Source organism: Mustela nigripes, chromosome 5 (genome assembly GCF_022355385.1).
Source record: "Mustela nigripes isolate SB6536 chromosome 5, MUSNIG.SB6536, whole genome shotgun sequence".
NCBI classification, from domain to species: Eukaryota; Metazoa; Chordata; class Mammalia; order Carnivora; family Mustelidae; genus Mustela; species Mustela nigripes.
In genome coordinates this window covers 85625532-85697620 of record NC_081561.1, presented here as the reverse complement: position 1 = coordinate 85697620, position 72089 = coordinate 85625532, and the positions used below count along the sequence as shown (strand labels likewise).

Sequence of the window (72089 nt, the reverse complement as noted above, 5' to 3'; positions counted from 1 at the left end):
CCCTGCAATGGCACTACTGGGTATTTACCCCAAAGATACAGATGCAGTGAAAAGAAGGGCCATCTGTACCCCAATGTTTATAGCAGCAATGGCCATAGTCGCCAAACTGTGGAAAGAACCAAGATGCCTTTCAACGGACGAATGGATAAGGAAGATGTGGTCCATATACACTATGGAGTATTATGCCTCCATCAGAAAGGATGAATACCCAACTTTTGTAGCAACATGGATGGGACTGGAAGAGATTATGCTGAGTGAAATAAGTCAAGCAGAGAGAGTCAATTATCATATGGTTTCACTTATTTGTGAAGCATAACAAATAACATGGAGGACAAGGGGAGATGCAGAGGAGAAGGGAGTCGAGGGACTTTGGAAGGAGAGGTGAACCGTGAGAGACTATGGACTCTGAAAAACAATCTGAGGGTTTTGAAGGGGCGGGGGGGGGGGGGAGGTTGGGGTAACCAGGTGGTGGGTATTAGAGAGGGCACGGATTGCATAGAGCACTGGGTATGGTGCAAAAAACAATGAATACTGTTGTGCTGAAAAGAAATAAAAAATTTTAAAAAATCAAGATGTTATAATCATAATTACGTCATGATGATAGACCATTATTTTCTTAAAAAAAGAAAAAAGAAAGAAAGAAAGAAATCCAAGAAAGAAAGGAAAGAAAGAAATCCCTCTTTCAAACTATGAAATCCAATCTGACAATGAGGAGTGTCCCAGGAGCTGTGCTGATAGGAGGACGTAATAGAGAAGAAGAGACCTTAAGCTCCACTCCTCTTGCATCATTATTTGATGTTAGACAATGTAACATTATGTGCAAATGCCTTCTAACAGTTTATTAACCTGGTATACTTTCTGAGCAAAGATCTTAGAGCATTTTAACTTTTGAGACAAGATTTCTATTTGAACATACTGATAGAATTTAAAATTTTGATGTCTAAATCAAAACCCATTCCTCAAATCTATTGTTTCAGAAACTCCCACCTTCACACAGGAGTGTAAGCTGGGATCCTCCTTTTAACCCCAAATAGGGACAGTTCCAACTAGCTGAAATATGTTTCTACTTTATCTGTTTCTTACTATAGGGCCAATGAATTAAAGGATGATAAAGAAAGACAGATTTAAGAATCTAGTTTTGGAGTGCCTGGGTGGCTCAGTGGGTTAAAGACTCTGCCTTCAGTTCAGGTCATGATCTCAGAGTCCATGGATTGAGCCCTGTATAGGGCTCTCTGGTCAGCAGGGAGCCTGCTTCCCCCCGCCCCTCTCTCTCTGCCTGCCTCTCTGCCTACTTGTGATCTCTCTCTCTCTGTCAAATAAATAAATAAAATCTTTAAAAAAAAAAAAAAAAAGAACCTAGTTTCAGGAAAGAAGACAAACTTTTTTTTTTCAGATACCAGAGAGCAAAAAACACAACTGTAGTTTTTATCTATCAAATAAATTAGGAAGTGGAATTTGGAATTTAGAATCCAAAGAGACACTGTAAAGTCCCACTGAAAGCAGGAGCTAGAGTAATTAGGAAAGCTGGTATTGAAATAAACAGAAAGAGATCTTCATAGACCAATTCAAACTGGTTGATATGTTTTTACAGAGTTATGAAATCATGCAGCATTCAGTTGTTTGCTTTTTATTCATCTCCAGCGAAGCCATATCCTCACCAGGAAATTCACTTCCAATAAAGAAGAATGGAAATACTATAAACCAGTGTTACTTAAATGAAATGAGTGAACCTAGAATTTTTAAAAGTCAATTCTGGTGGATTGAAAGAAAGAAATGAAATAAAAATGATTCTAACTTTACATAATTGATCCTAAAGTACCTAGAAACAATTTGCTATTGCCAAATTTCACAGTGTATATAAAAATTATACCAGTGGGGCACCTGGGTCATGCAGTTGGTTGCACGACTGACACTTGGTTTGGGCTCAGGTGATGATCTCAAGGCCCTTGCATCAGGCTCCACCATCAGCATGGGGTCAGCTTGAGTTTCTCTCTCTTTGCCCTCTGCTCCTCCCTGCCCTCGCTCATGCAGGCGCATGTGCTCTAAAATAGATAAATATTTTCTTAAAGATTTTATTTTTTAATGTGACAGAGAGAGAGAGCACAAGCAGGGGAGCAGCAGGCAGAGGGGGAAGGAGGAACAAGCTCTCTGCTGATCAAGGAGCCCAATGTGGCCTCTGGGATCACGACCTGCGCAGAAAGCAGACTCCGAATTGACTGAGCCACCCAGGCACCCCAATAAATATATCTTTCTAAAAAATTACACTAGTGTCCATCTTCATCATTCTCTTAGGAAGTTAAATCATACTGACTCTCAATCCTCAATGATTTTATCCCTGTGAATTAGCCATTTTGTAAATTATCTATAATAACACTTTATGCCCAAACTTATTTTATTCTTTACTCTTCTATACATTATGAAAGATCTTCCTTGCCATCCACTGGTACCCTCAAGAGAAAAAATTTATTCAAAAAGTAATCAAGCCTATATTTCCCAAACTTCATCCCAAGCAATGCTATTCTTATGAGATGTTCTGTAAAAATGAGGTTCATCATCAAATAAATTTGAATATATACTGTCTATGATTCCTTTCTCACAATGTGCCTTGGATTTTAAAATTTCTGAGGGGTCTGGCAGTAAAAAAATTTATTTGATTATGGGCAGGTTTATTTTGGTTTTCTTTTTTGTTTTTTCCCTCGTTAACATTTGTTAACATCTCAGGGAACAAGTATTCACAGGCACACTTTGGGAAAACTTCTATAAATAAACTAAGAGGGAGATAAAACAACTGATAATAAATTCCATAACTATAGTTCAAAGCCAAACTTTAGAGAGCCAGAATCACACACACAACTCTAGGCCCTACTGTTTGCTCCAATCCATTTCCTACTTTTAAGTGCTCTGTCCAAACACCATAACTCCCCTCCCTTCCAATTCCCACCACAGCCACTCTAGTTATCTATCAGCATTGTTTTAAAGACAAAATACTTTGAAGTTCTTTGAGCCTTAGTAAAAGACAAGCCTCTGTCTTTAGACAGAAGCTAGCAATATTTGAAAAAATACACGTACCCAAGTAGGACAAAATTAGGGACATGATTAAGAAAAATAGGTAAAAACATAGAAAGTGATTTTTGAATAGTCATTTTCAGAAGTATGTAATGGTGTTTGAGCTACGCAAAGGTGTTAGAACTATGACTATTTTCTCATGAAATTACATTAGCTCAAAACACCAAGCAATTGTTGAGAATGGTCAAGAAGTAGAGAGAAGAATAGAAAAGAAAGTGACGAGAAATGGTCTGTTGAATTCCAGAATGTTTCTTCTTAACAGCAAAGTGACAAAGAAAATAATCTCACTTCTGAAAATACTACATGTGGTGATGGATGTAAACTAGACGAATAGGAGTGATAATTTTGCAATATATACATATAACAAATCATTGTGTTGTACACCTGAAACTAATCTATTGGCACATGTCAGTGATAAAAGAAAAAGTAAAAGAAAATATTAATAAAAAGAAAGTAAAATACTAATACCACATTTTCCTCCAGAACATCCAGGAATTTCCACACATAGCATTTACCGTAATTGTAATGCCACGGGTTGTGGTGAAGTGATGGGTTTAATATCTGTCTCACCTACTAGAGTGTGATCTTCCTAAGAAAAAGTACTGTCTCTGCTTGTTCATCTCTCCGTCCTCAAGAGTAATACAGCACCAGCACTCAGAAAGTACCAATAAAAGATTTGTGGAAATTTGGAAAGGAGGAGGAAATTTAGAAAGTGAGAGGGCAGGAGGGAACAAGAGAAGAAGAGTGTGGTAATTTTGAGGTCTGATTGCTTTCCCAGAGTGATCGTGGGTTTCCACTCTTTTGCCTGGTTCTTTCAGTGGTCACATAGGTTAACTATATAATCTATGGCCATGAAATAGGAGATAATGAATCCATATAGGCACTAAATCATGACACTTTTATGTGTACTTATATTCCGATCAGTGTTTCCAATAGTAGGAAAAAATAATAGAATAATAGAAAAAGATGTAGTTCTCATACTAACTGGATTCCATCTGGATTTTACACCTGGATAGAGTCACGTGATCTATATGAAATCTGATGAAGAAAGCAATGGATGGGGGGAGTTGAAATGTAGTATTTTTATACTGTTTGCCTGCAAAGAAATGAGTATTTGTACACGTAAAGGTACACGTAACTATCATTACGATTTTCACAGAAATCTCATTATGGTCTTCATGATCATGACACTCTTTAAGTCCTACAAATTCTTTGCTAGATTGTGCTGGGTGTTTCCTGTCAACTACCATTCAGCTAGCAATGTGCATAAAAAATTAACATTTTATTATCAGAGGTGAAGGAAAATAAGAGAATGTGGTCATTCTTTGTCACATTTTTCCTTTTTTCCACTAAAATGATCACTAGGTGACCCTACAGAGCTGCTGTATATTTTTCCCTGTGATTTGGCTAAATCTGCAAATGGAAATTAGGTGGACAACTTTATAGAATACAAGGCAGCAAGCATTTAAATATCACTAATTTATAGGCATGCTGTATGAGATCACTAACACATTCCTATAAAAAAAACAAGAGGGGGGAAGATAACTTTATTTTTCTACCCTAATCAATGTGAAGCAAGAAAAATCACAAATTGACACACTTTTTATTAATATGCTGGGCAGGGTAAAAAAAAAAATAGTGCTGCTTCAACAAAACTAAAAGACTCAGGTATTCTCATAATTCTTCTCTTAGCCTAGATTTGAACAGGGCCATTCCATCTGATTGTAATTCCTGTAGGTAAGCAGATGGTCAGGCAACATACCGAGAATTATAATAATCTATGCGGGATGTTCCTAAGACATGAGTTAATGCTTTCAAACCCATAAAGCTTGGGATTTTATGGAGATGAACCACATTATAGACCTACATACAAGCATGTGCTCATCAAAATTACTTCAACGGAATCAACAGCTCAGCTCATTTGCACCTCCTGACCTTCTGGAACTGACCTGCGAGATACCAGCGAGATTTCAGATACCTGAAACCAGTTTCTTCCCCCTAAGGACATTAGAAATTAGATATAGAAAGGTACACGTAACTAGCAGGGATAACATGCATGTTCAGGTTCAGATTTCTTGATCTAATGACAAATATGAGAAACAAGTTGCAATGCCAAAAGCAGGAGATTTTAAATCATAATCCACCAGGGGCACCTGGGTGGCTCAGTGGGTTAAGTCTCTGTCTTCGCCTCAGGTCATGATCTCAGGGTCCTGGGATCGAGCCCCGCTTCGGGCTCTCTACTCAGCAGGGAGCCTGCTTCCTCTCCCCGCCCCCTGCCTTTTTGCCTACTTGTGATCTCTCTGTCAAATAAATAAATAAAATCTTAAAAAAAGAAAAAGTCTTGACACATTAAAAAAAAATCATAATCCACTGACTCCCTAAGATCTCAAGGGCCACTACTAAAAATGACCAGGAAAGAGACGGGAATGAAAACAAGTAGGGAAACTCACAAAAGCAAACCAGTCTCCACAGATTACACATGATTCATTAAAAGCCAGCTTTGGTGAAGTGAACAGAAGGCAGGGCTTGGAATCCAAAAGAAGTGTTAATCATGGTTCAGATACCTACTGGTCAGTGGCCTTAAGAGGTTATTTTACTCTCGCTGCTTCTGTGTCCTCATCCTTAAGATGGGGCTAGTAACACCTGCCTCTTAGCATAGTTGCGAAGTAGCCTGTAGAAAGTTCCTGGAACATGGCACACCACCAGCTCATGTGTTTGACCTTTCTTTCTCCATCTTTTCATTTCGGTAATAATGCTTTCATTTTAAAAACATCTCACTGCTTTCAAAGCTCTTCTACACAGATTTTATCAGCGTATCTCACAGCAGTATCTGATAGAACCACAAGCTCCTTTTCACGTACGAGAACCCGAGGCTCATTCTAGAACCCACACTAGACCCTAGTTACCCAGGCTACTTCTCAGCCTGTGTGAATCCCACTAGATTGAATATAGCTGAAAATGGTGAACAGACTTGAAGATCGAAATACGATGATAAAGGTTTTTAAAGCTATGAAGTCAGTAGACGAAAGAATATTACGGCGACCCAGGTGGTATGCATTTCAGTTTTCACTACATAGTTGGGACCATGGAGGGTTAGAAATAAATTTCTCATTAAGAATCACAGAATGCAAGGTATAGGTTTTAGCATTATTTGTGGAGAGTTGTGGACTAATTCATTTAAAAATCCTCTCTTGTTTGCAATGATTGCAGAAATCTACAGATAAAATATATACATTAATATATAAAGCAGTTCTTAAAAGGTTTTACTTGGCAAAGTTCATGGTAAATAGTAAGGCTGCATCAGTTTTAGCAACTTAGAAGATAATAAATTAACTCATAGTATAGTTAAGTATACTGGTAAAATATCTTCTTCACTTTTTGTCTATTTTTCATGTATATCCTACCCCTAGAAGTCTTCATTTAAAAGTGAAATTTTAGGGATGCCTGGGTGGCTCAGTGGGTTAAAGCTTCTTCCTTCAGCTCAGGTCATGATCTCAGGGTCCTGGGATCGAGCCCTACATCAGGCTCTCTGCTCAGCAGGGAGCCTGGTTCCTCCTCTCTGTCTGCCTGCCTCGCTGTGATCTCTGTCTGACAAATAAATAAAAAAAATCTTTTTAAAAAAGTGAAATTTTAGAAGGACTTCATGAAAATCTCAGAAATAAAACGGTGAAACAAAAAGGTAATTCAAGGGGCGCCTGGGTGGCTCAGTGGGTAGGGGCCTCTGCCTTCGTCTCGGGTCATGGTCTCGGGGTCCTGGGGTCGGGTCCCGCATCAGGCTCTCTGCTCAGCAGGGAGCCTGCTTCCTCCTCTCTCTGTCTTCCTCTCTGCCTGCTTCTGATCTGTCTCTGTCAAAGGAATAAATTTTTTAAAAAATTTAAAAAAAAAAGGTAATTCAAGGATTCAACAAATTTTGAAAGAAAATACAAATAAAGTTTAGTATTTGAAAAGAGGACCTACATAAAGTTCCCAGCACTGTGTCTTGTGGAAAGCTTTCTAGGCAAGTTTTCCTTTTCTGCCAGGGGAACGTGTACTCTAGTTTCCGAAGAATAAAAAGCAGCGATAATGCATCAACAAAGATGAAATCTGAAAGTAGAGAGAGCAGCAAAGTAGAATCAGTTCAAGGTTAGCAGTAGGTTCATGTTTTATAGAAATATAAAAGAGCCCGTCAGTAATTTCTCAAAGTCCCATGTGGGAACAGCCTGTCTGGGTTGCCATAACGGATACTGAACTATACCAACCATATCCTCAATTCAAAAGGACATAATCCTTTTCCAGCTGCTAGAAGTGTTGGCTGATACAGGTATGTCCTTCCCAGGGAACTGCCTGTGGCTAACGGGAGCTCTGCCTCACCCAAGTTTATGCTCCTCTTTCCTGGAGCAGCTGGTGCTCAGGCACTGAGGCATGCACAGTTATGAGGTCCAGCAGCGCCTTGCCTCAACTGAGATAACTCTGAAGCCTGTCCTCTCACCCCGGCCCCAGAGCCCCTTAAGCAACTGGTTGAAGCTTCTTTTACAACCTCAACTTAACCTCAGTCTACCAATACTCCTTCCCTCAGCCCATCACCCATGTCCATCCTTGGAGCACTCACCAACAAATGACTGGCCATAAACCTCCATTTCAAGCGGTTTCCAGGGGACCCAGCCAGAGACAGTTGGCTACAGAAAGGGCCCTAGGAAGTAGACTCTAAATATGGGATTTTGGTGATAGAGTGCCCACTGGCTTCCTGACAATGAGGACCCCACCGAGGGCAGGAAGCACAGAACTGATATCCTGACACATTGTAGGGGCTGGCTGTCCAAGCATTCAGCGGCTGTTGAACTGAGATGGAATGAGAGGAAAGGCAGTGCACGGGCTCAGGCATCTGAGAGGAGCCGTGGGCATCGCTGTTATCAGGACCATGGAATAGGGGAAACCTGATTAATCAGGGAGAAAGATTTCACTGCAGAGATGCCTGGACTTCAAGCCAACACTGAAAGGTGAGCCTCCCCCCCCCTCCCCCTGCAAAGGAAATAGCATTGACAGAACCTCTGATACAGAAAAGTGCCTGGGAAGGAGGGGAACTGAGAGTGAGGGTCAACTCTCCAGAGAGTGGAAGTGAAACTGGGGAGGGAAGGTGTCTCATGACGCTGGAGGCCCAGGTAGGGGCCAAGTCACATGGCATGGTCGAGATTGTTGTTGTTACTGCACAGCCATGATGAATCACTGCAGGATTGGGAGCAAGAAAGCGACAAGATCAGATTTGCCTTAAGAAAGATCCCTTCGGCTATTTCCGAACTGATGTACGAGAACAAAAATGTACACAGGGCAAGACTTTCTGGATTGCTCAGCACTAAAAATCAATGTTATGTAGGAATAATAAGTGATCCCATGTTGAAAAGGCCTGGACAGGTGAGTCTGTGCCCTCCTACAGGCTGTTGGAGTGGCCCACACTGGGAGGAGGTGACTGTCACCAGAGCCTTGTTTCTTCACTGAGCTCTCAAACACCATCTCGCTGGTGGGAAGGCCGGTGCACCTCTGCTTACTGGTTGATGTCTCCAGAAGCAATTTGGGCCATTTCCCTTTTGTTTAAGATTTTAATTTCTATTTGACTAGAATGTGGGCTCCACTGTTAACATGGACTTTATTAGTCACAGCTGTGTCCCCAGCTCTTAAAAGAAGAGTGCTCAGTACTTAAAGGTGATACTCAATAAATAGTTGTTGAAAATTGGATAAATAACTTTTAAAGGAAATATTCCTTATGAGAGTGTAGCAAATTCCTACATCTATACCTTGATCTGAATGATAAATGTGAGCACAGGCTTAAAGGTGTGGGAGAGAAGGACTGGGTGAGCAGACTATAGCAACTTGCCTGCTTTGTTATCTTTACAGGTGTGGGTAAGTATGGGAGGCAAACAGGTAATGCCTGTAGGTTGAAATCTTAATGGGACTGGGTGATGTACACTTCTGAGTCAAGCTGTAACCTTGTGCTGTGAAGAAGTTCTTTCAACGGGAGAGCAACCATCATGTTTCAACATAAACTGGTCATTCTGCCATGCTTGTCATTTCCTGTTTGTTTTGTTTTGTTTTGTTTTCATGGAAGGATTTTAGTGTTATCTTTGAAGGTAATCTCATCTAGCTGTGAAATACAGAGTATGTCCAGTCCTGCTTCCAAGACTGGGCCTGTAGAAGACTCCATCACTCTTGACTGCAAGATAAAATGGCAGCTCTGTTCCTCCTGGCAGCTGTGTCTTCTCTTGAGCCTTGTTTCAGGGCTGAGTCTGAGGCTGAGCGCGGCACTTGAGATCACTCCTGTCATCTAAACCTTTCTGTGCAGCTCAGAACTGAAAATCAATTTTATGAAGGAACAATAAGTGGTCCCATATTGAGGAGGCCTGTACAGGTGTGTCTGTGCCCTCTGTCACGATTGTAAACTAGGACACTGCATATTCATACACGGAGAGACCAGTTAGGGCACCCAGACTCTGGAGCATGAGAGAAGAGTGACACCCAGTGGTGAGCTGGGTGCATTTCTGACATGCGGTGCCACACAGACTGCGAAGGGGGTGCTCTCTCTTTGCTAGAGATGCTGGCTTCTGCTTTGTCCTTCCAACCTGGGAACCCTGGGACACTTCAGGGAAATTCTGATGGCAAACCAACCAGGTTCTACCAGTAATATTTATTCTTCCATATTTCTGGGTTTTTTTCTTTCAGAGTAATCATTCATCTCTCTCTCTGGAGTTGCCATGTTTTAAATGGCATCACAAATTAAATAACTGTTCATGTTCGACACTTAAAATGTAAAATTCCAAAATTACATTTGTTCTTAGTTTTCAGAATAAGGTTTGTGTGCCAACTAGGTGCCAAGCAGTGAGCAAAAAAATAATTCTTACCTTCTAGGAGGTTATATTCTTACTGGGGAAAACAGACAGTAATGTATGTAAACTGTACATACACACATACAGACATGTGGAGTCATGATACGTGCTAAAAAATAGAAAAAGAAAAAGAAACAAGGTAAAAACAAGGAATCTGACAAAATGTTACTTGTGATGGTGACTATACAAGGTCTCTCTGAGCACATTTGAGCAGCAAACTAAACGGAAGGGTCAGATAATGTATGTATCAGAACTTTTCTATTCTAAACATAGAAAAAAGCAAGTAATAAAAATGACTGCCGTATGAAATCAAGATTCTAGAGAAAATTAAAAATGAGATCTTCAGTGTCAAAACAAAAATGCTTATACATAAGAGCCTAAGCTATGAGCCTAAGCTCAACTTTCATACTTCAGATGGAAGAGTACAAAAGTTAATTACAGTCAAGCTTTGAATTAGGAATTCAGATCTAAAGTAAAGCAGCGCCCTAAAACAACAAAATGCCACTATTTACCAATAATTTATTTCAATGAAAAGGCAAAAGGTTAGAAATGGAGATAGACACCTGCTTCCTTCAGTCCCTTCCCTACCGGAGTACACTCAAAAGGAACATAACAACACAGGCCACCCAATGGTAACAAAGGCCACTACCTTTCTCTCTCTCTGTCCACCCCCCACCCCCGACACACACACACAATGGGAAGATCCACATTCATCATGGAATATAGTAAAGATGCAACTTTGGGAAAGATAACTTAATTCTTTTCCCTCTTTTTCGAGTTGTGATATACACATATCTTTAAGGGTACAACTGGCTTAATTTTTACATCTGTTACATATGTATAAATTTAACTACCAGATTAACATGTAAAACATTCCCAGCTCCTCAGACTCTCTTTTGCCCTCCTTCCCACAACCCCCAAAAGGTGATCATTATTCTCACTCAGTCATTATGAATTTATTTGGTTCAGTCTGTTCTTTGAACTTATAAAGGAAATCACAGAGTATCTATTCTTTTTATATCTGGGTTCTTTTGTTCAACATCACAATGTCAGATTCATTCATGCTGCTATACATAACAATAATCTGTTTTCATTGCTGTCTGGTATTCTAGTATAAATATATACATACATAGTGGATAAGTTGCACTGTTGACAAACTTTTGGGTCATTTCTTGATTGGGGTTATTACAAATAAATCTGTTATTAGCATTTTGCACATGTCTTTTGGCAAAAATAAGTATTCACCTTCGTTGAGTATGTCTCCAGGATCAAAATAACTGGTTCGTAAATGGCCAGCTGCTAATTTGCAGGGCCCAGTGCAAAATGAAAATGCAATTCCTCTTGCTTAAAAAGTAAGGGAAAAGTGCCACCAACATACTAAAATACAAAACCCTTTCCTTTTATCCACAATCTCTCTAAACTTGTCATAGAGTTCTTTTCTTTGCTCTTCAATGTCACTTTAAAGAAAAATTAGAACGTTTAGATAGCAGCATGTATTTTCCCATTCACCTTTATATTGTGCATTGACAGTTTTTTTTTAAGACTTATTTATTTATTATTTGAGAGATGGAAGGGGCAGATGAAGAAAGAGAATCTCAAGCAGAGATTCCCAGCTGAGTGTGGAGCCCCACGCAGGGCTCAATACCACCACCCCAAGATCACTATGTGAGCAGAAACCAAGACTCAAGTCGCTCAACCAATGAGCCACCAGGTGCCCGGCAGTGGCAGTTTTAAATGCACATGTAAGGGCAACACTTCAATTACATAATTTGTATTTCATAGCTTATACATGCATATGGATTCCATTCTTCTTTTTTTTTTTTTTAAAGGCTTATTTACTTACTCATTTGAGAGGGTGGGGGGCAGAGGCAAATGATCTCAAGCCACCTCCCTGCTGAGCAGGGGCCTGAGGTGGACAGGTTGGGCTCCATCCCGAGACTGCAGCCCAAGCCAAAGTCGGGAGTCGGCACTCAACCCACAGAGCCCCCCAGGCTCCCCATAGATTCCTTTCTTAACAAAACAGTGAAAATACAGCATTGAGCTAAATCAATGTTTTAAATTTTGTTTCTTGTGACATGCACATTATACCAATGCTCCTACCCTCAGCTTACCAATGAGAAAGAAGGACTAAAAGGGAAAAAGAACTGTAGGTTGCCCTCTCTTTTCCTTTCCTTTCATGTTCTCATTTCAAGCATAAGTGTTTGGCTAAGGCAGTGAAGTAACTTAAGTAAGAAATGATAGGATAGGATTCTTTGAGCTTTCAGGTTTTCTAAAACAGCACTGCCTTCTTTCTCCAGTGAGTGCAAGTTCTGGTTCGAGTGGAGCCGACGTTGCTCAGGGATGTCAGTGGCCCCCACGCACCTTGTACTCCTCTGAGCCTCACTGACCTCTGATGCAGGAGCGTGCACAGAAGGGGGTGCTGCGGGCATGGCATGTGCTGTATGCACACAGGACAGCAGAGAACAGTGGCAGGCACACAAGTCGCTCCTGGCTCCCTGCTCAGGCCCCTGCTCCCCACTCTGAACAAGACTGCACTTGTTACAAAAAAACACATTAAAAGGGAAAATCATTCAGAATGTCAAGATGTGGCCAGATGCGCATTAAGCCATGCACAGAGCCCTGATGAGTTTTGGGCCCTGAGTGATGGACTACACTGGTCATCTCTCCCCAAAGTAGGCCCTGTTTGCAAGCAGTTCTGTTAAACCGTTTTCCAAAGCAGCTTTCCTAGTCTAACACTCCCACCAGCAACATGTGACAGCTCTGGGAGCTTGAACTCCTCATGGACACTTGCTATCATTTTACCATCCTACTGGGAGTGGATTAGTAGCTCATGCTGGTTCGAGTTTGCATTTCCTTGATGGCTGATGATGCTGATGTGGAGAGGCCTGTTCTCCACTTGGATAGCTCCTTTTGCTAAACTACCTGTTAGAACCTTTGCCCCTTTTTATACTGGGTTGTCTTTTTCTCATTGATTTGTAGGGGTTATTCATATTTTCTGCATTCTTTCCATGTGCAAATATATTGCAAATATCTTCTCTGTACTCTTTCACTCTCTTAACTGTTTTTTTATAAACAGCAGTTCATTTTAATTAATTCTATGTATCAATTTACAGCTTTATAGTAAGCTTTGCTGTCTTGGTCTCAGCTGACCAGCTTCGTTCTTCTTCACTATTATCATGACCTTTTTTTTTTTTTTAAATAAAAACTCTGAATGCCCTATGTGATGACCTGGCATTTTCAGAAGTCTTCAGATCTAAATTCTTTAAATTACCCAGCAGAAGGAACTACACTACAACCGAGTAAAACCACACTACCTCTGAATTTGGACCAACGCAAATTATTAATGTTGTGCTTTGTCTTTCCATACCAGAAAAGAGGAATCTTCAGTTTCTTTTCACACACTCTGGCTAATTAGCATCCCCAGCAGGTACAACCACCAGCTGACTTATTATACCTAACAGTTGTTGCATTGAGAACTTTCTGGTGATCATGAATGCCAAAATCATTCAATATTTGTAAGGATTTTCGTCTTCTTTATCACCACCATTCTTTATGGTACTAATGTAACTTCTGTGGCCATTTATAAACGCTTCCAGAAGCCATTGTTTCTGCTAGAGTACTGTTCCATTTTCCACAGTAATTCCAAAACTCAAAATAGAAATGACCAAAACAATATCATGAATCCCTTAATTAAAAATATTCTTTGAAATTAAATGAAAATTGCCACACAGAAATATATGTGTGTGTATGTCTGCATAATATATGTGATATATGGTGAACGTAGTGTCTTCCAATTTGTAGCTTGTCTCTTAACTCTCTTTTGTTGTCTTTTGATAAGCAGAAATTCTTAATTTTCATGCAGTCAGACATCAATCTATTTTATTTATGGTTAGTGCTATTTATGCTTAAGAAATGCTTTCCTACCCGAAGTTCATACAGATATTCTACAACATTGTCTTCTAAAATCTTCCTGGCTTTGCCTTCAAAATTAGCTCTTGGATTGGTTTGCTAGGAGAAACATAAAAAAGGTGGCTTAAATGACATCAGCAGTAGTCTCACAGTTTTGGGGGCTAAAAATCTGAAATCCAAGTATTGGCAGGGTTTGTTCCTTCTGAGACCTGTAAGGGGGGGAATCTGTTCCCGGCCTCTCTCCTGAGCTTTTGGTGGCTTACCAGTAACCGTTGGTGTTTCTTGGCTTGAAGATGCATGACCCCAATTTGTGCCTTTTTGTTCACATGGCATTCTCCCTGTGTGCATTTTTGCATCCAAAATTCTTTTTATAAAGACACCAGTTATATCGGATTAAAGGTCCAACCTACTCCAGTGTAACCTCACCTGTGACTTCACTTTTTGAGAACTGGGAAGAAGACATCATTTAACCCAAAACAGCCCCTTAATCCGCCTCAGATTATTTTCGTACGTGATATGGCAAACGGTAAACACCCAGTTTTCCCAGAAGCATTCACGGAAAATCTCATTCTTTCCCCCACTCATCTAAAATACCCTCTTTTTTGTTTATCGAATGTCTGTAAATGTTGGATGGTATATACGGTTTCACTGGTCTCTTTATTCTACTACATGGTCTTACTGTATCTTTATAACAACTCTGGAAATGTGGAAGGGAAAGTCCTCCCATCTGCTCCCATCTGAACTTTTTATTATTTTTTAAAAATATTTATTTATTTATTTGTTTGTTTGTTTGTTTATTTTAGAGAGACAGGGCACATAAGCCTGCAGGGTAGGGGGCAGTGGTGAGGAGCAGAAGGAAAAGGACAAACAGACTCCATGCTGAGCACAGAACCTGATGCTGGGCTCAATCCCATGACCCTAAGATGTGGCCTGATCCAAAATCAAGAGTCAGACACTTAACCAACTGACCACCTAGGCATCCCCGCATCTGAACTTCCTAAAAGTGTCTTTTTTTTTTTTTTAAAGATTTTATTTATTTATTTATTTGACAGAGAGAGAGAGAATGAGATCACAAGTAGGCAGAGAGGCAGGCGGGGGTGGGGGAGGGAAGCAGGTTCCCTGCTGAGCAGAGAGCCCAATGTGGGGCTCGATCCCAGGACCCTGAGACCATGACCTGAGCTGAAGGCAGAGGCTTAACCCACTGAGCCACCCAGGTGCCCCTAAAAGGTGTCTTAATTATTTCTGGACCTTAGAAATTACACATAATTTTATAATCACTTGTCAAGAATTTTATAATCACCTTTCACAAAAATCTGTTAAAATATTCACTGGAATTGTAGTTTTTTTCTAAAATATTTTTCCTTTCTCTCTCTTTTTATAAAACAATTTTATTTACTTATTTGACACAGAGAGAGAGTACAATCAGGGTCAGCAGCAGGCAGAGGCAGAAGCAGTCTTCTTGCTGAGTAAAGAATCTGATGCGGGGCTCTATCCCAGGACCCTGGGATCATGACCCGAGCTGAAGGCAGATCCTTAACTGGCTGAACCACCCAGGCACCCCATCACTGAAATTCCATTATAACAATTCCATTTAAATTCCATGTTAAAATTCCATTTTAACAAATACTGACTTCTCAATCCATAACTATAATCCATATTTCCCCATTAAAAAAATATTTTTGATACCACTTGCTGGCATTTCATACATTTTCCCATAGAGTTTTCATATGTCCTATGTATCTTTCATGCTACTACAAACGATTCTTTTATTTCATTTTCTAATAGTTTACTATTGGTGTGTAGATACACAGTTGTGCTTTGGAGATTGAATTCATGCCTGGAAGCCCTGCTAAATTCCCATATTAATATTTTTAATTTATCTATGGATTTTTTTTTCTCTACAGAATACCTGACCAATACTCCTTAAGACTATAAATGTCATGAAAAATACAGAAAAAAAAATTGAGAAAATGTCACAGACCGGAGAAGACTGAGAAGACATGGGAACAACAGGCAATATGGTACCCTGGACTGAATCCTGGAACAGAAATAGAAAAATTAGAGAAATCTGAATTGAGTCTAAAGTTTACTTAACAATAATGTGCCAATGTTAACTTGACTAGTTTAGAAAATTTACCGTACTAATTGAACTGAGTATGCAGAAATTCTCTGCAGTGCCTTTGCAATTTTCTGTACAAAAGTACACAAATAAAAATCTATAAAGTTTTTTTTTAATCTGTGGTATTGGTGCAAAAATAAACAAATGGGCCAATGAGAAGAATGAGATCCAGAAATAGACCCACACATCAATGGTCAATAGATTTCTAGAAAGTGCTGATGCAATTTCATGTAGACTGAAAATCTTCCCAACGAATGGCCCAGAAACAACAGGACAGCTGCCTGAGGAAAAGAATTTATCTCTCCTTTTTCCTCATACCAGATATCAAAATTAACTGACAATGTATTATAGATTTAATTGTAAAAGGCAGAACTATAAAGTTTCTAGAAGAAAACATTTTCAACTTTGGAATACACGAACATTTCTGAAGATGAGAAACCAAAACACAAGCATCAACGGGGAAATATGGAAAAAATAGATTTTATCAAAATTAAAAACTTCTGCTCTTGTAGACATAATTGTAAAAATCAAAGGGCAAGGCATGAACTGGGAGAAAATATTTGCAACACATATAACTGGCGAAGTATTTGTATCCAGAATCCATGAAGGACTCTTAAAACTCAATACCAAGCAATAACCCAAATGTCCATCCACAGGAGAATGGATAAATCAAAGGTTATATACGTTCATATAATGGAATGTCAGGGAAACAATGCTCCATGAGTATTTTCATGTTTCTGGACAGTCTGCCTCCTTAAGCAAAGGAAACTTCTCCTCTTCCCTGACTTTTCTGCTCCTCACACTGCAGGGGGTTAACCTGGAGCCCTATGTTCTCGTTCAAAAAACAAGAAAACTTATCTCAGAGTAGGGACTTTCCCCTTTGCCTTCCTGAGAGCATTCATTTACTTTCCAAAGTATTAGTTTGCATTAGAGAGATAGAGCTTCTGTCCCTCTCTCAGAAAGACAGAGGAGCAGCTAAGCAGTGTGTAGCCTATCTAAAGTGCTAAATTCATAATTTTGGGTTTCCTCTCCTGGAGTGTATCCACAGGATTCACCTGGCTCTCATCACATCACCCCCAAGGGGAATGGAAGCCAGGGACCAGATGCAATTATTGCTATGGGTAATCCTAAGAATCTGATCTCTGCCCTGGAAACCTCATATTTGCTTTTGACATAAAAATGAACAGATACCAAAAACTTATCATGGAACACTCTTAACAATTATTTTTTAAAAGGGGAGTGGGGCAAAACCTACTCATCCATGGAACAACATGAATGAACCTCAAAGAGATTATTATGTTGAATAGAAGAAGCTAGGCACAGAAGAATACCTACTGGATAGTTCCACCAGTGGGAAGGTCAAGAAGGGTCAGAACTAATCTTATGGTAATGCAAGTCAAAACAGGAGCCCCGGGAGGGCTCAGCTGGTTAAGCAGCTGCCTTCAGCTCAGGCCATGATCCCAGGGGGGATCGAGGTCTGCATCAGGCTCCCTGCTCAGTGGAGAGCCTGCTTCTCTCTCTCCCTCTGCCTGCCGCTCTGCCTACTTGTGCTCACTCTCTATCTCTCTGTCAAATAAATGAATAAAATCTTTTCTTTAAAAAAGTCAAAACACTGAGCTCCTGTGTTCAAGGTATATGAGAAGAAGCATGAGGGAATCTTCTGGAGTGCTGGAAATACCCTATATTTTGATCTTAGGTTGGTAACATGGTTGTGTATCTATGAAAAAGGTTAAGACTAGTGTGCTTTAAGTACCTTGTTTTGTGTATGCTATGACTTAATAAAAGAAAAGCTTAAAAAAAAAGTCAGCCAGGGGTGCCTGGGTGGCTCAGTGGGTTAAGCCGCTGCCTTCGGCTCAGGTCATGATCTCAGGGTCCTGGGATCGAGTCCCGCATCGGGCTCTCTGCTCAGCAGGGAGCCTGCTTCCCTCTCTCTCTCTCTCTGCCTGCCTCTCCATCTACTTGTGATCTCTCTCTGTCAAATAAATAAATAAAATCTTTTAAAAAAAAAAAAGTCAGCCAGTTGTTTTGTGGGAACTCACAAGTGATTCTAAAATTCATATGAAAATACAAAGGGAAAAATTATTTACTCAATACCTTATGATCCTAGGGTAGGATAACATTTTTTAAACAGGGCACAAAAAAAAAATGACCATAAGAGATATAATTGGTAAGTTACACTATATTATACTTAGAAACTCCTTACTCTATTGAGAGAGCAGAAAGGCAAGCCACAATAAAGGGAGAAATGTTGGCAACATATACAACTACCAAAGGTTTCATATTCAGCATATGTAACAAATTTCTTCAAACAAAAATAAAATAAAAAGATGACCTAATAGAAAAAATAGGCAAGAAATGGGAACAGATCCTTGACACAAGGGTATATCCAAATGGCTAATAAACTTATGAAAAAGTTATCAGTGTCATTACAGCTGATGGAAATGTAAATTGTTATAACCATTTTGGAAAACAGGTTTGGTATTATTTACTTAAGCAGAAATATGTCTGTCCTATGACCCAGTAATTACACTTCTGGGTATGTACCTGGCAGAAATATGTGCACCTAGTCAAGAGACATGAACTAGAATGTTCCAAGAAGCACCATTGCTCATAACTGTAAACTGGAAATAATCTAAATGTCATCAAAATAAAATGTATAAAGAAATTATAGCGTAATTGATAACTTTACAGAGTTGCACTAAATCTTTAGGCAGTTACACAGATGATTCTTAGCTTAATGTTGAGTAAGAGAAGCCAGATACAATGGAATACACACTGAATGACTGATTCTGGGGAGGAGGGAAGGGGAAAGCAAACAGTCTCTGTAGGGTTAACATTGTTCTGTTGTTTCTGGACTGGGTGATGCCTGTCAATGCATTCCCCCTAGTGATAACTCCCTGAGCTGTAACATCTGTCTTGGTGCATTTTTTTCTGTATGTATATTATACTTAACAGTTTTTAAAAAGTTTAAATGCAGGGACCACTTCTCCAAAACATTTCTGGAAGAATTGGAAGAATGTCTGATGAGATAGGATTCCATAAGGTTTTAACTATTTTTTTTTTTTAAGATTTATTTATTTGACAGACTGAGATCACAAGTAGGCAGATAGGCAGGCAGAGAGAGAGGAGGAAGCAGGCTCCCTGCTGAGCAGAGAGCCTGATGCGGGGCTCGATCCCAGGACCCCGAGATCACGACCTGAGCTGAAGGCAGAGGCTTAACCCACTGAGCCACCCAGGCGCCCCAGGTTTTAACTATTTTGATGTTATTTAGATTTGAGCAGACAGCATAATGTAAACACTGTTAGGAGTCCCAAATATCCATAACTAGTGGCAGGGTAGACTAAAAGGATTTTGGAAATCTCCTAAAACTGGATGCTTATTACCTCCAGGACTCTTTCTTTTTCCCCCTTTTCCCCAGCCCTCATCTGCCCTCTAATCTTCAGGTTTACTTTTGGAAGCTTAGTATATTCTGAACCTGCCCCTGACTATACCTGTGTGTCCAGGAATGAGCATCAGTTCCTAGTCACAATGTAGTTTAAAATATGGAAATCACACCAATGTTGCATTTTTTGGTAAAATAATAAGCATAATCTTCATAAGTGTGTTATTTTGCAGTTCGCCCCATTAATGTATTTCCTTTATTTTTTCTTAAGTGCAGAGGCCTATAAGGAAATCATTAGGAACACAGACTTTGGAATTAGATTAACCGGTCTTCAGATCCCAGTTCTGTCATTTATTAAGTGGACAACATGACCTGGCATGTTTCCTCATTTTGTCATTCGGGAGAATGTGACTAACTCACAGAACTGTTGTAAGGGCCTGAGAAGGTGGTAAATGTAAAATTCTTAGCATGATACCTAGCTCTAAGTAAGAATTCAGTAACCTCACGTGATGGGATGATGGTGATGATCATCAAGATGTAACATTCCTGGAAACTGTTAGGAGTTCAACTGGCATGGGACAAGCTTTGTATTTTTTGTTAGTAGTATTAGTGCTGGGGTTGAGGGTGGAAGGTATTTGTTTACAGCCTTGCTGTTCAAAAAGCTCAAAAATCCATACATCAGATCCCACAAAATTAAAATCTCAGCAGGTGGTAAATCATAGCAAGAAAGATTGTCATCTAGACATTTCTCCAAAGAAGACATGCAGATGGCCAACAGACACATGATCTGTCGTCAGGGAAGTGCCTATCAGAACTACAATGAGATATCACCTGCAGCTATCGGAATGGCTAAGACTAAAAGCACAAGAAACAACAAGTGTTGAGGAGGAGGTAGAGAAAAAGGAAGCCTCGTGCACTGTCAGTGGGAAAGCAAACTGGGGCAGCCACTGTGGAAAACAGTATGGAGGTTCCTTAAAAGGATAAAAGTAGAACTACCCTAACATTGCATAATCATGCTACTGGTAGTTACTTCCAGTATTTGCCAAATAATACAAAAACTGTAATTAACAGGGATCCATGCACCCCTATGTTTATAGCAGCATTATTTACAATAACCAAATTATAGAAGCAGCCCAAGTGTCCACAGATAGATGAATAGGTAAAGAAGATGTGGTATATACATACAGTGGAATATTACTCAGCCGTAAAAAGAATGAATCTTGCCATTTGCAACAACATGGACGGATCCGGAAGATATAATGCTAAGCGAAATAAGTCAGTCAGAGAAAGACAAGTACCACATGATTTCACTCATATGTGGAACTTAAGAAATAAAACAAATGAGCAAAGGAAGAAGAGAGACAAACCAAGAAAGAGACTCTTAACATGGAGAACAAACTGGTGGTTACCAGAGAGGAAGTGGGTGGGGATGGGTGAAAGAGGTTAGGCGGATTACAAGTGCAGTTATCCTGAGGAGCACTGAATAATGCCTAATGTTGACTCACTGTATTATACACCTGAAACTAATGTAACACTGTATATTTCCTATACTGGAATTAAAATTTTAAACTTTTTAAAAAGATTTTATTTATTTATTTGACACAGAGAGCACAAACAGGGGGAGCAGCAGAGGGAGAGGGAGAAGCAGACTTCTCGCTGAGCAGAGCGCCCAACGCCAGGTCAATCCCAGGACCCCGGGATCATGAACAGAAGGCAGATGCCTAAGCAACGGAGCCACCTAGGCACGCCAAAATTAAAAACTTAATAGAAAAATAAGGCACCCATCAGGAAAAAAAGAAAAGAAAGAATAGTTGTAATCTTTATGACAGAAGAAAACATCAGTTTGAATGTGCTGAGTCATTTCAAAAATCTTCTGAAGGATATACTAGGATTTATTTTGACTGGGAAAGTTTAGACTGGGAGAGAACCGGACTACCTCTTCCTGCAGTTCACAGGGTGGGGAAGGAGGCAGAATTTAAAGGTACAAAGGAAACTCCCTAAGGTGAGTTCCAGGTCATAGGTAAAAACAAAAGAAGTCATGAATACACTCTTGAATTTAATGCATGGAAAACATCAACTGAACACTTAAGCAATGTTTTAGGTCCCACTCATCCTACAAGAACCACAGGCATCTGGGGAGGACAGAGAGGTGAATTTGTTACAGGTAGGAGATGGTGAAATTCTGACATGCTGTCTGACAAGTGCAAAGGGGAACTTGAGGAGGGCAGAGGGAAGATGTGTGTACAGAAGGAACAGAACTGTTACTCCCCAAGTTAAGAAGGGTAGGAGATAAGGGAGGGAGGAGGGCTCTGGACATGTCTGCTTTAGTTCCTTTGGGGCCAGGAATGATTCCTATTTGAATAGAACCGCAAATAAGTCCTAAAGTTTAGATACCAAGAATAATTGGCCCCAAATACTTTTGTGGCAAATATATGTCACATTTAACCTACTAGATTTAAAATGATAAGGATAAAACCTTACTCATAAAATTGGCAGTCAGTTAAAACCATAATAATTCACCACAATGCTGATGATCTACGATAGCGTCCTTCCTAAAATGTTCAGTCCTTCCGACTGCTTACTGAACCAGTAAGACCCCAGCCGGAAAACAGGGGAAGTAATTACCAGAAGCAAACCCTCCTCCCCCAGGGCTGAAGGAACAAAGGGAAGATGTGGGGGTTCTATCCTGGCAGAGGAACCCAGGAAGCTGGAGCTCTGGCCTCTGCGAATGGACCCGGCCGGCCCACTGCTGGTGTCTCTGAGGGGGCACAGGGAAGCTGATTCTGGGAGTATGGAACGAGCTACACCTGCCAAGGTGAGGGGACACTGTGGGGCATAGCTAAGGAAAACAGCAAAGAGGAAGCCCAGTCCCCTGGCTTCTCCTCCAGCGGTCAGCGTTCATCCAGCGCCCCCTATGGATGGAACCTAAAGGAGCCAGCTGACAGATGTTTGGAGACTATGGCGTCCCAACACGGAGCCCAGCCAAAAGGACAACCGAGCGGGACTTCCTCTCTGTTCCTAAGTCTTTCTGTGGAGAAGGAAATAGCATACTTAGGGCACTCTTGAAAAATCCTGCCCGTCCTCTCACTCCTTCCCAGCAAAAAGACTTCTTTCTTTTTCAATTCCTTTAGATTCTTTTTTTGTAAGATGAAGGTAGTTGAGCTAAATTCAGCGTTTTAATTTTGTACCCTTGGGTTATCTGTGAGGAAAAGAGGGAACACACCAGGGGTCTATTTTAAGGCGGTGCCCAGCCTTTAGAAGTCCCTCTCAAGGGACCAGGGCTGAGACTGGCTCTCGGGTTTTCTTTATTCCGTTTTAATGATTTCAACACATTATTTCCCTTGCAGCCCCGCCGTCCCGTTTTGAAGAGCCTGGGACCTAGAAGCGGGCCCGTGTGGAAGTCCGCAGGCCCCTGCTCACAAGCTCGGGGGACTTCATTCAAGCAGACGCCTCGCCTTTGTGCGTTTCCCTCTCTCTTCTGTGCAGTGGAACAGTACCTGTTGCAGGTGGAGAAGACTGCGTGAAATCAAGCAACGCATGGCAGAGTGCCTGCCGCTCTGTTGAGGAAGAAAGAGCCATCTCCTTCTTCCCGCACCGAATTCTGACATTCAGAAGTGCGGAGGAGCGACTCTCGGGCCTGAATACCAGACTCACGTGCCTGTGTGCTCACCTCACTCTCTCTTCCCAGGGAGAGGGGCTTTTACGTGCACCCGTGACCTCGCAGGTGGGGACGTGGACACTCGCTCAGACTCTCGGAACTACGCGGCTGGGGAGCAGACATCGCGGGGTCCCTCCCCTCGCGCTGGCATCCAGCTGGGCGGCCGCGGGACGCGGGTGGGGCCCAGCCGGGGTACCGCCTCCCTGGGCTCCGGGCCGCGGAGAGTCGCTCGCCGCCCCAGCCGAGGGCCGGGGGCGCCGACGAAGGGGCTCGAGGGGTGGGGGGGGGGCGCTGCGGGCCGCCCGCCGAGATGTGACCCGGCTCCGCCGCCCATGTGGGCCCGCCGACCCCCCGCGGGAGCGGCGGCCGGAGGGGTCCAGGAGCCCCGCCGCCAGGCCCTGCGCCTGCTGCTGCCGCCGCTACTGCTGCTGCTCGCGGCCGCGCCTTCAGGCCGCGCAGGTAAGTGGATGGCGGCCGGGCCGCCTGGTGCGGGACGCGGACGCGAGCGGGTCCGGCCCGCCGCCTGCCCAGCGCCGCCGGGGTCCGTCCGCTCGGGGGTTTCGCGTTCGCGCGCGCGGAGCGGGAGGTGCGAGGGTCGGCGCGCACCTGCTGCGGCGTCAAGGCTGCGGGACTGAGAGTTTCATTCTGCCCGTCGCGGGGCTGCAGGGAGGCGGAGGGAGTGTGACCGCGGTCGCCCTAAGGAGAACCCGCAGCTCGGAACTCGCGGTTGGCGACGGTGACCGTGCGCAGCGCCCTAGGCCGCACCGACCCGCCGCCCTTGAACCGGGACCAACTCCGCGGCTGGCGGTGATGGTTCTACTTGCATGAAAATACCGAGTCCCGGGAACGCTGCTCCGAAAGAACAGGGTCTAGAAAGAGGCGGCGTTTCTCGTGTTAAGATCGCCTCTCTTGAGCACGGCATTGTTTTTCCTTTGCAGTTAGGACCGTGTACAGATAGATACGTGCTCTTTGATTTTTACTTTTAACTCTTATATTAAAAGTAAATTTTTAACTGATTTATGACATCAGGTAACTGAAATTTGCTTTGCTGTGTTGTTCAGTTTAAATTCTACCAACTGGAATCCAGTAAGCCAGGATGATTCATTAACCTGATTTCTTTTTTTCTTCTGGTATGTAAGAAGAAGGTTTCTTTTAAAGCAAGAAATCGGGGATTTTTTTTTTTTTTTTTTAATTAAAACTAGCAGAGCTTCCCAGAATACTGTACTTTGTAGGAACGCGGTTCAGGCTTTAATGTCTGATGACTTTTCACCCAGAGCTGAACCACAGTGAATGCAGAAGGAAAGTTGCCCTCGAAAGTGCAGTGTTCTTAGTAGTCAAAGAAAACGGTTTTAAATTTGATGCAGTTATTTTGGAAGTAACCCCGTTGTCTGAAGATGAATGGATGAAGAAGATGTGATACACACACATACCACATATGGGAATATTACTCACTCATAGCAAAGAATGCGGCCTTGCCATTTGCAACAACTTGGGAATTATACTAAGTGAAGTAAGTCAGGCAGAAAAAGACAAATACCATATGGTTTCTCTTATGTGTGGAGTTTAAAAAACAAAACAAATGAATAAACAAACAAAAAGCAGAAACAGGCCCATAAATATTGAGACCAACCTGATGATTCCCGGAGGGAATGGGGTGGGGGTTGGGAAATGGGCAAAATGTGTGAAGGGGAGTGGGAGAGGCAGCCTCCAGATATGGAATGAGTGAGTCCTAGCGATAAAAGGTACAGCACAGGGACTATGGTCAGCAGCTTTATAATAGTGTTGTATGGTGGTAGTAGGTATATATGTAAGCAGAACATAACTATACTTGTGGATCCCTATGTCGTACACCTGAAAGTAATGTAACATCATGTGTCAACTATGCTTCCATAGGAAGGAATCAGGGAAGGAGACAGAGACTATGGACTCCAGGAACCAAACTGAAAGTTACAGAAGGGAGGGGCGTGGGGATGGGGTAAGAGAGTGATGGTTATTAAGGAGGGCACGTATGGTGATGAGCACTGGGTGTTTTACACAACTAATGAATCGTTGCACACTACATCAAAAACTAATGTGGTACCATATGCTGGCTAATTAAACATAATAAAAAAATCTTTTAAATAAAAAATAAAAACACAGTAATAATAAGTTCAATACCGTCCCAAACATTATGAAGTGTGCATATAGATGTCGGAAAGATCGTTGAACCATAGATATTATACTCCCAAAAATGTTTCTCTTCTAAATCCTACATTTATTAAAAATTATAGTTTTTAATTTTGTATTTATAAATATATTCACAATATATTATGATTTTTTAGTTCTTTCCTACATATGCTGAGTGGGAAGAGACTACTCCTGACTTATGCAGATATTGAGTCTTCAACTAACATATGAATTTGCTTGTTTCTATATTTAATCAGAGAGAGAAATAAAAAGCTTGCTCCATAATTGGGTTAGGGGCTGACATTAGAAAGTAGTAATATTCTTAGCATCAGAGCAAAATTTGGGGGAAGAAAAACAGAAGAAACTCTTTCCTGATCCACAAGATCTAGGTACTTTCTTAGCTCTTCTTTAAGCATTGCTGTTTTCTTCTGGGTCTTCAGGCAACCTAAGGACTGCTGGAAGAACCAGGTTAGAAGGTACCTGGAATACCATACTTACCTCTTAAAAGAAAGTGATTTCTATCCTGATAGGTCAGCTACAATATCTGCTAAACAATGCTGACTTTCTAAGGGTTAAACGATATTACCACTCTTGGGCAGGAAGAATACTTTAATTCTTTGAATGTTTCCACACAAATATTCAGTCACCCAACTCAGTATTTGCATCAGGCAATATAAACCGAACATTCCAAGAGAAAGAAAAAAAATTCAACGTAGCATCAACATTCTAGGAAAATATTGATATTTAATTTCAGGTAAGCTTTTAATGGAATTCAGAACATCTGTGACGTTCCCTCAAGATGGGTATGACACCCACATTCACCGTCATTCTCTACATTCTTCAGGGACAGAAGTTTCTCCAGGGAGTTTATCCCTGTTGCATATCAAACTCTGCCTTTTTGGCCCATTCACATGTATATTCTTCAGTGAAGATAAGGAGATGTGGTCAGCATTATATAAGCAAGCATCTGAAGCCAATTAGAGAAAGTGAGAGAAGATGGCTTCCTACGGTCATCTATCTCCTCCTCAAGCCTTTTAGAAGTATCCATTGCCATAGAATAATTCTGCACGTGCCTGCAAGGTTTCTTGCGGACCACTCCTCCCTGTTGTGCAGGCTTACCTCACACCACTTACTTCCTGCACCGTCCTTTTTCCAGTTTGGAGAGCAAACCAAACCACTTTCCATCTCCGAGACTTCATACTTGGAGTTCCCACCACTGAAGTGTTCCTACCCGCTCTACCCCCCGCTGTGACTCCTGCTCAGACTTGGCATCTCACCTCCCATATGCCTCCCTCAAGGAGATCTGCCCAAAATCCCCAAAGAAAAAAAAGAATATGGTGTTTATTACGTCTAGGAACAAATGAGCCTTGCTATAGTTTTTGGAGGTTTCAGAACACAGTCTAAATATTCCTACTATATGTATGCTTATTAGAACTAATTTACTGTAACTCACACAGTGAAGGCATTTGTTCAAACGTCTCTGATATCAGCACAGCAGCGTTTGGATATTCAATTTCACTGAGTAGTTACTTGTACACTCACAGATGGTTTCAGTGAGCTAATTAAGCTCCCCTCATTATTTTTTTCACTTTTAATTTTGAAATAATTTGAAACTTACAGAAAAGTTTCAGGAACAGTAGACTTTCCGTAAATCCCTTAGCTGGTTTCTCCCAAGTTCAACGTTTTACCTAACCACTGTACGATATTCAGAACCAGGCCATTAACACTGGTATAATATACTTAACCAAACTCTAGACATTGCCAGATTTCAGCCATTTTTCCACTAAGGCTCTTATTCTCTTTCAGGATCCCGCTTTACAGTCAATTCTGATTCCTCCTTCATCTCCTCCAATCTATGACAGTTCTTCAGCCCGTTTTTGCTTTCATGTCTTTGACACTTTGGGGTGTCATCTCTTCTTAGAATATCCCTCAGTTTGGGTTCATTTGGTGTTTCTTCACGATGAGAGTGAGGTTATCCTTTTTGAGCAAATAATACTTGTTAGGTTTGTTATTAAATGAAAGGAGACTGAGACAAAGTGAAAGTTATTTAAAGCTTTATTTTATGGTAAGTATTAGAAGTCAGAATGACTGGCCAGGGCCATCTCTGAAGACAGCAACCCCTCTCCATCTTCACAGACTAACTTTTATAGAGCAAAAGCCTGGCCACACATAGGCGGCCAATGAGATTTTTAACATTGCATAGTCATGTTAGGCCACACGCAGGTGACCAATTGAATTACAATTTACCCTTTCGTAGCTGTTTGAACTAACCTATTACTCTGGTCAGAATTGGCGCTCAAGTTTGGCGCCCAAAAGGCGGGGTTTACATTCTTTGGTGGTTAGGGAGACAATATGTGTGCTTTTTACTGATTGATTGTCTCCACTTGGCCTGACTCGTTCTTGTATTCTGGGCTCTGTTATCAGGAACTGGACGATCTGGCCTTGTATTCTGGGCTCTGTTATTAAGAACTAGCCAACCATATTTTACTGGTTTCCCAGACTTGCTTCTAAGTAAGTTTCTCGGGGGGAGGGGGGCAGGGGGGCAGGGTCAGTTGAAGTTTTACTGCACAAACAACAGAATGTCTTTTAACCACAGTGGAGTCGCTCTGGCTAAATAGGCCCTTACAATATTGTCTTTTTCAGTACGTCATAACAAAGGATTTATGATATCCATATGTCTTGTTCGTGGTGATGTTAACCTTGATCGCTTGGTTAAGATGGTGTCTGCAGGGAATTTTCATTGTGTAGTTACTATTACCTGGAGCAGACATAAGGTCATTCCTTGTACATTTGCATGGCTTCCACATCTCTCTGCTAGAGGCACTTCCCCAGCCTGTCTAGAAGTCATTGAGTATCCCAGATCCAAGTGTGTTGTATAAGATCACCAGCCTCTCTCTTCAGAATGTACCTACTGCCTGTAACTATGTGTTGAGCTTCCTGCAGAATGAGTCCAGGAAAGGCAGAACAACTGAGGATATTCATTACCTCTGGGAGGTGGCGTGGTATAGGAACAACGTGGTAGGGTTGAGGAGGGACCGACAGTTCTCTGAGTATACCTTCTGCTACAGCTCTGACTATTAGAGCCATGGGTGGGACACATATTTCCCATTTAAGCAAAAACTTTGGACAAAGGAATAGGCAGATGGAATTATTCATGTTATAAAATGAATATGTTAGGATAAGCATGTCAATATAAAAAGGTTAACTATTTTTATAATATTTTATTTAAGACTTTTAAATTCATTTTAGAGAGAGAGCATGGGAGCAGGGGGCAGGAGGGGAGGAGAAGAGAGAGGGACAAGCTGACTCTGTGCTGAACCCGGTGCTCAAACATGGCACCTGATTCCATGACCCTGAGATCATGACCTGAGCCAAAATCAAGAGTCAGCCGCCAAGCCGACTCAGCCACCCAGGTGCCACTCTAATATTTTAAATAAATAAAACTGCATATCTGTGTGTTGCCTTTGTTAGTGCTTTTCACGAAATACTACTCAGTAAATTTGCAGGGTTTTGCTTAAAAGCACATTTCATTACACACATGATGTTTTTTAAAATGATTTTCTATTTGCATCTTTTTCTTCTTTGTACAGCTTTACCAGTATCATTGACACTTATCTCCATGATAATCAAGAAAAAAAAAAGACATCTTCGAAACCACTGCAGTTTAATGTAGCATATATATTTAATAAGTAAAATCATTTTATCTATCTTATTAACATTACACTTTTGCTATGAGTGTGATATTCTGAAAGCATTCTGATTTTTCTTGGTCCCTATTTATGATTATTTGACACAAAAGCTGATACCAGAAAAATGAATTAAATCATTATAATCAATTCCAAGGAATGTTAATTGCTTATAAAATTGGAGAACAAGAAAACTTTAGGGAAAAAATTGCCAGCTGGAGAAATTAAATACATCCTCCAGTTTTCAGAATTCCTTTGGCTAGAAGAACCTGGGGTTGACAGGACGTTATTAAAGTCCCATCCAAGTGTTTCTCGTATGAATCAGCTCTAAAGCATTACTTCCAGATCATTACCCGTCTGCTGTTTGAGCACCTGTCATCACGGGACACTCACTGCCTACCAAGGCAGGATGTCCTGTCACTGCAGACTTCCAATTATTACAGTGTCTTTCCATGTAATGTGCTAAGAGCTTACTCTCTTGCATCTTCTCCCATAGTCGGTCCTCAGTCTCTGCTGTGGAAGCCATGCAGAACAGGATATGCAGATAATTGAACGCCCCATCTATGTCTTCCCCCCTCTCAGCCAACCGCCTTCCCAGTTACGTCATGCCAGCCTCTCTCTCCTCGTCCTTCTAGCATGTGTGTGTTCTCTGCAAGCTCCCAAGCTGCCTCCCTGTAGATCCTGATGAGACAGCCAGTCTACTAAGATTTCAAGCACTACACCTGGCGTGTTTATCCTTAGATGATTCAGCATCAGTTTCTTAGTGAACATAGGGTTCCTGATGCCTGAAAGCTGCCCTCCTTTTCTTTGTTGTCCTCTCCTCAGAGACACAGACTTGGGACCCTCATTTCAACTCAGGCTTTCATAATAAGACAATTTCACTTGGTGGAGATAGTTTTCTTTCTGTTTGCTTCTCGAAGGATAGAGGATGGACATAGGGTATAATGTTTTATCTTGAGCTTGGGTCTAGATGCAATTAAAGATAGTCTTCTCTAGGAAAAAAATTTTTTTTAAATATTTTATGTATTTATGTGTTTGTTTGTTTGTTTAACAGTGAGAGAGAGAGAGCACACAAGCAGGAGGAGCAGCAGGCAGAGGGAGAGGAAGAAGCAGGCTTCCCCCCAAGCAGGGAGCCTGATGCAGGACTCGATCCCAGGACCCCGGGATCATGACCTAAGACAAAGGCAGACGCTTAACTGACTGAGCCACCCAGGCACCCTGGAAAAAATTTTTTTACTGATTATCTATACAACTCTAGTTCTGTTTATTGACTGTGGTGGTGACTGTGTTGCACATTGGGCCACAAAATGGCTCCCACACAGCTGCCTCAATCCCTTTACGTGCTGCTTTCTCAGATGCCCACTCTGCCTCCAGTCCCAGAAAATTGGCATACTTTTTCCTATACAGACTTGTCAGTAAGTTATCCTCATACTTTTTTTTTTTTTTTAAGATTTTATTTATTTATTTGACAGACAGAGATCACAAGTAGGCAGAGAGGCAGGCAGAGAGAGAGGGGAAAGCAGGATCCCTGCTGAGCAGAGAGCCTGATGCGGGGCTCGATCCCAGGACCCTGAGATCATGACCTGAGCCGAAGGCAGAGGCTTAACCCACTGAGCCACCCAGGCACCACATTTGTCCTCATACTTCTTGATTCTCAACACATATGCTTTTCATCCAACGTCCTTAAAGTTCCATCCCATAAAGTTGCATTTGTATTTTGGTAATAGGAGTTTTGTTTTGTTTTGTTTTGTTTTGGCAATTGCCTTGTCCTAGCTCAAGCATTTGTTTACATTATTTCCACTGTTTAAATTTTCTCCTCAACTTCACAGATATCTTGCGGCAATCCCCTCATCTTTACTTTCTGGGGATTCAGCAGCCCTTAAAGCATTCATTGTTCTCCTCAGTGAACACTGTGTTCATTTTTGAGGAAAGGTACAAGCGAGCAAAGACACCTCCTGTATTAGTTTTCTGAGGCCACCATAACAAAGTACCACAAACTGGGTAGCTTAAAATAACATAAATTTATTATCTCACGGCTCTGGAAGCTCAAAGCCTGAAATTCAGATATTGGTGGGTTTGAATCCTTCTAAGGGCTGTGAGGGGGCATCGGTGCCATGCCTCTCTCCTAGCTTCTGGTGATTGCTGGCAATCTTTGGCCTCCCTTGGCTTGTTGATCATCATTCTAATTCTGTGCTTTTACATGGTGCTCTCCCCGTCACTTCACATAATCTTCCCTCTGTGCCCCTCTCTCTTTGGGTCCAAATTTCATCCTTTTATAAAGGTACCAGTCATATTGGATTAGGGTCCACCCTAATGACCTCTTTTTAATGGGTTACATCTCCAAGAACCTATACCCAGTAAAGGCTACTTTATGAGGTACTCAGGGTTAGGATTTCAACATACTTCTTTCGAGAGGCACAGTTGAATTCATAACACCTCACAGGCTCATAGGGCAGGATCCATGAGCCTGGCTTCTGAAGTGCAGAAAAGTTACCTTCTCAGCCTCATGGGGTGGCTCAGCATGTTTATAGTCTATTCCACTGCCAAAGGACATAGCAGTGTCATGGCTGAAAGTCTCTCCTTGAGAAATTGAGGGCAGAGATATGGTCTTCACCTGTACTTTCCGTAACATGAACATAAGAGAGAGCCACCATTTGGTAATGTATTCAAATATGGAATTACTATTTTGTAAACCTGAAACTAATGCAATGCTCTAAGTGAATTCTACCTCAATTAAAACAAGGGGGTGGAGAGCCATCAGTATTGTATAATAAAGACAGCACAGTTTAAATTTCTTCAGCAGAGGGGCTCACTCTCCTCAGACCTCCCCTGCCTGCCTCAGCTTCTCTGAGGGGCGTTTCCAGTGCAAAATCCTCATTCTTGCTCCAACAGGACCATTTTCACACTGGAGGCTAACTACCTATCTAATTCCAAGCCAGCCCTCCTCCTCCATTTTAGATTAAAATACAGGTATTGCAAAAAGTCCACTAAATTATCTACTGAACGCTCTACTTTGTTATTTTAAAAGTTAGCTCGTAATTTCTAATTGTAAAATAGAATATGACATGCAGCTCCAGAGCAAATAACTTTGGGGAATAAGGTATTGGAGGTGATCAGATTTAAGGAAGAATTACCTTAACACACCAGGCATCCATTTTGAGTTTTCAGAAGTTAGCATACACCTTGACACAGTATGATTTGAGCACTTCTCATTCATTCAATGTCACTCATTCATATCTATAAAGAAGAGTTGTAGGCACTGAGGGGAACAAGAAAACAAGGTGTCTCTCTTCATGGAGTTTTAGTCGCAGGCAGGTAATTATGTAAAGTATACATGCCAGAATTGAGAAAACCACGCTTCGTTAGAAAGCACAGGAAAAGGTAACCAATCGAATCTAGAAGGCAGGCAGGGCTTCCTGTACAAAGGGTCCTTTAAACTGAGATTCATAAGAGTTACTGGTATGTGTATATATATATATATATACACATACATATACACACATATATATGTATATACACACATACCAGTAGCTCTTATGAATCTCAGTTTAAAGAACCCTTTGTATATGTATATATATGTATATACATATATATGTATATTAGATACATAAAAATGTTACATATATCACATTCTTCCTATTTGAGGAGGAAAGATGCATTATATAAGCAATGAGGTGTGGAAGTAAATGTCTTGCTATGAATAAATATTTGCAATGCTTTTAGGAAAAAACATAAATTTAATAAATAGTTATAGGTAGGCTGTTATCCATATTTCATAAAACAATGATAACTTAATATAAATTCAGCTCCTTTTCATTTGAAATATTAGCAGGAAAATACAGGCGTACTTCATTTTGTTGCACTTTGTCTGTAGGGCGTTTTTCACAAACTGAAGATTTGTGGCGAGCCTGCCTCAAACAGGTGGGTCTGTGGGCGCCACTGTCCTCAGCAGCATTTTTTCACGTTGTGTCTCTGCATCACATTTGGGTAATTCTGATACTATTTCAAACCTTTTCATCAGTATTATATTTGTTATGGTGATCAGTGATCTGTGATCAGTGATTGTGAATTTGATGACTGTTCAGAGGATGGTTAATAGTTTTAGCAATAAAGTGTCTTTCAATAAAGTTATGTACCTTGTTTTCTTAGCCATAACGCTACTGCGCATTTAGGGGACAACAGTAGAGTGTAAACGTAACTTGTGTACTCACTGGGAAACCAAAAAATTCATCGTACTCACTTATTGTGATACTCACCGTGGTACAGTGGGCTAAAATGAAACTGCAGTCTTCAAGGTATAGCTGTGAAGCCAAGTTCCGCTCTGAGGGCATTCTCTCTATAAATTACCAGGTAGTTAATATTTCTTTTCACAACTACGGTTCTTTCTTATAAAACTACAAATCACCAAACAAAATGGGGGCAGGAGTATGGAGCTTAGTAGCTCTAGGACAGCCTGACTTCATGGTCATTGGCAGCCTCGAGTCACGGCGGTCCGTGGCTCTTTGCTATACCGAAGCAAACCACACACGGTTATCAAAAGGCACAATTGTTACAGTTGTGGTTTTGCAAGATAAGGCTGGTGTCCTAGGTGTTATTTCCCACTTCCTTAATCAACACAGCCCTTTGGAGGTTCTGTCGGTGTTAGTGAGTACCAGCAAAGAGACTGTTTTAATGGGCCCATTCTCTCAGTTGTCCCTGGAGAAGTTCCAAAGCTGTCAGTGCAGCAGTGCTCTTGACTTCTCTACATGGGAGGCTTCTTCATTGTTGCTTTGCTTTTCTCATGACCTGGGCTTTTCTACATCTTGGTGGCAGTTAAGAAACTTAAATAGCTGATCTTCAGTGTGGCCCAGGCAGCATGTGGGACTTCTGCTCATTTTATTGGATTTAGTTACATAATTCCATCAAGCCACAGTTCAGCCCCAAAGAGGTCTCATCGTAGTCCTGGTCACCCTCAAAAACATCAAAGCAATTACTTGTCACTACAGAGGAGAGTTAGCCTATTAAAAAAATTTTACCTTTCTGACAGTATACAATTCCATCTTGGTCTTGTTCAATTGGAAAGTCTCAGATTACAACGGTGATCGCACCAATAACCTCATTTACCTCAAAATCCCAGTCAAAAATGAACAAGAAGCAAATATTAAAGAAGTGTAATATTAATTACATCAAAATCACCACTAAATTATTACTTCCAAGCTACTTTCCACTACATAATTATTTTTAAAACTCTTACTTTTTTTATTATTTTCTCACATTTTTGTGTTGTTGACGTTCCCTCTGAAAATTTTAAGTGATAGAGTTATGAATAAAAGAATGGCTTTGCTTCTATAAGGATAAAAAGAAGTACTAGTTGTGAAAATGATTTGAAAAATAGATGATATTTAATTAATACCTGTTGATTGAAGTTGGAATTCCCAACAGCTATTCTTTTCAATACCTGAGTGGTCCCAAATGGGCTGCCCTTAACTTTCTTCTTACTTTCATCTTTTCTTTTCTAAGACAAGTTATTAAATAGTAGAGGCTCCAACCCACATTCAAATCTACTTCTTCACAGTTACTATGATGTTCTTTATTACAAATCCAGATAATTTAGAGATCACAAAATATAGAGAATGTCAAGTTCCTGTCCTCAAAGGGCTAATTTCCAAAAGGGAAAGGAAGACATTGATATAAGAGATGACATAAGATAGTACAACTGGTTTTCTAATAGTGGGGCTGACATACCCAAGTTAATAATGGCATCTTCAAAATAGGCCTTCTGGAAGGAGATGCACAGAAATCTCACCACAATGTATTTCTTAAACTCATTTTTTTCAGAGTTCCAAGTAGAAACCACACATGTGGGTCAGAATAGCCCTTTAAATGCCAAACCTTCATCTTGGAGATATGATTTAATTTTCAAAAGCATTCCAAGCCATCTCCAACAAACTTGGGTAATCAAGCTGGGACATCAGGCTATAATTGGGCAAAAACAAGGTTGACGATTAAAAAAAAAAATGAGATGGAATGTCTTGCATGTTTAGAAGCTACCTCTGAAAATGATTATAGCTGAAAGGAAGCATGCCCCAAATGCCACAAGCTGAGCAGAACCATAGGAAGAGTTATAAACCCTCCCCTGGGAACTAAATGGAAGATGCACTCTCTCTTTGATGCATAAACTCCAATATATTTCTTTTTTTTTATTTATTTTTTATTTTCAGCATAACAGTATTCATTATTTTTGCACCACACCCAGTGCTCCATGCAATCTGTGCCCTCTATAATACCCATCACCTGGTACCCCAACCTCCCAGCCCCCGCCCCTTCAAAACCCTGAGATTGTTTCAGAGACCATAGTCTCTCATGGTTCACCTCCCCTAATATATTTCTTTTAAAAAGTAGTTTCAACTTTAAGCTCTTGCTTGCTACTAGGTACCAACAGCAACAGTCAAAAACGTGTTTAAGCACATAAATTTATTTATTGAGGTGTGACTCTAAAGAAATAGCACTGCTTTTTCTGTATGACTCATGCATCACTTATCCACATAAATGCTCATATTCCTGGCAGGGAAAGCATATACTGATTGACTATGTCCCAGATTCAGACAATGCCTGCTGGCTCCATGAGAGCAGGGCCTTCTGTGTGTTTCTGGGCTCTGCTGTCCCCTAGTGCCTATCAGTTTCTATTTCTAGCACACAGTAGGCATTCAGTGACTATGTATGAATGACGTGATTGTATACAATTCCACCAGGAAAAGCTTCAATGAAGAAGAAATACTTAGGATTTCCTCATTGAGTTTCTTCTATCTCTCCTTAGAAGCAGTCATCCATCACACAGGAAATTTATAATGATCATACAATCATCCCTTCTTCCCACGTCAGTGTTCTTAGGAGCATTTCCTAAAGGTGGTAGGTGAGCATCCTACTATAGGAAGTCTGTCATAGTCAGAACCCTTGGTCTCAGTCAAGTATCCTCCAAATGGCTGAGTCCAACCATGGTCAAGTCATACAGCTTCTCTGGGGCTCTTTCAGTTCAGCTGTAAAGTAAGAATAGTAACTAGGGAGGACAACACTTCACAAATATTGACTGAGCTCTTCTTTGTCCCGGGCACTGTTCCAGGAGGTCTATGTAAAGAACCATATTTAATCATTCCATCAATTCTATGAAGCACATAGTATTGTTTTATTTTACAAAGAGGAAATTGAGGTGCAGAGGTTAAGTGACTGACTCGAGGCACATGGCTGGTAAGTGGTAAAGCAGGGAGTGGACTCCAGGGTGGCTCTGGAACTCTAGTTCTTAGAGCTTCTGTCTGACCCACTCACATAAACAATGACTAAAAGCCAGTGAGAAAGGGCAGGGGGCAGGCCTGTGTGAGGTCCAGTATTATTAGAGAGAACATGGAGGCAGCACACACATACAGCAGTGAGTTTGCCAAGAGAGATTAGAGAAATAACTGTGGAAATGGTGGTTCAGGGAAGACCATCGAGTTTACAGGAACTAATGTTAACGTCAACCCATGCTCTCTCCTTTAGAGAACACAGCTGTGTATCTTTTCTTAGGTGAATCATTCCTGAATCACATTTTCGGGGCTGTTTTTAGATGCTTGATTTTTAAGGGCCCTTGATATATAATTAGAGAGAAGAGGAGAAAGAGGAGTTAATATTTTTCAAGAGAACTGGTTTACAACTTGAAACAAAAGAAAATCTGCTTTTCCTTTCAGCGTGAGGAAGTTAGAACAAGACGAAAGTCAATCCATCTGAAGGTAGCAATATAGTTGGGCTCTCATTCGGTGGTTAGGAGGAGTCCTGCACAGCTCCTGCTTTCTGGAATGGGTTCATTGCCCTCTGGTGCTTTTTGTTAACTGTTTTAACCTCATTGCCCACAATAAAGAACCGATACAAGCATATAAAGATATTTTCCCTATTTCAAAAGACACTTGCAATATGTAGGAGCCACTTGCCATGTGTGGGCTACTGTTCCTTCATTAAAAAACATCTGTTGAGTGTCTTTTGACTGTGTCAATCCCCTGTGTACAATGTAAATTGACCAAGGCAGTTTCAAGTTACCAAGACTTGGCAGTTCAGGCAGTTCACACCCCCATTGAATCCTCAAGTGAATCTGGGTCCTTCCCTGCCTCCAAGATTTATGTGAGGCCCATCAGCCCCTGGTTAGTTCAGTTCAAAAGCATGTATTTGTCAGGTGCTGGGGATACAAAGACTGTAAGATGTGAAGCCCAATCTCAAATGGCTCAGAACCTCATGATTCCTTAACTCTGCTCTAGCTTCAGAAGGACAGAAGGGGCTGGGGGCTAGAGACCTTCTCTGGGTAAAGCTGGGCAGGGTTTCCTCTATGCCCAGTTTCCCTAGTTGGTCTTGAGCTTGAGAAACTTGAATAGCCCCAAAGGGGAAGTCACCAGAGGTGGACACATTTGACTGTTGAGCCTCTTAGAGCCTGGTTGTTCTCCTCACTGGTGGATGAACATACAGTCCATAATAGGAAAATCAAATTTCCTCAGCCCCAAAGACAGAGGTTTGCGAAACCACAAGACTGATTACCCTGACCTTTCATGAGTTCGCTCTTGAAAACCTCACCACTTTTTATAGGTGTATATTAAGTACTAATTTATACATGAGCTTTCCCCACAGTATAATGAAATGGAAATATCTCTGAGGGTCAGGCATATAATTAAAACTGCAACATTCTTGGAGGAGGTAGTATTAGCTTTGAGGCCACTAGGAAAATGCTCCCTACCATTTCGCTACACCTAGAGATCTGTATTTATACAACGTAACTCTTGGAACAAATGTAGTAGCCACATTTTATAATATTTCACCAATGATGTTGTCATAGATTTACCCATTTCAATTTACCCATGTCATTATCTATTTTTTTCCTAACAGAACGACCCAGGTACAGAGACAGGACTTTCTCCTTATGGTGTATAATAAATGAGGCTGGACTAGAAAATCTTTCCCAAAGGCCAAGATATTACAAAAGGAAAATAAACACAGAGAGTGGGCACAAATCTGAATGATGTGGCTTACAGATAGAACTAACCAATCATTATTTGGAAGTTCATTAAGTAGGCACCTCCTTGCTGATATTTCACAGCTTTGATAAGCCAGAGGCCATCTTAAATAATCATAACTCAAGGGGCACCATTAAGTAGCCCTCCATTGCTCAAAGCCCATACCTGGTCAGGGAAGCTCAAAATGAGCCCCGAGTTCCCACTCCTTTTTGAGGTCTGCTGAGTTCCATTTTTTCTTCAAAGACCAGCTCTTACCCAGATGACTGTCATCAAGAATGCTCCCCCGCATCCTTTACCGGCGACCAAGCATAGCTTATATACCATCATAGCAACATCACATCATTAAAATAGTCCAAGCCAATATTCATTAAATGGATACACACATGGAGGAATGAGGGTTCTTTCAGTTCCAAAAGATGCTGTAGGAGGAGGGCACCAAAATCATAAAAGCATAGAACAGTGGAACAGGTTAGGGTACCACAGGTAATTTGGTGTGGCTGGTGAACTGGTGGAATTGGCAGAATTGCAAAAGGGAAGTTCAGACCAGATCATGAAGAATCTCATGCTCCAAACTAAAGTTGTAATCCTACAGCACTCCCAGAAACAAAACTCTGTGTGCCAATCCAATAGCTCTATGATTTAGGATATGAAATGGACGGACTATCAGAGAATCAGAGCTGTACTTACAGGCCATAAATCTATGGGAACAAAAATGCTTTTGTTACTCATAAGTTGGCACATGACTCCTGACATCGATGTGGGTGTGACGTATTTTCACTTCAGTGCTGAATAAATTATCTTATCAGTACTGACAGGTTAGAAAAATGACTTATCTTAATTTAAATGTTTATGCAGGAATGTCTTCCATTATGTTTTCCCAAATTTGAAACATAGTGCCTAAAAACTTTACAAACATTTAAAAACCACAAGAAAATCCTAGTTATCAACAACTATCTTTGTTTAAGTGTGCTATTTCTTTTCCTTAAAAAAATTGCTAATTCTATTTTTTTATTGCTCCTTTGCATTATCAAAACAGGTAAAAGGACAAATATTTCTTGATAAATCCTTGTCTGTTAGCTTTCATAATGTAGGAATTCTGTTGCTGAGACTCTTGGAGGTCTGCCTGTTGCTTCTCCTTTGAAAACAGAGCTGTGAGCTGCCCACCCATCTTCACATACACAGCCAGCATCGGGGCCCAAGCCCAGCCTTCCTCACCAGGACTGCTATAGTTACGGTCTTGCTGGTCTCTCCGGTTCTATTCCTGCCCGCACCCAATCTTTCTCCCTTCAGTAATGAATCAATCTATTTGAAATACAGATAGGTTTGTGGTGTTCCCTGTATAAAGGGCTTCAGTACTTTCCCACTGAATTTCAGACGGAATCCAGATTCCTTCCCAGGGCTTACAGCGATGGGAACTCCAGTTCTATGTGGTTCTTCAAATTTTTCTTGGCCACTCTCCTCTTCCTTACTCCACCCCCACCAAACACACTGGGCTTTTGACAGTTCCAAGGAACTGTCTTTTTGGATGAGATTTTTTTCTGTCTCAGGGGTCTTTGCCTGGAACCCTGCCTCCCACCCCAAGCTGACTCCCAAAACCCTATCTGAGTAAGTTCTGTGACCCAGTCCTCCAACATTATTCCTGTTCATAGCCTAATCACCAAATTTATAAGTCCTTGTTTGTTTGTTTGTTTGTTTGTTTTACTTGTTAATTGTGTCCCTCTTCCTGCTAGTGTGGGAACTACAGAAGGGCAGGAACCCAGCTGTATTCCCCATTAGATATCAACATAGTAGCACCTACATTCACTTCCTGCGGCTGCCTTCACCATGTACCACAGGATGAGTGGCTTAAAACAACAGAAATTTGTTTTTTTTAGTTCTGGAGGTTAGAAGTACAAAATCAAGGTGTTGGCAGCACTGTGCTCCCTCTGAAGGCTCTAGAGATGGCTCCTTCCTTGCTTCTTCCAGCTTCTGGGAGTCCCAGGCATTCCTTGGTTTGTAGGGAATCCAGTCCCCCATTTTCAAATAGCATTTTGCCTGTGTCACTGTGTCTACATCTGGCCATCTTAAAAGGAGACCAGTCATATTGGGTCAAGAAGTCCTTTTTAGTCCAATTTGAATTCATCTTAACTACTTATGTTTGCAACAACCCTTTTTCTAAATAAGGAAACATTTTGGAGATTAGGGATTAGAACTTCAGTATATCTTTTTGGGAAGGGCACAATTCAACTCATAATAGCACCTAACAAATATTAGTTGATGTTTTTCATTAATATGAATGGCATTGACTGTAGTGTATTCTGTATAGGAGACAAAGAGCTAAAGCCCAAGGCCAAGGCAAAATATGTTATTTCTACAACTTTACATTTTGCTATGGTTCCAGACTGACAGAAGATCTGTACTCAGCGACTAAAAAGACACCAGAATAGACTCAAACACACCCTTCTAAGAACCCCTGATTTTCTAGTCACCATACATTGTCCGAAGATTGTGTCAAAGCAGAAATAGAATTCCTACTTGCATTCTTCAGGATCAGATATGGACCAAAAAACAAAACAAAACTCTGACAGGGAAAGGAAAATGGTCTCCTACTACAGTGTGTGGTGGGATCTAAAGAAATAAATCAATGGCATCTATATCTAATATTTATTAGTACTTACATGGTTTTATATATGAATAGCTAGGATAATAGGTGTTTTTACATCAGTCTTATCTTTGTTTAAATTCTGATACGGATTAGTTTGCAAGGGTAGCCAGTGAGTGAGGAAGTTAAGAGTGCGGGTTCTGAACCCGGCTCCTCCACTTAACAGGTGTGTGAACTTGTATACCTTCTCCATGCTTCAGTTTCCTCATCTGTATAATGGAGATAATAATGGGGATACCGTCCATAGGACTGTTATGGGAATTGTAGGATTTAGTTGTATAAAGTGCATAGAATCGTGTCAGCTACATGGTAAGGATTCAATAAATGTTAGCTACAGTTTTCAATATATGCTAGCCATTTGCCTCACTTCAACTAAATATGATAACATGTAAAGGTTTTCACAATGTTTAAATTCTTATGCAAATTAACTTTTTTTTTAAAAAGATTTTATTTATTTATTTGACAGACAGAGATCACAAGTAGGCAGAGAGGCAGAAAGAAGGGAAGGAAGCAGGCTCCCTGCCGAGCAGAGAACCCAATGCCGGGCTTGATCCCAGGACCCTGGAATCATAACCTGAACCGAAGGCAGAGGTTTTAACTCACTGAGCCACCCAGGCGCCCCGCAAATTAACTTTATTCACATACTGTATCTACTATTAAAACAAAATCTCTTAGCCTGTCATGAATGGATCTCATAATCAACATAATTTTTAATATTGCCAAAAGATATCCTACTGAAACCAAAACTAACTGAAGCTAGCAGACAGTCCATATAACTCTTCTTTGCAGGAAGGTCAAACCTCACTGTGCCAAGGGACTTCTTTTTCCATTGATCAAAGATAAATTATTAAAATTCCATAATTAACAAATGTTATAAATGATACAAGTAAATAAACTACTAATAAAATGATGAATATACATTCCTGGAAATACATGCATAGAGACAAGATGGGAAGAAAGGTAATTACGTAGCTTAATTTTGCTCCGATAAGAAATAGTTCAGAAACTAGCAGACCATGTCATTATAAGCTCTGTTTTGTGTGCTGGGGTGACAGAGATGGGCTGATATCAGAACGTGACCTCCTTTTTCATGGTAGGGCAGCTCCTTGGTAATACTTTGACAAGGAATATGATACAAGGGAATGACTCCAAATTGATATCTTTTCTGCCTATGTATTCAAATAAACAATGTCAATCGAAATGAAGGCTCTGTAGGCTAAAAGCTGGAATATTCTTTCCTCAGAAATAGTGTACCAAGGGCGCCTGGGTGGATCAGTGGGTTAAAGCCTCTGCCTTGGCTCAGGTCATGATCCCAGGGCCCTGGGATTGAGCCCCACATCGGGCTCTATGCTACTCTCTCTCAGCGGAGAGACTGTTTCCCCCACTCTCTCTCTCTGCCTGCCTCTCTGCCCTCTTGTGATCTGTCAAATAAATAAAAATAAAATCTTTAAAAAAAAAAAAAAGAAAGAAAAAGAAATAGTGTGCCAAACCCTAATATCCATTTTTTAATGGAATTCTATTAAAGGTTTTACTACTCTGAGTCCTTGTCAGTGGATTTACAATGAACTTAACTAAGGATTTATCTTTTTAAAATAATGTATCCAAAAAGTTGTCACTGCAATCCTCACTTGCTATTAAAAGGCAAATAAGTTCCCAGTCTTCTGACTGGGTTTTCCATTTTTTATAAAGGTAAAATCAAACTATTAAAACATAGAGAGCAATCCAGACACAACGTGTAAGGGGATATACAGGCTGTGAATGCCAGGAGGAAGAGATTATTGAGCGCCACCTTGGAGGCTGGCTACCAAAACTGTGGTGATACATAGGATTTACCCATAACACAGACTTTTGGAGGAGGTGCATGCATTTCACAACATTTCTAATTAAATATATCTTCTTTTTAGAAAGTAGAATGACATGAGAAAATAACTGTTTAATGTTTTAGTTTATTGTCACACTATTAATTTTCTTTAACCTATTTTGATAATTGAAATAGCATTTTTTAATCAGACAAAATAGACTTTATTTATTTAAATAATAATAATTTAATGAGGCAAAATTAACCTCTTTAAAGTGAACAATTCAGTGGCATTCGGTGCATGCACTACTGTGACATAGAATTTCTAGAGGATCATTTAAAAAATTATAAAACATGAATCAAGATGTTGGTTGAACCAATGAAGATTAATGATTGACAGCACATTCCAGAGAATGGTTCATTTCAGAATAGCAAAACTGCTTTATTTCCTCTTAACAATGACCAAGAAAATTAAATTACATTAACATGAGCAACACTTTTTTTTTTTTTTTTAATTCCGGGTTATTTCTTAAAACTGTTTTGGGTATGTTTTAGGCACTTGAAAATTCTGTCAGTTTACTTACATTAAAAGATAAGCAGAAGGGGAACCTGGGTGGCTCAGGTGGTTAAGCAACCTACTCTTGGTTTCAGCCCAGGTCATGGTCTCAGCCTCTAGAGACAGATCCCCCACCCCCATCAGGTTCTACCCTCAGTGCAGAGTCAGCTTGAAATTCTTTCCCCTCCTCCCTCTCTCCCCTCTCTTCCTCTCCACTGAGCGCACTCTCATGCTCTCTTTCTGTGTCTCAAATAAATAAATAAATAAATAAAATCTTTAAAAACGAGCAGAAATCAGAGTTGTTGAAGATAAAGATTTATATAGATTAAACATTGGAATATATGTCCGGACTCTAATATCTAACATAACTTGTGTTTTAGATCTCCAAACTTAAGTTGCCATACATTGGAATGTTCCAGTTTCTGATCAGTTAGTTCTATGGAGCTAATATATTTTGGTAATATCTTCCATCTGTGATATTATAATACACAGTCTATTTTAATTTTCATTCTTACAAGATGCTAACCATTCTTCACATGCACATGTCATATGAACATGGAGACCACACATTTTAGATCTGAAAGACCCTTGGAACTTTTTATGTTAAAAGTTTTGCTTACTTTGGAAGAGTTGGAAAACAGGATGCTTCATGGGACTAACCCTGCCCCCATGTTCCCATTTCATCCTCAAAGCTCTTATTAAAAATCAGAACTTGGGGTACCTGGGTAGCTCAGTGGGTTAAAGCCTCCGCCTTGCTCAAGTCGTGACCCTAGGGAGTGAGCCCCACATTGGGGGGTCTCTGCTCAGCAGGGAGCCTGCCTCCCCCTCTCTCTCTACCTGCCTCTCTGCCTAATTGTGATTTCTGTCTGTCAAATAAGTTTTTTTAAAAAAATCAGAACTTCTTGATAGCACAGAGCAGTATTAATTCAATGATAATTATTCATGGCATATGATCTCCAGAAAAAAAGACTAATACCCTTGATACACAATGGTTCCAGAGAGTTAGAAGGATAAAAATCGAGACAGACATTGGGCAAGTTGTATCCTTTTGAGATCTCTCTGCCCCTACTAGATATATACCCATACAGTGATCAGCTTCTCCTTATTTAACTTTCTTCTTAAAAATGAAACTGAGATATTTTAAAAAGATGATCAAGTTGAAAGTAGGAGCCATTACAAATATAGCATGTGCACACACACCTAAAAACACACTCAGCTACCTATATTTTGGTTACTCTGCTGCATGTGAAAGAGATTTTGGCTTAGAATTTTAGGGTCGCAGTTACAACGTTTAATTCTAAAGCAAAGGACTTTTTTCTCTCTTTTCATTTGGTTTGTGGAATTACAATAGATCATATAGAGCTACTCTTAGCCAGGGATTACCCCAAGGATAAAACTAACTTCTTTCTCCGACATTAACCCCAGCCAATTTACACAAGAATTATGGGACTGTAGCTAAAATTAGACCAGTCTTCAGTGACTTAGCTAAATTTCATTTCCTAAGTTTGGTTTTCAGTATCAAAATTTGTTATTTTCCAAGTTCATTGACTAAAATATGTGTATTTAGGATGAGATGTGTCCTTCGTAAAATCTGATTGTTTATAAGCCAGGGCTTTGTGGTCTCTCCAATATTTTAAGTTAACATTTTGGTTCTTACATGTTACCAATGATTTTTAAAATTTATTTTAATTCAAGGATCATCTTTGTTTTCTTTTATAAGAAACTGTCCTCCACTTTCCTTTTGTCTTTTTCTCATTTGTTGGTAGTATCTCAATTCTTTAGCATTTCTCAACAGAAGATTTCTACAAATTAAACCTCTAGGATACAGTTTTCTTAGAGCACAATTATATGACCATATCAGCATTTAATTAAATATGTTGTCATCTTTCAGTGGTTTCTTTTCTAATTATTGCTTTATTATATACTTTAGCAAAGCTAACCTATTGCCAATCTCCAAAACTTGAGCATTTCGGGGCCATTTATCCTAAATTTTATTTCTGTATCTGGTAAGGGGATTGTTTCTGTTAATAGCTGATGCATTAACCAACTACCCACAAATGGTTTAAAACAATCACTTTATTATCTCTCACAAATCTGAGGTTTAACGGGGGCTCCACTGGATGGTTCTTCCTCTGGTCTCATCTGGAGTCTCTCATGCAGCTTCAGTCTATGGCAGATGGGGCTGGAGGGTCCAGGGTGCCTTCTTTCTGGCCTCCTGGTTGGAAAGCTTGGCTCCGCTAGGACAGCTGAACATTTCCTTTTCTGCGTGGCCTCCAGCAGAGTGGCCCAGCTTTTTACATGGCAGCTGAGGACTTCCAAAAGGGCAAAAGTAGAAAATGCTAGACCTTCTAAAGACTTAGTCCTATAGTTAGTTCTGCCACATTCCATTGGTTGAAGTCATCGAGTCAGCTCGGTTTAGAAGGAAATAGGACATAAATACTGGAAGGTGCGGCTAGTTAAGGCCATGTCTGAAGACCAACTACCACAGGAGTTATGTTTTCCTTTTTCTCCATTAAGACCTTGTTTCTTCTCTACTCCTTTTTCAGTTCTCTGCATCTCTGGTGGTTTACCCAAGCCTACAAATATCACCTTCTTATCCATAAATATGAGGAATATCCTACAGTGGAGCCCACCAGAGGGCCTACAAGGAACTGAAGTTACTTACACTGTGCAGTATTTCATGTAAGTTGGTTCTTTTGCTTCGGGCTGGTTTATAAACCCAAGATTCAGACACCCAGTAACTGTGCAAAGATAAACCATCTACTGTACTAAATGGAAAAAAGAAAAGTTTTCAGTATTCCCTGCTAAATTTTCTTGAACTGTTCTGTGAGATTAAATTAGAAAACCATTTCTTGGTGTAGACAGAAGCATTGGGGGCTTAGGTGAGGGAAAGTTATGTTAAGTGGGGAGAAGTTGGTCAAAATGTTATTCTGTGGCTGAGAAGACAAGGAAATCCATTGTCTCTGAAATGTCTAAACTTAATTGGAATTACAGACATTTTTAAGTGAAACTGAGTGCAGATTACTGTGCCATTAGCTCTTCCTATTGAAGATAGTGAATGGACATTTCCACATTTCACCTGTCCCCCAAAACTCATTATACATCAACAATGAATCTTGGAACACTGCATCAATAACTAATGATCTATTTTTATGGTGACTAAAATAACACAAATTTTAAAACTTCATGGCAAGCAAGAAAGAATGCAAGTTGTATAGATGATGCCCATGCTCAAGGAAACCAAGGAAATGGCCAAACCTCAAGCCATAAGCCATGGAGCGTACAAACGAAATACTGTGAAGTCTGAAGGAAAACAACTGCAGAAACTGAAAATGAATCTAAACCTTCTTAAACTCCAACAGTAGAAAATAATTCTACAAGAATAAATGTCATAGTATTAAAAGGTGTACCTAACAACCTAAGGATTTCTGCCACTAGAAATTGAGGAAATGTCCCCATGAGCCCCAGTTTGGAGCCACGGAATGTCAGAGAAAGAGGAGCTGAAAGAGAAGTCATGGGCAAGTGACACTTTCACTGTAAAGGCCCAGTAGCCCCGGTGAGGCCGGTGCAGGAGGGAGGGAAGGTGATGATGGCTGGGAGGCACCCAAGGGGGACTACGACTTTACTAATGTATCTTATAGCGCATCAGCCTCCAGCAGTTGCCAAACGTGAGGGTAGGCAGGCTCTCCAGAAAAGGGAATAACATGATTTGGAGAGCAAGTGTGTGACATACCCTCTGTCCTATACCCATTTGTCCATAGAATCTGGCATAGCCCCTCTCCATTATTACCAGAAGGAAGAAAGACAAACATACACACACACACAAGTGAAAAGTTCCTTAAAAGGTGAAAAAATAATGATACTGTTATGCTGAAAATAAATAAATGAAAGAAAAAAAAAAAAGCTTTCTCATGGAACCAGGGAAAAAATTCAGACAAATAACTATTCATAGTTTGAGTCTTTATACAACATGATCTCTAATGGTAAATCCAAAGAGAGAGAGGGAGGGAGGGGGGAAGAAAGGAAAAAAGGAAGAAAGGAAGAAGGAAAGAAGGGAGAGAGGGGAGAGAAAAAGAAAGCAAGCAAGAAGTTAAAGAAAAGATTCTAAGACAAGGGGAAGAATTTTTAAGCAGGCGGCAGAGCTTACGGAAGAGTTGGAAAATAAAAATGTTATATAGAGATGAAAACTCTATGGCTAACTGATAGTAATTGAACAAGTGAGAATGTCTGGAGTTGTGCATAATGAGTACATGCTCAATCTAGGAAAATGTAATAAAAACAATAGGAAGACTTATCCTGGTGAGGTTCTTGAACTTTAGGAAGAGGAAGTACTTTATGACTGTCATAGCAAGAGCAGGGTGCTCAAGGGACGCAGGGGTAGGGGGATGATTTCTGTCTGCTGACACTCAACAGAAGAAAGTGATACATTCTCTGAGGGAAAAATAGGTGTGATCTAAATGCTTACCAAATTTCAATAGACATATTTTCAAGCAAGTGAGATGTCGGGAGAGCACTCCCGTGAGATCTTCTTGAGAAGGAGAAAACCACTAACTAAAGATGATATCCAGCTGACAGAGGTAAAGATGAAGGAAGAACTTAGTACTGACAAGATTAACTGTCATTGTAAAAAGACTGGTACATGCACTGAGACTATCTAAGTGAAGAACTGAGACTAAGTATTGATGGGGAATGGGGTTATCAGAATTTCTTATAAATGTTTGAAAGCTAAACAATGATATAACAAATTAGAAGGTGGGGAATATCGATAAGTGTACTGAGTTTCATAGCAAGAAGCCATTAAATGTGATCTAAAATGAAAATATTTCATCACCTTGATAACCAAACTTTCAATATTTTTCATGAACCGTTTTCTTACTTGAAAAGATCTTTTAGAAACCACTAACTCGTGATGATGAAACACTTAAACTACAACAATTCCTTTAATCTCACTTCAATTTCTTTTTCTGTTGAAGTTCAAATCAGAGGGCATCTAGGTGGCTGAGTTGGTTAGGCATCCTACTCTTGATTTTGACCTCAGTTATGAACTCAGGGTCCTGGGATTGAGCCTGGGGGTGGGTTCGGAGCTCAGCGTGGAATCTGCTTGGGATTCTCTCTCTCCCAATTTGCACTCAATAAATAAATAAATAAATCTTAAATAAACTTCAAATCAGGCTAAATTTGCAACCTTGATTAAAACCATATGTATGGTATAATCTAGTTATTGTCTGTATATGCAGCCTACTAGTCATTCCTGGGTGAATAGAGGAGCATAATGAGATGTCCAGAATCATGTATGCCAAATGTTTTAGGCTAATGGGTTTTAGAGTGACTTCCTTCTCTGTTGATAACACATTTCTGATTTTCTGAGTTAAAGAAAAAAAAAGTACCCTATTAGCCACAACAAAAAGAACAAAGTCTCTTTTCTCTATGAAGAAGATATTCTGACCTCTAAGGCAGGGAAATACTTCAACAGCTATTCACAATGACCTCACTTATCTAGAGCCTCATTTTCGTTTTTGAAGGGTTTCTCTGGAAGCTGGTGTTTTAGGAAAGGAGACATCACTCTACAAAGAGGAAGCGGCTGTTGAATGTGCCCTGGCCTCTTTTTCCATTAAGTGAAGCAAAGAGTCTGCAATGTCCTTTATGTGTTTGATTCTGAAAAGGAAAACAAAAAAATAGAGTGATCACTGCTCTGTGAGAGCAAATAACTTAGACGGTACAAATTTCCAAAATAAATTAAGAAACTCTCCATGTCAGAGGTCTGACATGCTTGTGCACATCCAAGATGGACAGAAATACAGAGCAGTGTCTGTCACTGACAGGGCTCCAAGCTCAGCTCCAAGGCCAAACAGTCCTTGGTTTGCAGCCAGGCTGTCATTCTAGCCAGGTAACCTTGGGCAACTTACATATTATGATTTTACATTTTGGAGTGAAGTTTGTTTCCAAGTAAAAGATGACATTTTAACAATAGTTTAAATTCTACCTGCCAAGAGAATTTAGTGCATAAAATATATAGTGCACTATGGAAAACACAAGCTTTGGCACAAGCTATGGAAGGTGGCTCAGAATCCAGTAAAGTGTATTTTCTCCTCCATCAACCTCTGTCATGGGAAGCTGCCCTGCCCCTGGCAGGAGTGAGGAAAGTGAAAGAGAGGGGATTCAATGGGTGATGGTCGTATTTTACAAACCCTAAGTCAGGAGCTGTTGTTGGACCATGAAATCAGTTTTGACAGACATAGCTAGCATTATTTTCAATGGAAAGGACTTGAATGGTGTGAAGTAGACTGGAGTGGAAAATAACTGAACTGATGGCATGCACTACAGTTTAAATAGAATCTTGTGAAAACTTTGTTTTAATATGTCAAATATGTGTATGTTTCTGTGAGCTGGCTCACAAGGTAAAATGGATTACATCTTTTCGGCTCACAGACAAAAAATGTATAAAAGCCCTTAGGCAATGGGGACTGCTTCCTGGAGAAGTTGGTTGACCAGGTCTTAACTGAATTTCTAACGTCTTCGGGCAGGTATGGTACCTACGAAGCAGGAGACAGTGGCCTTCAGAAATCTGTTGCCATATTCTGAAAGGAGAAGATACCCCTAAGCTTAAATAATAAAGTCCACATTTCCTCATTCTCAAGACATGCTCTTGCCTTGACTTACGTGATGCCTGCTTCTCCTACTCCCACTCTAGCTGCCATTTCTTTTCTTTTTTATTTTTTAGGTAGGCTCCATTCCTAGTGAGGAGCCAGTACAAGGCTTGAACTCAGAACCCTGAGATCAAGACCTGAGCTGACACCAAGAGTCAGATGCTCAACTGAATGAGAACCCCAGGTGCCCCTTTAATTGCTATTTATAACTGTACTTTGCATCCAACCTTTAAATCTTGATGATCCTGGAATTTTATGCTAAGCTTTGCTCTGGCTCCAGGATCATTTCATTCATACCTAAGCCTTCAATGAACAGTTTTGTGCCCTTGATTTCAAAATCACTGCCTCCCACTCAGCCCTCTTCCCTGAGCCCCAGGACCTAGTGGGCATCCATGCAGCTGGATGTCTTTCACATACCTGAGGCTCAATGTGCAAAAAACTGAACTTGTTACCTTTCCTTCCTCCCCACTTCACCCCATTTCCCAGACGTACTCCTCGATATTCCTTCTCTTGGGAAACATTACCATATCCCAGACAAAAAGAGACACCATCCTGAACACCCTCATCTCCCTCATCTCTTACCTCCACTCAGTCACCAAGTTCTGTTTCCCCTAATAGTTCTTCCTTTTGTCTTGTCATTTGTTCTACTACCACCATCCTTGTTCAAGCCACCGACATCTTCCCAGCTGGACCACCATAGTATCTCTCCAAGTGCTCCAGGACTGCCACCCCTACCTCTCTGCATTCTCCATGCTACACCTGTTAGCTTTCTAAAACCCTGCTTTTCTAAAACCTGCTTTAATGCCTTCCTAGCCTCCCACACAACCCTCTCTCACAGGCTTAGCCAGTGGCACTTCAACTCTCTATACCTCAGTGTTTCCCATCTGAAAACTGATAAAAATATTTTCCCTTCTTTACCTGCTAGGGGTGTGTGTCTTTAATAAAGGAAAGAAGAAATCAGTATCAACAACCGAGTCAATATCATCACTATCACTACATGCCACAGTTGGCATGCACTCTACCCTAACCAATTTTCTCTAGACTCTTCATGGAAAATAGATATTAAATTTATGAGAATGTCAAGGTATTTTTTCTTCCAAGAAAAAAATGGCTAGTATTTCTTAAAAATAGCCCATCAGGGGCGCCTGGGTGGCTCAGTGGGTTAAAGCCTCTGCCTTCTGCTCGGGTCATGATCTCAGGGTCCTGGGATCAGGCTCCTGGGATCAGGCTCCACATAGGGCTCTCTGCTCGGGGGATGGGGGTGGGGGAGCCTGCTTCCTCCTCTCTCTCTGTCTCTCTCTGCTTGCCTCTCTGTCTACTTGTGATCTGTCTGTCAAATAAATAAATAAAAATCTTTTTAAAAAATAGCCCATCAAATTGACCTTCATAGGCATAGTGCACTAAAATCATACATAGATAATTACTAGAAGAATTGATCATAGAATATGTAAAAATTTTACTGTAGACCAAGAATAAAAAAAATACAGGCTTTCAAAATGTACTATCCACCTTATAATTCACAGAAAGGAGAGGTGATTGCAGAAACTCTGACTCATGCTCCTGAGAGGTAATGAAAAAAATTGCCAGCAGCAAATGTGGATTCTTTTTTATCTCAGTGACAGGTAATTTTGTTGTTCCGCAGTGAAGGTCTGAACTTCCATTGAGTTTTGTGTAATAACTGTTTTTTTTTTCCTATTGGAAAGCACAGAGGGCACCTTGTTATTAATTCAGTTTCTTTCTCAGCAGATATGGGCAAAAGAAGTGGCTGAATAAATCCGAATGCAGAAATATCAGTAGGACCTGTTGTGATCTCTCTGTGGAAACTTCTGATTACGAACATCAATATTATGCCAAAGTTAAGGCCATTTGGGAAACGAATTGTTCCAAATGGGCAGAAACTGGACGATTCAATCCATTCTTAGAAAGTAAGTAACACACTGTAAACTCCAATAATAGCAAGTTCTTCTGTCCATCGAACGTACAGTATCAGCCTCGCAGACGGCCTTACTAGGAGGCCAGGGCTCTGGACACTCTGTTCTGCGCTCTGTCCCTCAGTTGCTGGGTGATCAGCCCATGGTGCCCCACCTCTCTGCATCTCAGAGTTTCATCATGAAAATGACTGGTTTTGCTCATTGTCAAACTAAGTGTCTTCTTGTTCTGAACATGGTAATGTGATGACGTATTTCTAGGTGTAACTCAGAATTCAGGCAACATCTTCCTGATGTTTGCTTCTTTCATTTTTGCATCCCTTGTTCTGTGGCTGATTCAGCCCTAGAGCACCCACTCAGAGCTGCCATAATGAACTTTACAAGAGCTTCTCACTGGAGCCAGAATCTCTCCAGTGGTGCCCTTCTAGATCAGACTTCAGCAAGCTATGTCTTCAGATCAAATACACCGCGGCCCCCTCTCCATTTGTCTACGGACTGAGAGCTAAGAATGCTTTTTACATTTACATAAGTAAGAGCTACAACAGAGATCATATGGCCTGTAAAGCCGAAAGTACTTCTTGTCTGAACCTTATAGCAAAAGTCTGCGAACCTCTGTTCTAGACCATTCTGTCATTTAACACTGTTTCATTCCTCCATGGCTGATTTCCACCACACATCAAATCATGTTAATGTTATTTATCACCATCTTTTCAAGTCACAGGAGTGTTGTAAACACTTTTAGTTGTACTTACCACATGTTTACCCATGAGATTAGGCACCAAGTAAATACAAGACTTGAATTTTCTGTTTCATATTGTATCAGGGAGTATGAAATGATCGTTTCAAGATGTGGCATAACTCAGACTCACCTGAGAACAATCTGAGTCATCTCAACTAAGAGGGGGGCTTTAGAGACTTTGATTCCAGTAGGGTTATATTGTAGTTTTATCCATGATGATTTCTACATCTGAGTATGATAACTCCCTCTCCCCTCCCCTTTAAGCACAAATTGGCCCACCGGGGATCGCTCTGACGACAGATGAGAGATCCATTTCCATTGTTCTGACGGCTCCGGAGAAGTGGAAGAGAAATCCAGAAGACAGTTCTCTTTCCATGCAACAGATATACTCTAATCTGAAGTATAATGTGTCCGTATATAATACTCAATCTAATAGAACGGTGAGCCTGGGATGGAAGAGGGGCCTTGAATCTGTGCCCTTCCTGCAGCTAGTGCTGGAACGAGCAGCCCAGGGGCAGGGCATCTGGGAAGGGGTGATATTCAAAGACATGCTGGGCAAGGTATAGTGGAAGCTGATACATAGACATCTCAACAATGTCCTTCAGATTTCCCTTACAGACCCTTTCTTTCAGTGGGGTCTGATGTTGCCCCATCATTGGGTGTGGAACGACTGTCTACCTCACTCTGATGGAAAGCTTCGACTTGCATGACATCTGTCAATCACTCTCCAAGAGAGAAAAAATGTCAGCAAGAACACAGGGCAAGATGAGCAAGAAATCCGTCCTTACGTTCTTATTTAGAATTGTCCCCCAATGGTCCCAATTCCTGATCATGCTCTGCTGAGCTAAAGGAAAAGGGTATTTTAAAGCCATTGCTAGAAAAAAAATTTTTTAAATCTTAACTCAGATATCCATTTATTAGTATGGAAAAATGTTCATAATTCTACTTGAATTTTTTAAAATGCATGACAGTATATGTTAACTAAATTCAATTTAAATAAAACTTTTTAAAAAAAAAAAAAGCCCAGCTTGCAGCAATAAAGGATTTAGTGGTATCTCAGTGTTCTACCTCCTTCTAGAGCTGTCTGTCTGGTATTGGAATTCCGTGGCTCTAACTGCTGTTTGCCATCCCCTGCCCTAGTGGTCCCAGTGTGTGACCAACCACACGCTGGTGCTGAGCTGGTTGGAGCCAGACACTCTGTACTGCGTCCACGTGGAGTCCTTTGTCCCAGGGCCTCCTCGCCTCGCTCAGCCTTCTGAGAAGCTGTGTGTCCGTACTTTGAAAGGTAAGCTTAAAAGGTCTCAGCTGGTCTGTGGAGGGAACTCTAAGGAAACTAGGAGAAGTGTGGCAGTTAAAAACAAGGTTTGGGGGACACCTGGGTGGCTCCATTGGTTAAGCGGCTGCCTTCGGCTCAGGTCATGATCCCAGCATCCTGGGATCGAGTCCCACATCTGGCTCCTTGCTCGGCGGGGAGCCTGCTTCTCCCCCTCTGCCTCTGCTGCCACCCTGCCTGCTTGTGCTCTCTCTCTCTCTCTCTCTGGCAAATAAATAAATAAAATCTTTATTTAAAAAAAAAAAAAAAGGTTTGGGTTAATCCACGCCTACCAGGAACAGTTTGAGACAAAGGCAGAAACAATCATCACCATAAATGCATTGAGCAGCCTGGGACTCTGCCGTTGAACTTGGCCACCATTAGAACATGTTTGCATCTTCTCAAGGAACTCTCAGCACCTGTCCTGATATCTGCAGCCAACAAACTTCTTCCATGCAATTAGAATTTTACACATATCTTTTTATTTCTTAATTATAGTCCCTTTCGTCAAGAGAAGTTCTATGGTCTTCAAGAACGTCAAATGTTAGTGCTAGAAACAAAACACTATTCTAACAACACTTGCAGACAGCAGGCTTTGCTCACTCTCGGGAGTACAAATTAGAGCTCTGCAAGCTGCCTTCAGCTATCACTCACGGGCTGCACGAGCGTCTAGGATCAGCAAATCCACACTTACTCCTTCATTTTCATTGCTTCTCTCTCCTTCCTTTTGCCTTCTTCTCATGTTTTCTGAGTTTGGCTGAAGAGTCTCATTCCTGTTAGGAGACATAGGGTTAGGAGCTTGGCATTTGTGTATTTGTGCTTCCCCGAGGGTCAGAGGACTTTCCACTCAAAACCTGAATATTGAAAATTAACCCTAAAGTTGACCTTCCTCGAATGGTCCCTCATCCATTATTCTTCCATATCCCTCTTCCAAACCCTCTGGTCCAGGACAAATGCCACCCCGCATCCCCAAGCCTGGTTCCATCGCCAGCTATAGGATGGCCAGGGTGACAGGAGCCCTGCTTTCCTCACGCTGCACAGAGCACAGAGCACAGAACACAAGTTGAAAATGTCCTAAGGAATCCAAAGGGGATTTTGTGATTTTCAAAAGTGAGAAGCTGTATTTTTGAATCTCTGTCCTTTCATACCTTCCTCTAAAATGAAGGGTTCTCTGCCATATGTCAAATAAAACTGAAATGCAGAGCAAGCAAAAGCAAAACAAAGCAGACTGAAGAAATTGTTTCTGTATTTGGAAAAAGTGCTCTGTTTACAGCTTGATCAGTGGTCAAGTGGTAGGAATGAATTTCCAGTGGAGAACGTTTAAGCAGTTGGCTCACTGAAAGCAACTCAAATACGGGTTCCATTAAATACTTCCCGGTAAGAGATGCAGCCAACTTTCTCACTAGTCTAGGAGAGATGACAAAAGAAGGACATATATTTTTGGGTTCTGACCTTTTCCCTCATAGCCCAGCTGGACCACCTCTTTTGGGACCATCTTCGAGAAATACTTCTGCTCTCCATAATCCCCTGGTACTAAAATACAATTACAGTTCTGTAATTTTATTCTGTAAGTTTATTGTGCAAACATGTTCTGCTGTATACTGAGTGTCATTGGTCATTGTTGTCATGGCATGTTTTAAGTAGGGCAAGTTCAATCCAGAGACCAGAGTTTGCATTCAGAGGACTAGGCTGCATCGTGGCCTCATGTGCAGTCGGTGATGTTGGCCACCTGCACCACCTGAATTGTGCTTTGCCACCTTTCCCTGTAGAACCTGAAGATGGGTTCTTGGGAGTGGTTTGGGGTGGAAGAGGCTGCCCTTGGAGCCCTGTACCTATACTTCTCTCACTGGCTCTTGTTGACCTCCCTCATTGTCCATGACACTTCTGTTTCCCCTCTTTCACTAGATAGCTATCTGGAGAGTGACATTGCTCTGTCCTAGGCATCAAGAGTATCCAAACAACTGTACAGATGAAAGAGCTCCCATGACACTCTCACTGAATTCATCAGTATGTAAGGAATATACTAGAATTTTTGCTATGTGCACTAAACCTCTTTTTCTACTGCTGTATTAGTCAGGGTTCTCCAGAGAACAGAACCAACATATTACATATGTAGAAAGACAGAAAGATTTATTTTAAGCAGATGCCTCACATGACTGTGGAGGCTGGTGAGCTCAAAATCTGTTGGGCAGCCCAGCAGGCTGGATTCCGAGGAAGAGTTGATGCTACACTTCTTTTATGAAGGTTATCTGCTGGCAGAAATCTCTCAAGGTGGTCACCATTTTTTCTACTAAAGCTATCAACTGATTAGACAAGACCACCCATATTATAAAGAGTAATGTGCATTACTCAAGTCCATTCATTTAAATGATAATCTCATCGAAAAAAGCCTTTCGGGAACATCTAGAATCATGTTTCGCCGAATATCTGGGTACCATGGCCTAGCCAATCAGCACAGATAATTAACTATTACAACTTCCAGTATCCTAGAGGAGCCCAACAAATATAAATCAGTCACATGAGTCCTATTGTGAATACAACTGTATAGTCTCATGAATGGAGGGCCAGCACTGCTTTCTTAAAAGCTGTTCACCAAGTCTTTTCATTCTTCTATGGACTTTTACTTGTCATGAACCCACAGTACAACAGGACCTGGAGGGGAGTCACTGCCATTCTCAGCAACACCAGCTTAGCCACTTCCTACACACATCCCAAATTCCAGATCTACCCAGAAAGTCTAGCCAACGCACTCAGAGATGGTTCTGTTAGCCGCACAGAAGGTGACCCCGCACATTCCTGATTTCTACTGAATATTTGGAAATGGTTGAGTTAAATGACTGTATGGAAAAGTGAGGGCAGCTTAATAGGATCTTATCAAGAGGGTTCTGTTGCTTGGTTTAAAGTGTGTAAGTTGCTGGAATAATAGACACACTTAGCTTCAAATATAAGAACCTGCATGAATCTCACGGTGAGACAAAAATGTTGGAATGTCTGCTGATTGGGTTGGTGATGCATCCACACTGTAAGGTTTGTGACAAGTCCAGATAAGTCCTGAAGAAGAGCTCTTGTCAGAGAGTAAGAATTCTGAGACCCCTTATCACTTTTCCTTCAAGCTTCTCAAATTATAAATGAAAAACTGAGCTACTACTTGTAAGTAATCAACCCAAAGTCTCCTGACATTACCAATGTTTTCCTACCACCACACTGAATCACAACGCTCTATTTCTCTCTCTCTCTCTCTCTCTCTCTCTCTCTTGTTTTTTTTAACAGACCAAACATCAGCAGTGAAGGTTAAAATCATCTTCTGGTATGTTTTGCCCATATCTGTCACTGTGTTTCTTTTTTCTGTGATGGGCTACTCCATGTACAGATATATCCATGTTGGCGAAGAGAAACACCCAGCAAATTTGGTGAGTGCTCAGTGTGGCAGGAATGATCATAAACCCTCCCTTCCAGGCCAGTACAAAAGGAAGCTCTAGAGCAGACACAACTCCCTTTTACAGGCGGGTTTAAAGAGTGGATGAATAAGAAAACACTTTTGCTACTAGTCACTAGTAGCAAAGAGATTCCTCAGCTTTGACAAAGATTTCACATGTCATGAGCAGATTAGACTAGGTCTTGAGGTACACAAATAAATTTAAGTCAGATCCATGCCCTTCCGGAGGTTCAAGTTAAGTTGGGAATGGGAATTTCAAAATGATACTTAAAGGTTACGATGAAAGCAAACAGTTAGGACTGTAGATGTACAGAGAGTTACAGGGAGAGCATGGAAACCCTGCGTAGGGGACCAGTAGAAATTTTACATCTGGCCATGATTAGGAAAGGGGAGAAGGAGTTAGAGCACATACTTCTGGCAGAAAACCCAGAAGGGTCAAGGTGCGTAGATGTTTGGAAAACCACGTGACATTGCTGGACAACAGGTTGCTGAGGAGGAGTTACTGAAGTAAGATCAGAGAGTGGGTGTGAGAGCCAGGTAACAGGAGAATCGGGTGTTATTCAAGCAGTTTGGGCTTTTTATTGTCTTGGCTAGGAGAAACCTCTATGGGGTTTTGAATAGGCAGTGTTGAGGTCAATATCGTGTTTAAATCCAGTTAGATAGTGATTCTAGTACACTGCTGGAGGGAGTAAGACTAGAAGCAATAAAAGGAGCTAGAAGTTGGGGCGCCTGGGTGGCTCAGTGGGTTGAGCCGCTGCCTTCGGCTCAGGTCATGATCTCAGGGTCCTGGGATCGAGTCCCGCATTGGGCTTTCTGCTCAGCAGGGAGCCTGCTTCCTTCTCTCTCTCTCTCTGCCTGCCTCTCTGTGTACTTGTAATTTCTCTCTGTCAAATAAATAAATAAAATCTTTAAAAAAAAAAAAAAGGAGCTAGAAGACTGTGCCAGTTGTCCAGAGCAAGAAAGGAAGCATCTGAAAGAGGAAAATGGGATGTAGAGCTTGAGACTGGCATGGAATGCGGAGTACATTTAGGAGGGAAATGGCCAGGACAAGCATTCAGAGCAAGGACAGCAAGAAAATATTAAGAAGGAATAAATATGGTTCTGGAGGGTTTAGAAGGGCTGGGCATATTTTAACAATAAGAGTGATTTATTTGCAAAGTATTAAAATATATATTCACATATATATGATGATGCATAAGGTATTCCTGTTAGTTCGGTTTTAAATGTTTCTCTTATTCCGCCTGCTTTTAGACATTAGAGGTAGGTTCCTAACGGCACAGGGAGACATTCCTGGGAGAAACATTCACAGGAGAATTAAGCGTATGTGACTTTCTGAAACTGAAATGTTATAAAAGAATGAGGCTGAGGAATGTTAATGTTAAATGAACTCACATCATGGGGTGGACAATGAGGATTCACACTTAAGTCATGACTGGACATCGCAAAAGACACCTTCCACATATCCCCACCACCATGTTAATTTCAAACCTGACATGATTGAGAGTTTCTCTATCAACCATGAACAGGCAGGTGGATTTCCCTTTTTGGCCCCATTACAGTGGGATTAGATAGCTATGGGGGAAGTGAGGGAAACCATCCCTACTCACGCGCCTCCTTCCCTCTTTGCATCCAGTTTGCATGCCCATCCACATTTCATGTCCAGGGTAGGGTGTATCCCAGCCAGGCCTGGGAGTCCAGGAAACCACTGCTAGTTGACAAATACATGGCCAACAGTAATTAACAAAGCAATTTCCAAACTCTTTCACTCAGCCCTTGCCACTTCTCATGTGGCAGAAATTCTGATTTTACACAATTAAAAACTGAGGCTCAAGAAATTGAATAAGTGCCCTGAATTCCCTGGGCCAGTTAGGGGAGGGAGCAGTCTACCCTGATCCTTGGACGGGATATCCCCACGCCCCCCCCAGGGACCACTGTTCACTTCCATAAGCCTTTGTGTGTACGTGTCTCAGGTCTCTTGCCTCCATGTGAATGAGGCTTTCTGTTTATTCCGAGAATAACTGTCACTTCCATGAGTTGGTAAGAATAGGTTTATAGAACTATGTGATGACAGTATAAGTTCTACTTAACAGCTGTTTTTCATGTCTCTCTCAAGTGAAAAGGTGAAAACCATTCTCTTCTCTCTTTATAGATTTTGATTTATGGAAATAAATTTGACAAAAGATTCTTTGTACCTGCTGAAAAAATTGTGCTTAATTTTATCACCCTCAATATTGTGGAGGATTCTAACACTTCTCATCAGGATGTAAGTGTAAGGGGGAAAAGCAACGATGTATGGGCCCTGAATGAGCCCCTCGAGGACCAGGAGCCACATCAGGAGGAAATGGAGGTGAAGAACTCAGGGTATGCTTTACATTGGATGGACATTTTCTGTGACTCTGAGGAAAGCTCCAAGGGTATGTCCCTAACCCAGCAAGGGTCCCTGGGTGAAACAATGCCCACAGAGAAAGCCGCCGTTGGATACGAAGAGGCTGTAAGAACTGTTGATATCTGTGTTGGGACTGGAGATCAAGAGCTCAGACTGCAGGAAGAGGCATCCCATCAAGGACAATTCTTGGAGCAACAGGCAGCTTTGGCAGACCTGGGTTCTCCAACACCACTGTATCCCTATGCCACTCAGCTGCGAGACTTGGGCCAGCTGTTGCCGAAGCACGTGGAAGCGGAAGAGGAGCCAGGTGAAGAGGCATCCACCACACTGGTGGACTGGGACCCTCAGACTGGCAGGCTGTGCATACCGTCCTTCTCTGGCTCTGAACTTGACTCTGAGGGATGTGAGCAGCCTAAGTACAAGGAGCTCACAGAAGAAAGCCTCTTGTGTAGACTCTATGAGGATCAGGCTCCAGAAGAGTCATCAGAAGAAAACAAAGCCTATCTCCTAAAATTTATGGAGGACTGGGGATTACATGTGCAAATGGAGGACTAACACCTGAACTTCCCTTTGCCACACCCCTGCTGTTATGAGGCACATGAGTGCGTACATAAGAGTGACCAAACAATAAAGGATGTGGGATGAAAGAAGTTGACTCTGATTTTCTATGTCTGTGAGAATTATTTATCTCTTCTATATTCTCAAAGCGCTTGTTTCATTCTGCCTCAACTGGGGGTTGGTTCATGCATGTGGGTCTCTCGTGATGATGGTGGGCATCTGGAATGTAGGGGCTGATCCACTAGGTTGTATGCATTCAAAAAGCTTTGGAAGGCACGTATAGCATGGAGCACTGGGTGTGGTGCATGAACAATGAATTTTGAAACACTGAAAAAATAAAACTAAATTTAAAAAAAAGTTTTGACACATTGGATGAAGAATTTATTCAGGTGAGCGTGTTTGGCTTCTTGGTTGACTATTTTCTTTTTCATTTTCTTTTTTTTTTTTAATTTCTTTTCAGCATAACAGTATTCATTATTTTTACACCACACCCAGTGCTCCATGCAATCCGTGCCCTCTATAATACCCACCACCTGGTTACCCCAACCTCCCACCCTCCGCTCCTTCAAAACCCTCAGATTGTTTTTCAGAGTCCATAGTCTTTCATGGTTCACCTCCCCTTCCAATTTCCCTCAACTCCCTTCTCCTCTCCATTTCCCCATGTCCTCCATGCTATTTGTTATGCTCCACAAATAAATGAAACTATATGATAATTGACTCTCTCTGCTTGACTTATTTCACATAGCATAATCTCTTCCAGTCCTGTCCATGTTGCTACAAAAGTTGGGTATTCATCCTTTCTGATGGAGGCCTAATACTCCATAGTGTATATGGACCACATCTTCCTTATCCATTCGTCCGTTGAAGGGCATCTTGGTTCTTTCCACAGTTTGGCGACTGTGGCCATTGCTGCTATAAACATTGGGGTACAGATGGCCCTTCTTTTCACTACATCTGTATCTTTGGGGTAAATATCCAGTAGTGCAATGGCAGGGTCATAGGGAAGCTCTATTTTTAATTTCTTGAGGAATCTCCACACTATTTTCCAAAGTGGCTGCACCAACTTGCATTCCCACCAACAGTGTAAGAGAGTTCCCCTTTCTCCACATCCTCTCCAACACGTTGTTTCCTGTCTTGCTAATTTTGGCCATTCTAACTGGTGTAAGGTGGTATCTCAATGTGGTTTTGATTTGACTCTTCCTGAGGGCTAGTGATGATGAACACTTTTTCATGTGTCTGATAACCATTTGTATGTCTTCATTGGAGAAGTGTCTGTTCATATCTTCTGCCCATTTTTTTATATGATTGTCTGTTTTGTGTGTGTTGAGTTTGAGGAGTTCATTATAGATCCTGGATATGAACCTTTTGTCTGTACTGTCATTTGCAAATATCTTCTCCCATTCCGTGGGTTGCCTCTTTGTTTTGTTGACTGTTTCCTTTGCTGTACAGAAGCTTTTGATCTTGATGAAGTCCCAAAAGTTCATCTTCACTTTTGTTTCCTTTGCCTTTGGAGACATATCTTGAAAGAAGTTGCTGTGGCTGATATCAAAGTGGTTACTGCCTGTGTTCTCCTCCAGGATTCTGATGGATTCCTGTCTCACCTTGAGGTCTTTTATCCATTTTGAGTTTATCTTTGTGTACGGTGTAAGAGAATAGTTGAGTTTCATTCTTCTACATATAGCTGTCCAGTTTTCCCAGCATCATTTATTGAAGAGACTGTCTTTTTTCCACTGTATATTTTTTCCTGTTTTGTCAAAGATTAATTGACCATAGAGTTGAGGGTCCATATCTGTGCTCTCTACTCTGTTCCACTGGTCTATGTGTCTGTTTTTATGCCAGTACCATGCTGACAGTGACTTGGTGATCACAGCTTTGTAGTAAAGCTTGAAATCAGGTAACGTGATGCCCCCGGTTTTATTTTTGTTTTTCAACATTTCCTTAGCAATTCGGGGTCTCTTCTGATTCCATACAAATCTTTGGATTATTTGCTCAAGCTCTTTGAAAAATACTGGTGGAATTTTGATCAGAATGGCATTTTTAAAAGTATAGATTGCTCTAGTATCGACATTTTAACAATGTTTATTCTTCTGATACAAGAGCATGGAATGGTCTTCCATCTTTTTGTGTCTTCTTCAATTTCTTTCATGAGCGTTCTGTAGTTCCTCGAGTACAGTTTCTTTACCTCTTTGGTTAGGTTTATTCCCAGGTATCTTATGGTTCTTGATGCTATAGTAAATGGAATCAATTCTCTAATTTCTCTTCCTGTATTTTCATTGTTAGTGTATAAGAAAGCCACTGATTTCTGTACATTGACTTTGTATCCTGTCACATTTCTGAATTGTTGTATGAGTTCTAGTAGCTTGGGGGTGGAGTCTTTTGGGTTTTCAATATAAAGAATCATGTCATCTGTGAAGAGAGAGAGTGACTTCTTCCTTGCCAACTTGGATACCTTTTATTTCTCTTTGTTGTCTGATTACTGTTGCTAGGACTTCTAATACTATGTTGAACAAGAGTGGTGAAAGTGGGCATCCTTGTCCTGTTCCTGATCTCAACAGGAAGGCTGCAAGCTTTTTCCCATTGAGGATGGTATTTGCTGTGGGTCTTTCATAGATAGATTTTATGAAGTTCAGGAATGTTCCCTCTATCCCTATACTTGAAAGCATTTTAATCAGAAATGGATGCTGGATTTTGTCAAACGCTTTTTCTGCATCAATTGAGAGGACCATGTGGTTATTCTCTCTTCTCTTATTAATTTGTTCTATCACATTGATTGATTTGAGAATGTTGAACCATCCTTGTAGCCCAGGCATGAATCCCACCTGCTCATGGTGGATAATATTTTTAATGTGCTTTTGGATCCTGTTTGCTAGGATCTTGTTGAGAATCTTAGCATCCATATTCATCAGTGATATTGGTCTGAAACTCTCCTTTTTGGTAGGGTCTTTGCCTGGTTTTGGGATTAGGGTAATGCTGGCTTCATAGAAAGAGTCTGGAAGTTTTCCTTCTGCTTCAATTTTTTGAAACAGCTTCAGGAGAATAGGTGTTATTTCTTCTTTAAAAATTTGGTAGAATTCCCCCAGGGAATCCATCAGGTCCTGGGCTCTTGGTTTTTTTTTTTTTTTTTTTTAAGATTTTTATTTATTTATTTGATAGACAGAGATCACAAGTAGGCAGAGAGGCAGGCAGAGAGAGAGGGGGAAGCAGTCTCCCCGCTGAGCAAAGAGCCTGATATGGGGCTCGATCCCAGGACCCTGAGATCATGACGTGAACTGAAGGCAGAGGCTTAAACCACTGAGCCACCCAGGTGCCCCCTGGGCTCTTGTTTTTTTGGGAGGTTTTTGGTCACTGCTTCAATCTCGTTACTAGATATCGGTCTATTCAGGTTGTCAATTTCTTCCTGGTTCAATTTTGAGAGTTTATAGTTTTCCAGGAATACATCCATTTCACCTAGGTTGCTTAGCTTATTGGCCTATAACTGTTGATAATAACTTCTGATGATTGTTTCTACTTCCTTGGTGTTAGTTGTATCTCTCCCTTTTCATTCATAATTTTATTAATTTGGGCTCTCTTTTCTTTTGGATTAGTGTGGCCAATGGTTTATCAATCTTATTGGTTCTTTCAAAAAACCAGCTTCTAGTTTCATTGATACATTCTATTGTATCTCTGGTTTCTACCTCATTGATCTCTGCTCTAATCTTGATTATTTCCCTTCTTATGTGTGGAGTTGGTTTGATTTGTTGTTGATTCTCCAGTTCTTTAAGATGTAGAGACAGCTGGTGTATTCTGGATTTTTCAATTTTTTTTGAGGGAGGCTTGGATGGCTATGTATTTCCCTCTTAGGGTGGCCTTTGTTGTATCCCATAGGATTTGGACCAAAGTGTCTTCATTCTCATTGGTTTCCATGAATTGTTTCAGTTCTTCTTTGATCTCCTGGTTGATCCAAGCATTTTTAAGCAAGGTGGCCTTTAGCTTCCAGGTGTCTGAGTTCCTTCCAAACTTTTCCTTGTGATTGAGCTCCAGTTTCAAAGCATTGTGATCTGAGAATATGCAGGGAATAATCTCAGCCTTTTGGTATACGTTGAGACCTGATTTGTGACCCAGTATGTGGTCTATTCTTGAGAAGGTTCCATGTGCACTTGAGAAGAATGAATATTCTGTTGTTTTAGGGTGGAATGTTCTGTATATATCTATGAGGTCCATCTGGTCCAATGTGTCATTCAATGCTTTTATTTCTTTATTGATTTTCTGCTTCGATGATCTATTTCTGAGAGAGGCATGTTAAGATCTCCTACTATTAATGTATTCATATCAATATGACTCTTTATCTTGATTAACAGTTTTCTTATGTAATTGGCTGCTCCCATATTGGGGGCATAGATATTTACAATTTTTAGATCATCTTGGTGGATAATTCCTTTAAGAATTATGTAGTGTCCTTCTGTATCTCTGACTACAGTCTTTAGTTTAAAATCTAATTTATCTGATATGAGAATCACTACCCCAGCCTTCTTTTGAGGCCCATTGGCATGAAAGATGCTTCTCCATCCCTTCACTTTCAGTCTGGGTGTATCTTTAGGTTCAAAATGGGTCTTTTATAGACAACATATGGATGGTTCCTGTTGTTTTATCCAATCTGGAACCCTGTGTCATTTTATGGGTGCATTTAGGTCATTCACATTGAGAGTGTTATTGATAGATACGTTTTTATTGACATCGTGTTACCTTTGAAGTCTTTCTTTCTGTAGATATCTCTATATTTCTGTTCAATGCTTTTCTTAGGATTTTTCCTCTTTTATAGAACCCCCCTTAATATTTCCTGCAGTGTCAGCTTGGTAGTTGCATAGTCTTTTAAGCCTTGCCGGCCTTGGAAACGCTATCTCTTCATCCATTTTGAATGTCAGTCTTGCTGGATAAAGTATTCTTGGCTGCATGTTCTTCTCATTTAGTGCCCTGAATATATCTTGCCAGCCCTTTCTGGCTTGCCAAATCTCTGTGGACAGGTCTGACGTTATTCTGATGGGCTTTCCTCTGTAAGTAAGGAGTCTCTTTGCCCTAGCAGTTTTCAAGAAATTGTATCTACAATTATGATTCCTCAATTTGACTATGAGGTGCCTTGATTTTTTTTGGAATCTATAATCTTGGGTGGAGATCATTTGGCCTCTAGCACATGAACGCTGTTCCAATCGCAAGATTGGGCAATTTCTCATGAAGAACTTGTTCCACTATATCTTCTAGACTTCTTTCTTTCTCCTCCCCTTCAGGGATTCCAATAATTCTGACATTGGAATGTTTCATGGCATCATTTATTTCCCTGATTCTGTTTTTGTGGCTTCTAAGCTGTTTGTTCTAGGCTTCCTCCTGATCCTTTCTCTCTGTTTGTCTTCCAGATCACTAATTCTATCTTCTCTCTCAGTTACCCTAGCTTTTAGAGAATTTAGATTAGATTGGAACTCATTGAGAGCACTGTGAACCTCATCCCTGGTAGCTTTCAGCTCTGCCCTAACATTGTGAACTTCATCCCTGGTCGCTTTCAGTTCTGCCCTAATCAATTCCATTTGGTCATCCATGGCTTTCTCCAATCTTGCTATTGCCTGGATAATTGTTAGCCTGAATTCTCCTTCCGACATATTGTCTATGTTGATAGTCGTTAGCTCTGTTGCAGAAGGCCCATCGTCTGTATTTTTCTTCTGTTGAGCATTCCTCCTCCTAGTCATTTGTGTGAGAGATGACTGAATGGATGTAACTGGATGTATCAACTGTGGTGCAGTCAAGGTGCACCCTGGAACACTTCTGAGCAATCAGTGTTCCCCACCCAAACAAGAGAAAAAAGAAAAGAAAAAGAAAGAAATAAAAAAGAGAGAGAGAGAGAGAAAAACAGGGAAAAAAGGGGGAAGATAAAAGATAAGGTTCAGCCCAAATGGGCCCCAAGGTAAGAATGATGAAGTATACAAACAAAAACAGACAAACAAAAAGACTGATAAAAGTATATGACAAGAGAAATATACATATACATATATACATATACATATATATGTATATATATATATATGCAAATAAAGGAAGAACCTCGTCAAAAAGAACCCCAAGTATAAGATCTATATACTATCAGGACAAACACAAAAACATAGAAACACTGGCAGAAGAAAAAGATGGGAGAGTGGTTATAAATTCTCAGTGTGGGCGAGGAAGGTTGTTTTGATTCTTCTTGGATGTATCTTGATATCTTTGATAAAGGACTCAACTTTCCTAAGATAAAGGGGGATTAAAAATTGGTTTACCTATAGGGGTAGCATTGATTGGGGAAAGGGGATTACCTTGAAGTTTAACTCTATATGAATATTAGAAAATAAAAATAAAAAATGAATAAACTAGACTAAGCTAAACTAAAATTTAGGGGAAAAAAATTTAAAAATAGAAATGCAAAAGAAAACCACAGGTGTATGTATCAAAAAGTTCAGGTTAGAAGGATATTATGGAATTTGATGTACTGGACATCTCACTGTGATGGTAAATAGGTTAAAAAGTTATCTACATAAGAAAAAAAATGAACCAGAATAGTGGGAAGGAGTTAAAAGTAAAAGTTGTCCTATGAAGTAGTGGTGGTTGTTCTCTTGCAGTCTTTTTTTTTTTTTTTTTCCTTTCCTGGTTGGTTTTCTGGGGGAGGGGCCTGCCACGTGGGTTTTCAGTCAATGATGTTCCCTGAGTTAAGTCCTCCCGCCCCCGTCGAGGGGGTGGGCTCTGAAGAAACCGGTTGTTTTCAGGCTTTTGTTTTCTGGAGGCTTTTAATGTTTGTTCACTTTTTTTTTTTTCTCTTGCCTTGACGGCTTTTGATGGTTTTTGTAGGTTTAGAGGAAAGCAAATTGCACCCTGACGCCCCCTCTCAGAGAGAAGCCTCAATCTGGTCCCCTGTGGGTGTTGCAGAGTCCATATAAATTCCCCCTTGGCCTCTGACAGAGCAGGTTCTGAGTTCCGGTCCCTGGGGATGCAGGATCATCTGCTTGTACCCAAAACCACAGCAGAAGCAGCTGTCTGGGCAGCTCCAGACCACCAGAGAGGTTCTAAGCAGCAATTGCACACAGATTTTCCCGCTGGCCCGGGCTGGGAGTGCCTGGTCTTTCTGGGTCTAAGAGTGAAGGGCTTGTGTGCACCTCTCTCAGGGGAGGCTGTGGGTTGCAGGCACATCTCAGGCTCTGAGACCAGGGAGCCCGTCCGAGAGCACCAGGCTGGGCCTTCACGCACCTCTCTCAGGGGAGGGTAAGTGGCACGTGCATCTCAGGCTCTGTACCACGGCTCCGCGTTCTGCCGTCTGGCAAGGCTCCCAGCCCCTCACAGGAGCCAGACCCCACGTGTTCTCGGGAGCACTGGCAGCTCAGGGGCCAAGACCTGGTTTCTCCACCGCACCCTCTCTGGTTCAGCACCAGGGGAGGCTGTCCTGTGTCTGGGGACTTAAGCCCCTGTCCCTAGCTGCCCCGATTCCCACAATTCCTCCCCCCACTCCCCGCAATCCTTTGCTCTTTCTGAGTGCTTTCAACCAGTCTCCAAGTTAATGCTGGTCCCCAGATGCAGGGAACTCTCGTATTAGGGGTATTACTTTCCAATCGGTCACCTCTGGTGGCTCCCTCTCCCTTTTGCTTTTCTTCCAATATCAGTCTGACGTTCCCACTCGGCTTTACTTGCCCATTGGCATCTTCTGCCCCTGTAGAGATGCAGACATGTGTAATTCTGATCTCAGGATGATTTCATGAGTGATCGGAGTTCTTTGGTAGGTAATCAGCTCACTTTAGGGTTAAAACGGCGCCTCCTCCTAGTTTCCTGCCATCTTGTCTCTCTTGGTTGACTATTTTCAAACAAGCCTACTTCTACATTTATTTGGGGGCACTTAGCAAGTGTAAGCACTGTAAAAAATGTTTTATAGAGACCATTTTTTAAATACTCCTTTTTTTCAGGATTTGATTTATTTTCAGAGTGATGAGATACTTAAAACATACAAATACCACTGAATTAGTGGTAATCTGGTCATATTTAAACCCAACCCACAATTCAATCACAATAATCCAAGTTCAGAATGGATAAATCAAGAACAGTTCTTGATATTACACACTTTATGAGAACTTCTGGAGTGTTGACCTAAATTGCCATTATTGTTTTGTAGTCAGAAAATGTCCTCTCAACAACACAGTAGGCTTGTTTAGTAGGAGGCTAACCTGAAAGAAAATGCCACCTTTTGTGATAGAATAGAACATTTATTTCTGGGTATGTGTGTTTACAAAGATATTTGAATAATCACTAGACTGGAATGCGTTTATCTGCTGAAGCACTATGTTACCATTATAATACTAAATATTCTATTTGAATGAGCAATGCCAAAAGACCCCTTTGAATATGTATGAATGAATAGCCCCACCTACAGAATTTTTAAATCTATAAACAAGGATACAAAAAAAGAAAAAAGGTAAACAAATAGGTACGGGAGAATGTATGAAAATTTGCCACAATTCATTGTGGGAACTAAAGTGTACCATAAACACCATGCTAGGTAATTTCCAGCAACTAGTCTCATCTCCTTCACCATTCACCTAGGAAGTTCAACTCTAGAGACTGCATTAATATATGACAAAATCTCTAAATTGAACCAAATAAAATTATTGATATTTGACCATTTTTGACTTGCAGATGCAGCAATATCATATTATTTGGTCTTAATGTATGCTTGTTTTATTCATGAACTCGTGATCCTTTAATGCTTTTGCAAGAAAATAGGTAACATCCATATTCCCTCATTTATATTTTGGCACAGGCAGACACCCCTAGTAAGAGAGATGGATTCTGGAGTCGTGGTCTTGAAAGAATAACCGCAAGTCCAAACCGTTTCTGATCTAACGATTTAATTTAGACCATAATTGCATTAACCAGAGTGTTCTCTTCAATTTTGGTAGACATGACTCTGCTCATTTTTAAGAACAAATTTATAACACTAACTTCAAAGAAGGTGAGGAGAGGGAAACAACGAGTCGTTGTTAAGAGCAGAGAGAAAACAAAGTGATTGTTGATAGTTTGGCTTACTTGTTTTAGTCACAAAATATTTACTTGAGCACCTGCTGTGTCTTAGTGTCCTCACCTATGAAAAAGGGATGACTAATCCCTCAGGGCTGTTTTGACATGAACAGTGTTGGAATACAGAAGGCACTTAGAACGGTGTCCGGCACATAGTGAGTGCCATGTGTTTATTGTTATTAATGGCCAGAGCATGGTGCTTAACACCAGAAAGACAGGCCTTTTGGACACGACTATTTCAACTCAAAGCCCACGTGCGCCTCACCTGGTTTTTCTTACCCAAAAGTACCATCGTACTTTACTTCTTACTTGATGCCTTCAAACTGAAATCGCCAATGGTTTTGGAAAAGAGAATCTAATTCTGAGTGGCTTTTACATCTCTTGTCATTCTAAGCATGGCAGGAGTATTGAGCATTTCAAAAGTTGTGTTGCTTCTACCTCTTCCACATTAGGTGAAAGCATCAAATCGTCACCCCACTTCCGGACCCCACGAATTCTACATTGGGGGAATGAAAACACACCCACTACAAAGCGAGTGAAGCCTAGTGTCACATCATGTGCATGGGAAGGAGGGATGTGAAGACGGACACTGACCCCTACCAGCCTAGAAGTCCCCAGGCTGAGCCAACTCCCAGGAAATCGATACAGAGAAAAACTGTTTGTATATCCCGGAGTACAAGTATGCCCAGCATGGTAAATCTGATGAGAACATTAAACAGAGGGCGCCATCAGCACAGATGAGTGAACCTGGATCATAAATCACATTGCTTCTGGCCCACCCATTACAGCCCTCACATCTTGATGGGAATCTTTGCTAACCTATCTTGGAAGAACTGGTTTTCCCTGTTTTCTTTGTGGTTCCCTTCATGATATCTTCCAAAAACCTTCTATCTACTGGTGCTTTCTGTTTTTTCCAAGACTGTGCAAAAAAGCACGTGCCTCTTGTTTTTTTGCCCAAGAGTTCTATGGTCATAGGTATTTTAATTGCTCTTAATTTTCAGTATAGGAAATAAATGTACACATATTCACTGCAGAGTAACTAAAAGTGAAGGGGTGGAGGATAAAAATTACCTGCCAGACCCCCTCCCAGGTTTAACCACAGCAAACATATTAGGGAGAGAAAAGCTTCTCAACAGGGAGTGATTTTTCACCCCAGAAGACATCTGGCAATGGCTGGAGACATTTTTGATTGTCGTGACTCAGAGGAAAGGTGCTGCTAGTGTGGGGGCTGGCGGGAGAGCCAGGAATACTGCTAGACATCCTAACATGCACAGGGCAGCCCCTCATAACAAACAGTTCTCTTGTCCATAATGTCAGTACTGCCTAGACTGAGGGCACCTGGGTGACATAATACTTGAGCATCTGACTCTGATTTCAGCTCAGGTCATGGTCTTAGTGTCATGAAATCAAGCCCTACATCATGCTGGGCCCAGAGTGGATTCTGCTTAGGATTCTCTCTCTCTTCCTCTGCCCCTCCTCCACTGGCACTTGCACTCTCTATTAAATAAATAAAGACTTTTTTTTTTTAAATTTATTTGACAGACAGAGACCACAAGTAGGCAGAGAGGCAGGCAGAGAGAGGGGAGGAAGTAGGCTCCCTGCTGAGCAGAGAGCCCAATGCGGGGCTCAATCCCAGGACCCCGAGATCATGACCCAAGTTGAAGGCAGAGGCTTTAATCCACTGAGCCACCCACGTGTCCCTAAACAAAGACTTTTTAAAAATAATGTCTCAGTTGACAAACATTGGTGTGGAAATTTCCACTATCAATGTATATATATATATATTTTTTTTTATTTTGTTTTGTTTTTTTGTTTTTTTAGACATCTTAATTTTATTTTTTTTCAGTGTTCTAAGATTCATTGTTTATGCACCACACCCAGTGCTCCATTCAATATGTGCTCTCCTTAATACCCATCACCAGGCTCACCCAACAGCCCCCCATCCAAACCCTCAGTTTGTTTCTCAGAGTCCAGAGTCTTTCATGGTTCTTCTCCACCCCCAATTTCCCACAATTCACCTTTCCTTCTCCTAATGTACTCCTCATTATTCCTTATGCTCCCCAAGTAAGTGAAACCATATGATAATTTACTTTCTCTGCTTGACTTGCTTCACTATATATTTTTTCCAAAAAGAGGAATCATATTGAACTCTTCTATAGATTGTCATTTTCACTCAAAAAATATAACTAATGGGTCTTAAGAGTTTACATGGCTGAAAATACAGGGACTCTAAGCTTGTTTTGATCCTCAAACCCAGGGAGGTATTTATCAAATCATTCTGAACACCTAAGAAATCAATCAGAGCTCTGAGAGAACAAAAACTACAAGTCTACAAGTAGAAAGACAACCACATCTTGGAAGGTAGGAGATGTGGAGAATTGACTTGGGGGAGATATACTGTGGGTGCCTTATAGGTAGGAAGCCCTGCTTATATAGGCTACTACAAAGTAGTATATGCAGCGGGGGGCAAAATCTGAACTTTGAAAAACCTGCTATGGGGGGTGACATGCCTGGTTTAAAGGTGCTCAGGTGACAAAGAGTGCAGAGTGCCAGGAATGACAATGTGGTCTGAGGATCCCTTGGGTTGCAAGAAGAATGGGTACCAGCATGATGCCCCATTTCCAGGCATGGGCATGGGGAAGGCAGCTGAGAGCAGTGCATCTTGGTGCCAGATTTCTGCTCTGTTTTGCCATAAACTGCAAACCACTGTGCAGTCACAAGGAACTGTGCTCCCAGGGCCAGCTGGGAAATGGCAAAAGCACAGCAAGACCCTTCCCCAGAGGAACAGTGTGGGTCCTCACCATGGAAGTCCCTAAAACTTGGAGTTTTGAAATTCAGTGACCTGCCTGAGATATATTAAAAAAAAAAAAAAAAAAAAAAAAAAGCATGGAAACAGGCAGGGAGAACAGAGTGTTCAGACGAAACCAGGGACACAACAGGGGTGATTTATTACTCTTCTGTGAGGACTCAGTGAAGAAGTGGGGACATGAACTTTTGGCTCTGGAACTACAGAGAAGAGTGCCTCCATACTCATCCCACCCATCCATGCTGAAAAGCCTTCAGGGAGAAAAACTGTGCCATCTCATGTAGGCCAGAGCCTCTTAACCAAGCCCCACCTCCCTGCACACTAAAGACACATTTCCACTAGGGCAAAGCCACCTGAGAATCAGCACAGCAGGCCTCTCC

At 41.0% G+C, this 72089-nt stretch overlaps 1 protein-coding gene across 2 annotated transcripts; it reads left to right on the top strand.

The window, feature by feature from the left end:
• Window positions 1–22819: 22819 nt before the first annotated feature.
• IL20RA (interleukin 20 receptor subunit alpha) lies at window positions 22820–59952 on the top strand. Of its 2 annotated transcripts, XM_059399179.1 has the most exons (7): window positions 22820–23447; window positions 45390–45525; window positions 51237–51415; window positions 52422–52597; window positions 53298–53442; window positions 56740–56879; window positions 59055–59952. In XM_059399179.1, the coding sequence occupies exons 1-7, from the start codon at window positions 23321–23323 to the stop codon at window positions 59844–59846; spliced, it is 1695 nt and encodes a 564-aa protein (XP_059255162.1). In that variant the 5' UTR covers window positions 22820–23320; the 3' UTR covers window positions 59847–59952. The 2 variants fall into 2 exon arrangements, with proteins under 2 accessions (XP_059255162.1, XP_059255164.1); XM_059399181.1 differs by lacking the exons at window positions 22820–23447; window positions 45390–45525 and adding an exon at window positions 51025–51112.
• Window positions 59953–72089: the final 12137 nt, after the last annotated feature.

Coding starts and splice junctions, on each gene's coding strand:
- IL20RA (XM_059399179.1), top strand. CDS start 23,321: ATGTGGGCCCGCCGACCCCCCGCGGGAGCGGCGGCCGGAGGGGTCCAG. Junction 45,526..51,236: donor TACACTGTGCAGTATTTCAT/GTAAGTTGGTTC, acceptor CTTTCTCAGCAG/ATATGGGCAAAAGAAGTGGC. Junction 52,598..53,297: donor ATACTCAATCTAATAGAACG/GTGAGCCTGGGA, acceptor CCCCTGCCCTAG/TGGTCCCAGTGTGTGACCAA.